This window comes from Cucumis sativus, chromosome 2 (assembly GCF_000004075.3).
Source record: "Cucumis sativus cultivar 9930 chromosome 2, Cucumber_9930_V3, whole genome shotgun sequence".
Classification (NCBI taxonomy): Eukaryota; Viridiplantae; Streptophyta; class Magnoliopsida; order Cucurbitales; family Cucurbitaceae; genus Cucumis; species Cucumis sativus.
Window position 1 is genome coordinate 16,487,233 of NC_026656.2, and position 72,089 is coordinate 16,559,321.

A 72,089-nucleotide genomic window follows, 5' to 3' on the forward strand; every position below is an offset into this window, starting at 1 on the left:
GTGGCTGAGTTGATTGGATTAAATCAAGAAGAGTTGAATTCTAGAGCTGCTTTGCAAGCGGAATTACTTAGTATTTATCAAAATGAAGAGCGTAATTTTATTCAGAAGAGTAAACTCAATTGGCTTTCTTTGGGTGATGAGAATACGGGCTTCTTCCACCGCTTTCTAAATGCGAATAAAAGAAGGAACCTCATAACTGAATTAAAAGATGATGATGGGGTTGTCTCGACTTCATTCCGCGACATTGAAAGGCTTGTGCTGGAATTTTTTGAGTCACTTTATACCAGAATTCCGGGGGACAGATTCATCCCTATTAACAGTAATTGGTCTTGTGTTTCCTCAATTCAGAATGAGGCTCTTGTTACCCAGTTTTCAGTGGAGGAGATCTTTAAGGCATTAAAGGCACTTGGCAACAATAAAGCTCCGGGCCCGGATGGCTTCACAGTGAAGTTCCTAATCACCCAATGGTCTATTTTCAAGGATATCTTCAAATCACTAATGTCTGATTTCCACAGAAATGGAAGATTAAATGCTTGCATCCAAGAAAACTTCATTTGTTTAGTGCAGAAAAAAGAGAATGTGACTCTAGTCAAGGATTTCCGTCCAATCAGCCTTACTACGTTAGCATACAAGGTCGTCGCAAAGGTTTTATCTGAACGTCTAAAACAAGTTATGGATGCAATTATAAGCCCCACTCAAAGCGCCTTTATTGAAGGTAGGCAAATTCTTGACCCAATATTAATTGCTAACGAGGCCGTGGAAGATTATAGGGCAAAACGGAAAAAAGGATGGATTTTAAAACTTGACTTGGAAAAAGCCTTTGATAGGGTGAATTGGAACTTTTTAGAAAAAAATTTATCTTTGAAAAAGTTTAGTTCCAAATGGATATCATGGATAATGGGCTGCCTAAAAAATCCAAAGTATTCAGTCTTCATCAATGGTAAGCCTAGAGGCCGGATAACAGCATCTAGAGGTATCCGCCAAGGGGACCCCCTCTCCCCCTTTTTATTCCTCCTAGTAAGTGAGGTTTTAGGAGAAATCATAAACAAGCTTCATATTAACAGCCAGTTTGAAGGTTTCCTTGTTGGCAAAGACTTGATCCACCTCCCTTTGCTTCAATTTGTCGATGATACTCTTCTCTTTTGTATGTATGATGTGAAGATGCTCCTTAAACTTTAAAACGTCATTAGATTATTCGAATGTTCGGGGCAGAAAGTAAACTGGGAAAAATCAGCCCTTAGCGGCGTTAATGTGGGAGAGGAAGAAATAAGGGGACGTGAGGTTGTGGTGCTGATCGATGGGGGAGCCACGCACAATTTTATTGCAGAAGAGGTAGTCAAAGAGCTAAAAATTTCAGTAGAAACCATGGATGCATATGGGGTTGTTATGGGAACCGGAGGCGTAGTCCAAGCAACCAGTGTGTGTAAGGATGTAAACCTGACAATCGCCAATTTATCAATCACTCACGATTTTCTCCCTCTACCACTCGGGAGTGCCGACGTTATATTAGGAGTTACTTGGTTGGAAATGTTAGGGAAAGTAGTTTTTTATTACAAGTTGTCGGAGATGGAATTCTCACTGGGTGAATGGGTGGTAATTCTTCAAGGGGATAGAAGTTTAGTAAGATCCCAAGTGTCACTGAAATCGATAATGAAAACCTTTGAGAAGGAAGATCAAGGCGTGTCAATCGAATTAAGTGCAGTTGTACAGTGGGGAGTGGGCGAAGCAAGGGAACACATAGCAGACTACTTGAGTAAACTACAACCAGAAATTCATAAAGTTCTTCAGTCCTTTAGCGTTGTGTTTGAACCAAGCAATCAATTACCCCACCAGGGGCTCGTGCAGTGAACGTGCGCCTGTATCGTTATCCCCAATTTTAGAAAGATGAGATAGAGAAACTAGTTAAGGAAATGCTGCTAGCCGGAATAATTCAGCCAAGCAAAAGTGCCTTTTCAGTGCTCCTTGTTAAGAAAAAGGATGGTAGCTGGCGATTTTGCGTTGATTACCGAGCACTGAATCTTGCCACTATACCAGATAAGTATCTGATTCCTGTTGTTGATGAACTGTTAGACAAATTATTTGGGGCAACCATATTCTCCAAAATTGATTTAAAGTTAGGTTATCAGCAAATTCGGGTGCGGGCAGCCGATGTTCACAAAACAGCGTTTCGAACCCACGAGGGGCCCTATGAATTCCTTGTGATGCTCTTTGGGTTGAAACGCTCCAGCAACATTCCAATCAATCATGAGTGATGTTCTTCGCCCATATTTACGCAAGTTTGTTTTGGTTTTCTTTGATGACATCTTAATTTACAGCAAGTCCTTGGACGAGCATTTGCACCAATTGGCAATGGTTTTGGAAACTCTAGTAGCTCATCAACTGGTAGCCAACTTTAAAAAATGCCAATTTGCGGTTGACAAAATTGAATACTTGGGCCATGTTATTTCTTCAGAGGGGGTGGCAGCGGATCCAACAAAAATAGAAGCGATGGTTAAATGGCCAGCCAAGAACGTGAAGGAGCTAGGTGGTTTTTTGGGGCTAACGGGGTATTATCGGAAATTCGTTGCAAACTACGGTTCTATTGTGCTGCCCCCTTGACACAACTGTTAAAAAAAGGTAACTTTAAGTGGAATGAGACGACCGAGAACGCATTTCAGCAGTTAAAAGTCAGCAATGATGTCTGTCCCGATGCTAGGTATTCCTGATTTTTCACAAAGTTTTGTGCTGGAAACTGATGCTTCGGGTGTGGGTATTGGGGCTGTCCTAATGCAAAATCAACGACCAGTGGCCTTTTTCAGTCAAGCTTTACCTATTACCCATAGGTTTAAGGCTGTTTATGAACGGGAGCTTATGGCAATAGTGCTGGCTGTTCAAAAATGGCGACCATATCTATTGGGTAAGCCTTTTGTGGTGCGTACAGATCAGAAAAGTTTGAAGTTTCTTCTTGAACAACGGGCTATCGGGGGAGAATATCAGAGATGGATCGCTAAACTATTGGGGTATGATTTTGTGATTGAGTACAAGAAAGGATTGGAAAACAAAGCGGCCGATGCCTTATAGAGATTACCACCGGTATTTGAATTGGGCCTCGTAAGTATTGTGGGCGGGCTAAACCCTTCGGTTTTCATCGATCAAGTGGCTGGAAATGAATCTCTTAACAATATTCGATTATCCTTGATAAATGGACAGCCAGCTCCAGATGGATATTTGCTACAAGGAGGAGGATTCACCTAATATTACTTTATTATTAGCTGAGTTCCATAACAGCCCGATAGGGGGACATCATGGTGCATTGAAAACATATCAAAGGCTAGCAAGGGAGGTCTATTGGCGAGGTATGAAAGCCCATATCCGCACCTATGTTGCTGAATGTTCCGTGTGTCAGCAAGCCAAATACTTGTCTTTAACTCCGGCTGGTTTCCTTCAAGCATTACCCATTCCGGACCGTGTGTGGGAAGATATTAGTATGGATTTTATTGAGGGCCTCCACAGTTAGTTACAGGGGGAGGTTAAAAGGGAGAGATGGAAGGAAAGATGGGGGTTGGTTAATCAGTTTCTGGAAGTGGAGGGGCTGTATTTTCTGGAGAGCAGAATTACAGAAGTTGTTCAGTTACTTTAATCTTAGAAAGTGTTTTCCATTATCCTAAACTACTTTTGATGTTTGAATGTTTTATTTTATACTTGGTTATTGTCTGTAATAGTACTTGTTTGTTCGGTGTTTTCAAGACTGGTTTGAGTATTGTATTCTGTAATAGTTTGGTTGCTTAATGAACAAATAAGAACCATTACTTGGTGTTCTATCAGCTTCTCAATCAAGCATACACATCTCAATAAGGTATTATACATGCAATCAAACAATCACAACATACATACCATTTACTCAAAACGACCTAAAACATGCTCAAAACGACCTAAAACGTGCTCAAAACGTGTCTAACTTTCACTGCAACTTTCAAAACGACCTAAAACAGCTTACGTGCAGGTTCGTAACTCATAACCTACGAAAAAAGTTCAAATATTGTGAAAAAAGCACTACAAGACCCAAAATGGCAACCAAGTGTGTAAGTGCAACAAACTTAGTTCAAACCAACCTAAAACGTGCTCAAAACGTGTCTAGGTATTACTTGAGTTTTCAAAACGACCTAGCAAATCCTAAGGGTAAGTTCGTAACTCATAATCTACCGAAAAGGTTGAAAAAAGCATTTCAAGACCAAAAATGACAACCATGTGTGTAAGTGCAACAAACTCAATCTAACCTAAAATGTATTCAAAACGTGTGTAAGTATCACTTGAATTTTCAAAACGACCCAGCAATGCTTAAGTGTAAGTTTGTAACTCACAACCTACCAAAATTTCAAAAAGTGTGAAAAAAGTACTTCAAGACCCAACATGTCAATCAAATGTGTTTAAAACTTACTGTCAAACCAACCTAAAACGAGTTCAAAACGTGTCTAAGTATCACTTGAACTTTCAAAACGACCTAAAAAAGCTTACGTGTAGGTTCGTAACTCATAACCTACGAAAAAAGTTCAAATAGAGTGAAAAAAGCACTACAAGACCCAAAATGGCAACCAAGTGTGTAAGTGCAACAAACTTAGTTCAAACCAACCTAAAACATGCTCAAAACGTGTCTAGGTATTACTTGAGTTTTCAAAACGATCTAGCAAATCCTAAGTGTAAGTTAGTAACTCATAATCTACCAAAAAGGTTGAAAAAAGCATTTCAAGACCAAAAATGACAACCAAGTGCAACAAACTCACTCTAACCTAAAATGTATTCAAAACGTGTGTAAGTATCACTTGAATTTTCAAAACGACCAAGCAATGCTTCAGTGTAAGTTTGTAACTCACAACCTACCAAAATTTCAAAAAGTATGAAAAAAGTTGTCAATCGAGGGTGGAGACGTATCTAGGGTGTTTTTCTATGAACACACCTAAACAATGGGTTAAATGGCTAGCTTGGGCTGAATTAAGCTATAATACAACAGTCCGTACAGCCACATTGATGACCCCCTTCGAGGCCCTCTATGGGCGACCACCCCCCTCTATATTACCATATGTGAAGGGCTCGAGCCGGGTGAATGATGAAGTAGACCATTTGATGAAAGAAAGAGATGAAATTTTGGGCGTTTTGAAGGCCAATTTACTGAAAGCACAGCAGCGAATGGTCAAATATGCTAATGCTAAAAGACGGGAGGTGCAGTTTGAGGTTCATGATTGGGTTTATGTGAAGTTACGCCCTTACCGACAGTCCTCTCTCAGCCGTTTTAAGCACTCCAAATTGGCCCCAAGATTCATTGGTTCATTTATGATCGTGGCACGAATTCGTTTCGTTGCATACCGTTTGGCCCTTCCCAAGGAATCGCTTATACACCCGGTCTTTCATGTTTCTGTTCTTCGCAAGGTCGTGGGTTCAAACAGGCCATTATTCCCAATTTCAAAAGATTTGGCTGCTGATTTGTCTATGCAAGTGTCTCCGGTAGAAGTATTGGGAGTTCGCAAAACAATAGAAAAGGAGGACAACTTAGAAGTTTTGATCCGTTCGAGTGAGGGGACACTTGAAAGTGCAACGTGGGAACAAGCTGCTCTTATTCAAGAAACAGTTTCCTGAATTCCACCTTGAGGACAAGGTGGCTATTTGGGGGGCGGGTAATGATAGACCTCCCATAGTAAAGGTGTATTCCCGTAGAGACAAGAATAGGAAGAAGAAAGAATGATTGAGAGTTAGTTGGTATTTTTCTATTTGTGTGGGCCCTTAGGAATGTGTTTGTTAGAGTGGGGCCAAGTATTTTGTTATTTCTCTAAGCAATTACTTAAGTTTCTTGAGTGGAAGGGTATGGGTATCTTGATTTTGGTATAGACTCTCATTAGAGAAGTGTGTAGAGATTGGGGAGCTCTCAAATCCTCCCCCACAGTTGATAAATAAAATTTTGGCTAAAGCCTTGACAAAAGCTAATGTAGAACATCCCCCTTCTTTATGTTTCTTGAGTTTTATCCTAGAGGAGGTGTTTGAATTACCATTTTTATAGTTTAGGATTAGTTATTTGAATTAACAATTTTGTATCTTGAGTTAGTTATAAGTAAACTAACTCAACCCCAAGTTAGTTTAACAACTCTTGTAATCTCCAGCCTATAAAAAGGCTTCTCATTTTCATTAATAAATGATAAAAAAAAGGCATTATACATAAAGATTTCCTAGCTTTGCAATTACAGCATCAAAAGCAATGTACAGTTCAGATGAGACTTTATTCCAGTATAGAGTAGCTCTGTAATTGCAGATCAAGAAAGTGAATGTAGCATGGAAATCCCAAATTCAACATTTGGAAGTTAGCAATTGACAATCTCATTAGTAGGCAGTGCACCCATAATAAAATGTAAGATTTTTAGAACCCTAAAAATTCAAGTAACTTGCAACTAGTCATTGTCATGACCATCAATACTACGATTAGTGGATCAGCACAAAATACAAAACAGTAAGACAGTAAATCTTTAAAAACCTTACTTCTGTTTTAACTTGCTCAAGAAGAATGTTGCAAAAAGTATATCAACAAGAGTTCCTTCAAACATGACCTACAGGAAGAAGGGTAAAACAACAACATCCTGTCAAAAATCATTTAATGTGATTGAGATCTTTTAGCATGACTGCTTGAGAACTTTTAGCACAACCGGGCAGCAACTTCAATAACAGAAAAACATGCATAATGTAGGAAGACAGCAGATTTCAAATTATGACATTGTATTTATGAATGTCAGGCGATACATTAATGTTCCAAAATTCAACCAAAGTATGGGGTGAAAGATATATAAGAATCTTCCACGATAAGGCCAAGACCAGGATATCCTTATCCAAAAAAAGAAAAAACTAATCAACCAAAGTAAATTCCATGTATGATTGGGAATTATGGCCATACCTTTGCCAAAAGAACTTCGAGGAAATGGAAAAACTGGAGATGTTGCTCATGTATCATTCCCGAACCAGGATTGGGGTAGAGCAAATGGTCAGCAATTTGCTGGATTACCAAGCAGAAAATAACTTATATTAGAAAAAATGAACAATACATACCCACATATTACTGAAATTTTATGAAATAGATTTCAAGCAACCAATTTTTATATTGAAATGTGATCTCACAACTATTTTTATTTTGAAAAGCGATTTCAAACAACTATGGCTGTCTCATCACGCTTCATGTTATCCAATAATACTACAGGATTAACAAAGCCATGCCATGCTAATAATAAGGAATGTCGTGATAACCTTAAATAAACCATACTGCACGTCAAAGGCTGCCCGTGTAATGTTCTCCATGACATCTTTAAAAATACCACCACCATCAATTCCTGCCTCCTCAACTCCAAATTCATTAACAAAAGACACACGTATCTGCATGCAGAAAAGTGAAGCAATTGACCCAACACAAACAAGAAAAAACTAATAAACAATTACAAGTAACTCTGCAACTATAGGATGCAGAAGAGGGAAGGGGTCGTTTTCACGAGGGCAAAGAAAAAGATAGAAAAAAGTAAGATAACAATTTCATTTTTCATAAATCATGGAAGTCTGAAATTACCGATCCTTGAAGATCAACTTCAGACAATGCACTCATCTGACTGAAAGCATCTTCCAATATATGATTTCGTCGAATTCTAAACCGGTTTCTGGCAAAAACAGCAAGAGATCCATTCCTTTGCCTAGCTGCTGCTAGTTGTGTCTGTGAAATGAGTTATAGAGAAAGTAACCATAAATAAAAAATATCTTACATATTTCTATAACTAACAGTCGTCCAAGAAATTCAATATTGTGGATAAGGAAACCAAAAAAATAACTTGCTTACAGTGAAAATCTTAACCCTGCTAGTAAACGGTACTAAAAAGGGAACTCGCTTGTGTATATCATTTGCTCTGGTATTTTCTATCACTGCCTACAAAGAAACAAGGCCAAGTAAATAATTAGAATTACGATCAGATAGCAGGTCGTTAGAACCAAAACATTCATTGAGAACAATTACCTGTGAAATGAAATAATCATTCATCGCGTCAGCATGGAAGTCACTGGGTGGTGTAAACTGCCGTCTATTGTTCCAGTCTTGCAACTACAACGAGACAATTTAATCTTAGTAGATCGACAAAATGATGCATGGATAAACAATCTTGGAACTTTGGACTCCCCTGGAAGGATCGATATCCTTGACTTTGGTTTGAAGCTTGCATGGATAAACCTTTTCATTCATTTTTCATTGATTATTCATCATTGTTCCTGAAAATCAAAGGAAATTCTCTCAATTTTATATATTACTAAAATTAGGATACATATAAGTCTTAACTAGTCTCATAGCACCCTCCATTCATCTTCCCCTACACTGGCTATGGTATCAAAATGCTCAATTAAGTAATACGTCTACTAACGAACTTGAAAACAAAACACATCACACTAAAAAACACAAACATCCCTTTAACCCAACAGAAGCAGCTCTTTTTACCCTTGCACTCACTATCACATTACTATCATGTTTGTCAACTGTCAAACTAACTCTTTTAAGTTATTTAGTGTGACACTACAAAGTTATGAACACCATAATCTTAATTAAAACCTTTTAATAAACAAATGCCAAGTTACTACTCAACAATGGCAAGGAATTCAAAAAACATGACAGCTATCCTAATTGGTTGAAAATGAGAAAAAGAAAGTTAGCCAGACAACCTGTTTGGACTACAAAGCCAGCAGATACGATTCCTCAAATTTGACCATTCACTCTCCATACTCCACAAGTCTTCAAGCACATGATGCTGCCTTCTTTCAGATGAGCAACATCATTCCGATCTTAACAGTCAGAAGAGCAAATCAAATCAATCCTAGCATATTCACAAATCACAACTAAAAAGTACAAACATTACAAAATAAAACATGCAGCGATATCAACAAGCATTCTGATAAATAATTAGCCAACTAATTGACATTACAAAATAAATAAAGAAAAAAATCATTGGAAAGATCACTGCTTAAATGAAATTTGAAATATCTCCCAATAGTTTTGATCGGTTACCCGAGTTGTGAGAGTGATCGGTTGATATTGCGTGCTTCCTTCAAGCGCTCCCCAGCTGCACCTGTTAGCTTCTGCCTCCGGAACCAGCTACTTAAACCATCTGCCAGTCTCTGCACAATAAAATGATTATGAGCCTAAATTTTACAAGTACCAGTCCGTTGAATATAGAAACGTGATACTCATGCTTTTCCATCCTAAACAACAGAACTATCTGCACTTCGATTTACAAATTCATTGCCTTTTTCCGACAGTGCTCACAACTGTTAGTTGTTACAGGTATACTTCTTTTATTTATTTATTTATTTTTACTAAATTCAGTAATACCATATTCCAGATATTAGCAACATTATTTTAGCATTACCTTGGATCGGGATTGCAGGTAAAAGCAGTATGTGATAGCGAACTCTCAGGAACGGTCGGGTTAGAAGAGGGAGGCCTAGGTGGAAGCGGGCTCTTCAGGATTTGGAATCGAAAACCGATCTGACGGTGGAGAATTTTCTTTGGAAGACTTGGGTTTCCGAGGGGTCTGCGCCCTTGATTTCGGCACCGTTAAGGCTAGAAGAAGAAGAAAGTGGTGGATCGACGAGATGGGTATGTCGCAAGATAGAGTTTCTTGGCTGCTTCACGTTAGAGAGGAAGAGCGAAATTTTGGAGGTATAGGAAGAGCGAAACGGAATTTGAGAGATAGGAAATCGCAGGGTTTGAGGAAGACGAAGAAGAGAAGGGGAGATGAGAGGCAGAGTAAACCGATGGAGAAGAAAAAGGGGAAAGAAATTTGAAATAAAAGAGACCGTTGAGGTTGAAGAAGAGGGAAAAGAAAATTGACCGTGGAGGAGAGTTATTTAATTTTTGGATTAAATATTTTGTATGAAAATTAAAAAAGAAAAAGTTAAAAGGCAAATATTTTCTACTTTTTTTTATTATTTATTCTATGAAAATTCAATAATAAAAAAGCATCTATATTTGCTTTTGGTATGGTTCACATTTTTATTTATTTGACAAAAATCTAACTAAATTATCATTCATTTTGACCTAATATTGCAAATATAAATTTATATTTTGCATCTTAACTACTCTTTGGCATTTATAATATCATTGTTCCACACCTCAATTTTTTTATTGTTGTCAAAAATAAACCTAATCCAAAATGAATTAGCAAATTAGGGAATAAATGTAATCATTGTTTTTGGGAGTTTGAGTTCGACCGTGATTATTGTTGAATAATTTTCACTTAGACATGCACATTTTGCTATTTTAGCAATTTAAATTTAAAATTTTCTTTTATCAAAAGTAAACCTCTTGTTTTAATGTTTTTCTGGTCATCCCTTTTAAATACAACTAATGACAAATGAATATAACAATTAAGAAATTCGTAGATATATAACAACATTTTAAACTAATTGCTGCAGTTATTTTAAATCACATATGTCATTCGCTTATAAGCCATAAGAGTCTATTAACGATATAAATCTATCACAAATATATTTTGCTACATTTACAATTTTTAAAAGATATTGTTATATACTTAATTATTATTCATAAAATTGCTAATCCATTATACTTACCCTAAGTTAAATGAATAATGTCAAAAGTAAGTTTACTACGAAGGTAATTTGTGTGACCCTTTTATCCTAACGTAGGAAGTTTGTTCCACTCCATACCATTATTGAACTAAGAAGATTAAGTGTGTATTAGTATGTTTAAACAAGTATAATTATAGCAAAATCTATGAGTGATATATTTATATTAGCAATACAATATGTGTTACATATGCAAATATTTTGTATCTAATCGTTGTATTTGCAATTAACTCCATTCAAATATACAAATATAAACATAACTCTTTAACCTGAGTTTAGCTAGGATCACAAACTACAAAAAGAAAGTATGGAACATATTTAATTTGTTTTTTTTTCTTTGAAGAAAATTTGGTGTGTAGCACATTATATATTTTTCTTTCCTTTAAAAAACAGTATTGATCTTATAATATACGGCCTTGCACAATGTATTCACCATAAAGATCATATAATTGTAGAGATGTATAGAAGGTCTGATAAACAACATAAACGAAAAGTTCTAATCCTTGAAATTGTAAACATTACCCATATCCTACAATAAAAGTCACATCAACTTGATATTTGTTGAAATTTAACAAAAATGAAAAGAAAGCAACGATAAACCAATGACGATGGAAGAAGATACAGTTTTCAAACACAACCAGCTATCCAAATTATTCATAATATGGTATTAGAAAATATATTGCAATTTGTAACCTCATAAGTTTATAAACAGAGTAAAAATTAAAGGAAATTTTTTTATCAAGCTTATATTAGGACTTTATACTACTTATATGTAATTCTTAAGTTTTCTTCTTTTAGCTATAAAAGACACAAATTAAGAAAAAAAATGACTTGATTGTCCATGTAAAGTTATGCCCCAACTTTTTTCTTCTAACTTAAGAAAAGGAACACCAACAAATATCTATCCCCATAAACTAAAAAGCATAGGAAAATGATAGTAAAAGTAAAATCAACTTTTTCTGTTATCTTTTTCCTTCATTCATTTACTTCTAATTGAAAATAAATCAAAAGTCTAAAACCGATCAAATTATTGAAAACGAAAAAACAAGAAACATAACAGTGTGGAGAGGTAGTTATTATCAAGTATTTGATTTTGTTTAATAGATTCCAGTTGTGACAACCACAACAATTGTATGCATGAAGTTCATCATTCAAACAGATTCTGACAACAAATTTCAACACATCTGCAAGGCGAAAGAAGATAGGAATTAGGATAACAAGGTAATTAGAACACTGAAATAAATTTTAAAAATAATTTTATTGCCGATTGCTACTATAAGCATAATTATCTGCTTGTATAGTTGTCTTGCATGATCTGACAAATACATTATGGTATTTGATATTCCATTCAGGTTGTATCTTGCATGTTACCAACAAAATCATGTGCTTAGTGATAAATTACTCTTAGACTGAGAAATACTCGAAAAAAAATCAAGAGTAACAACTCTTAGTTTCCCAGAAAAATTGAAACAAAATCATGACAAACCAACAACAAGAACTTCATAAACTTGTCTGATGAAAGCAACTCAAGAACGGTCTCAATGCAGATCATACATGAGTTCTTTGCTAAATATTTCCAAAGGCTAAAAAGAGTTAAGGAAAAAAAGAAAAACAATAATTACCTGTAATTTTCGTTGGTTCATGATCTTCTCTTGTCATTCCCTCACTTTAATCTCATAACTGAAAAGGAAAAGAGGAGGGAGGGGTGATTAAACTCATGCATGTACATAATGTCGAAACCAGCAAAATTACCACCCTATTAACTATGAAAGTCTGGTTGTGGTCGAAGTAGGGTGAAAGTCAGTGTAGATTAGAATAGATGTCACCGTGAAGCTCACTGTCGGTTGGGGGAGAACATAAAAATTGATTTTTTTCTTTTATAACAGGCTGACTGACCTACAGGCTGGGGTGAACTGGCTGGCAAGGAGGAAGTGACATGCTACCACTAGGTTGTGTTAGGTGTGAACAATGGACAATGGTGGCTAGAAGTGAGGGAAGGGCTTTGTCAAAGGGTCGTGCAGGGCTGAACTCCAACTGTCCAATATTAGTTTGTTCGGTTACTTTCTTTGTTTCACCCATATCAATGTCTGCAAAAATTCCCACAATATATAGAAATGGAAATAAAGATCCTTAAGTTCTTTGAGAAAAATCATAAATATAGCCACAAAATTTCTCCAATTATTTGTTACTTAAAAAAGTATAGAAATTGTCAACCAAGCTCAACTAACGCCTGTATGTATGTACTTAGAACCAAGAGGTCTCGGGTTTAAATCCCTCTACCCAAAATTTGTCCTAAATCTCAACTTTTTTACAATCAATCCTAAAACTCTTTTTCTACCCCATTTTTGGCCTATTTTTGGCAATTCCCCAATACTATTATAGTTGTAGAATAAAAAATTTTAGATCAATCACGCATTATCGTTGAATTCAAGACTAATTAAAAATTGACATGTGTCCCAAATTAAAATTGAAAAAAAATATAAATTTGTTAATTTGGATGATACACATGTTTGGATCAAATTAATTATTTTAGTTTAATTAATATTATTTACTCGGTTAAGACTAAAATTCAATCGAGCCAAAAAAATAAATTTAATTTAGCTCTGTCCATAAATCAACCAGACTCAAGTTCATAAAAGCCACTAAAGAACTCTATAGATACTGGAGTTCCCTTCATTTGAAGATACAAACTTTGTTTCAAGACTCCAACTTCAAGAACGTCACGTGCTCTCCTTCCTCAAATCAAGCATAAGCATCTAAGTGAGAGAGAATCAGGAGATCAAATGACTCATTGCATCAAATCAACATAAATACATTATTAATACAAGTTGGAGTTCACAAATTAAATTTCTCTATAAAGATCTCGTGTAAACCACAGTGAACCAAAAAGTGATTATAAACGAAATATTTCATTAATAAATTCAATCAAATAAAAAACACAGGAAAATTACAACTCTACTGAACTTGAGATGAATCCTCAAAATTCTAAGTCTTTTCCTTGGACGAATTCTCTAATCGTCCGTCAACACACACTTTTGTGGGATGAGAAATTTTAGAGCTACTATGCCTCCCTCATAGGAACTTTTGTACTTAAGATTAGCTACTGACTTGGAATGTTGCGGAAGACCTATGGAGTTGTTGTAAAATGGCAGAAATTGTGAGAAGATGGTGATGAATTTGACTATAGTTAGTTGTTCCCCGAAATGGAAGACTTGCTATATAATGTATTAATTGACTGTCTCGTTGTTGCTGTCCATTGTTATTTTGATAAAAGGTTTGCAGATGTAAATAATTTGTAAATTTATAGATCTAAGAATGTTATCATACACTTCATATTAGATAATAAAAATCACTTGACAATTTCTCAAACACCACACCGTCTACCGCCTCAAAGTTGAGTTATTGATCATGGTCAAGACAAAGAAAATAAGGATTGAGACCACACTTGCGAAGAAGAAAAATGTTGAGAGGAGAAAAAGATCATGCATGCAAATGGAAAAAAAAAAAAAGAGAAAGTAGGAACTTTGTTTAGGTTCATCAAGAAGATAAATGGATATAAAGAAATAACCAAAATCATAACTTGAATTCTTTCTCATATTTGCAATAGTAGAAATCTGGAAGACACATTTGCAAAATATCTCAACTTATTTTGCTACCTATTACAATATTCCTAAACTTATTGTAAATGTACACAATTTTGTATCTGTGATCAGTTTCAAGAATCTCTCCCTAGAGAGAATAAGTTGCATCTTCTAAAAGTACTTGCTATGGCTCAACATCAACATACTTTAGGAAACTTTTCAATAGTTATTTACATAAAAGAAAACTAGAAGGTAAAATAGTAATGAATTTCTCCAACTGAATTTTGTTCGAGTTACAATAGTTGTATGTTTATGCGCATCTATATATATAATGCAATAATGTAAGACAACATGAGCATAATGTAATATGGAGAGCTGAGGATCAAATAAAAATATAAGAAAATCAGATTATTATCTTTATGATAAAATAATTAGTACAACAAAAAACAAATTAGACTTTACTAATTGCAGATCAAAAATTGCATCCGCGACGCTGGCAAATCAGAGTTGCATGGGAGTTGAATCCTTAACAATCTCATATAATGATATAATGTTTTCAATGCTCAATAGGCCAATGATGCACCATTCCAAGAGATCTGATTTCCTATTCTGGAGGACTTCTTGAAGAAAATGAATGTTATGCTTCAAGGAAGGTGCAAATTTATTAGAGAAGAATTAAACACTGTTCTATCTCAAGAAATATCATTTCCATAAAAGTAAAAGAACCTCCTTCCAGTGAGTATGATATAAGTGGAAGAATCTAGGTTAAAGATTTAAATAAGGAAATCACAATGAGAATGTTGATTATTTTTTCCTTAGCTCGGCTTTTGGAAAAGGAACACACACACTCCTGATTTCATTTGCATTATTTTGGGTCAGCTTCAGAATACACAAACTTCAGATGGACAGCACAAACACTTGGAAACAATTTAGCAGAACCAATTTCTTAAAGAAACATTCTAAACTAATTAAATAAAGAGAGTCAATTCACTCCTTGAAGAACTATGAATTGATTCTCCTACAATAGTAGCTAGCTTTTGATAGGACCACGTCCCTTCACCACGGATTAGAATATTGATGTCAATATTTTAATTTTTTTTATTCTTCTTCTTTAAAAAAAATAAACATTTAATTCTTGAACATTGGGATCTAAATGTCCAGGGATAATAATGCTCATACCCACGAAATAATATCCACCATCCCTGTTAAATATTCTTTTCCTAAATTCTACCGAAGCAGTAGGAAAGTTGTTATGTAACTTTTTCTAAATAAGTGAAGAAAGAGTGGACAAGAATATGATAAAACCAATAAAATTAATCAGAAGCTCCTAGTATCCATTTGATTTAATACGTTCCAATCCTTGAATTTAAAGCCTTGTACATGTGTGAATATTATGCATTAACGATTTAACGATTTTAAAATGAAATAAGAATGAAGGATTTAAATTCATTCACTTGTGAAAGTTGAGAGATTTAGTTAATACAACATTTAGTATAAATTGGTTTTCTTTCCCTTAAAAAGAATACTAAAGAAAATACGAAAGTTTTCACGAGGTTACACGTCCTCTCAACACATTTTCCATTGCATATAACCAAAAATAGATAATATTGCTTTCAAGTTGGCTATTGCCACGATATTTAAGAAGAACGTTCAAGAGAAGAGGCTCAACTATACGGAAAAAACCACTTTGAAGGAATGAATGGAATAGAATGAAATTACCTCCACAGACTTCAATTTGAAATCTAGATTCCCAACGCGCTGGGTGACCTCGTACTCTTCCCGAAGGTACTCATATATTTGAGCATATTTTGCATCCCTCCACGCAATTTCTGATGAGTGGCAAAGGAAAAAGACATAAAAGAGCACTAAGATAACAAAATTCTACCAATTAAAGCAATATTATGATCGAATTTTCTATGCACGAATATTAATAATAATAAGAAGGTAAGAATGTATATATTTTTGTTTACTTATATCAAGCTTGAAAGGCAAACTTTTCTATGTTATGATCTTGGTTCTGTTAGGATGTCAAATACATTTCTGAACAATAGTACTATCCTGGCGCCAAGTACTGCGAAAACCACATAAGACGTAATCCAAGCTTTAAAGAGGCTCTAGATAAAATAAAAAGCAAAATGTATTTGATAGGCCACTGATTATACATCAGTATGCTCGCAGGGGCAAAAAGGGCAAAGAAGTAGTTATTATTGAGTTGGGAGAATCATCCAACAGTAAGAATGATTATCTTGGGTAGTTTTGGGCATTTATCTTGACTAGTTTCAGTCTTCAGGTGGTTAGTAGTTGGTTATGAAGGAAGTTATGTTACCGTTGCTATGTTATGTGTTTAAATAAGAAGTTAAGTTAGCAGATGGGTAGACAGTCTTTTAGTTTGAAGTGTTTGGGTTTCTCTCGTGTGGGAGGAATGGTCTATGTAATAGTAAATTATCTATAATAGAAGAACTTTACTTTAGTAACTATCATACTGGTATAAGAGCCCTCAACCTGGGGATGATAGGAAAGGTGGCACAGAAGAAAATTGAAGAACGGTTAGGCGTAACTGATTTTGAAATTGCCAGGATTTAAGTAGATGTTCAGAAGTTACCACAAATTGAAGAAACGCTGCTTGCACTTGCTTAAGATTGTTCAACGCTTTATCCTTATAGCACAGTTGGAACAACAACGAAGGAATGCAGATGACACTCAAACATTATTGGCTTCTCTAGTTTCTGGTGTTGGATTGTCAGATCGCCCTTCCAATTCGGAATCGAATGAGGAAATTAAGAATACGACAGTGGCAAACACAGTGGAACCTATTTATGGCTATAGGAGCAATGCATTCAGACAATAATGAGGGTGAACAGGATCATAGCAAATTAAACAAGTTTGAGATGTCAGTATTCAATGAATCCGATCGTTACTTACAAATCCATAAACTTACTGATTCCAAAAAATTAACAGTGACAGTCATTAGCTTCAAAGCAGCGGAGCATTAGCTTCGAAGCAGCGGCTCTCAATTGGTACCAAGCCACAGACAAACGAGAACCAATTTTGAATTGGAATGATATGAAACGAAGATTGTTGATCCGATTTGGCTCATCATGCCAAGGTTCAGTTTGTGGGCAATTTCTCATAATCAAGCAAGAAACAGTGGTGGAGGAATATTGCAGTCCGTTTTGATAGGTTAGTGGCTCCTTTACTCCAACTACCTACCAAAAAAATTAAAAAAAGAACGTGTCCTCTGCATGTCGTGTCCTATGCATGTTGTATCCTATATGTTAAAAAACTGGTGTGTCGTATCTCGTGTCGGTGTTCGTGCTTCTTAGGTTTTGAATTTAAAAACTCTTCTAAATAATTTTAAAAAAAGATTTCCTATTGTTCGGTTTTTCTCTGACTTACCAATTAAATTATTTGGTTGCACTACTTATGTTCATAATCCCAACTCTACTCGTACTTCACTTGATCCTAAAGCTGTTAAATGCATTTTTGTAGGCTGTCTCCTATAGGAAGGCTTACAAATGTTTTGACACTTCGACTAAAAGGTATTTTGAGAGTATGGATATGTCTGTTTTTGGAAAATCAACCTTTTTTTAGCCAAAATTCTCTTTAGAGGGAGTCCCCAACCTTAAGATAATTTTTGGGACACTTAACCTATCCCAAACACCATTGATTCCAAAGTTATGAGCTAACTCTTGACGTCAAGTGTGGAGAGTTCTTCAGGGGGAGAACCACTATAGACTGACTTGACAAGTAAAAACCTGAACTACAGCTTTATAATAAAAGAAACTTGACTCGAAGGAATTGAGAATGATCTATCACAAAACCAAACTAATACCCGATAAATGATTATGAAGATCCAGGTAACATACATTCTCCTTTTACTTCGTCTAATCTCCCCGTTCTTCTCATAATTCCTTGTCTAATGTCTCTGATCTTGATATTACAATTGCCAACAGGAAAGGTACCAGTAAATTTGTCAAATATCTCATTGCAAACTATCTTTCTTATCGTAAACTTTCACAATCATAAAGCCTTTACATCCAAAATAATCAACCTGTTTGTTCCGAGGAATATACAAGAGGTCCCAAATGAATTGAATTGGAAATTAGCAGTGATGGAAGAGATGAATTCTACATGGGATATACTTGAACTACGAAAAGAAAAGAAAACAGTTGGATGCAAGTGGATGTTTACGCTAAAATGTAAAGCTGATGGTAGTGTCGAGAGGTACAAGGTTGGATTGGTTGCTGAGGGGTTTACTCAAACCTATGGAGTTGATTATCAAGAAACATTTGCTACAGTTGTCAAAATCAATTCTATTAGAAATTTGTTGTCTGTTGTAGCTAACTTTGATTGGCCTCTTTATCAATTGGATGTTAAGAATGTCTTTCTCAATGGGGAACTGAAAGAAGAGGTAATTATGGACTTGCCACCTAGTTTTAAGGTAGATCTCGGGATTAACAAAGTTTGCAAGTTAAAGAGATCATTATACGGTCTCAAACAGTCTCCTAGAGCTTGATTTGAACGCTTGTATATTCCTTGGAACAAACAGTCTCCTAGAGCTTGATTTGAACGCTTGTATATTCCTTGGAACAAACAGTCTCCTAGAGCTTGATTTGATTCGAGAAAGTAGTCACGGGCTATGGATTCAGTCAAAGCCAAGTCGATCATATGATATTCTACAAACATACAGGAAATGACAAGGTTATGATTTTGATAGTTTAATTTGATGATATCGTTCTTACAAGCAATGATGAGACAGAACAAACTTTCGTGAAGAAAAAGTTGGCAGATGATTTCCAGATCAAGGACCTAGGAACTTTAAAGTACTTCCTAGGCATGAAGTTTGCCAGGTCCAAAAGTGGCATTCTTTTCAAACAAAGGAAGAATATTATTGATCTGTTAAAAGAGACAGGTTTACTTGGTTGCAAGGTAGCAGAAACTCCCATTGAGCAGAATTTGAAATTGAAAGTTGCAACCAAGAATGAGATAAAGGAAAGAGAAAAGTACTAGAGACTTGTAGGAAGACTCATATATCTTTCCCACACGTCCTAACATTGCTTTTGCAATTAGTATCAAAAGTCAGTTCATGCATGCTCTTGGACCAACTCACTTTTATGCCGTTTATAGAATAGAATCCTAAGTATTTGAAAGGTACTTGAGGAAAAGACACATTGTTTCAAAGACATGATCATCTAATGTTAACGTTTACACTAATACTAATTGGGCAGGTTGCATGACTGAGATCTGGTTACTGCCCCTTCCTTGGAGGAAATCTTGCTACTTGGCAAAGTAAAAAACAGAGTGCTGTTGCAAGAAGTAGTGCAGAAGCAGAATTTAGAGCTTTAACCCAACGCATTTGTGAGTGTAAATGAATAAGATTGTTGGAAGAATTGGGATTCACTCAAACAATGCTCATGCAGTATCACGGCAGCAATTTCCATTGCCCACAATTCAGTCCTTTATAACAAGACGTAACATACTGAAGTCAATAAACACTTTATAAAGCAAAAGACCAATGTGGGAGTAATATGCATACCCTACCTTCCGACAACAGAACAAATTGCAGATGTGTTAACTAAAGGCCTTCCAAAGTGGCAATTCAACAAACTGATTGACAAGCTAGCAATGACTGATATCTTCAAACCAGCTTGAGGGGAAATGTTGATTATTTCCTTTATTGTATTATATTTTATTGTGTTGGTTGTATAATATTTGCCAAATTTATTTTTTCCTTTTTTGTAATGAGTTGTTTTATTTAAGTAAAATCTTTCTATTTGTGAAATAAACAAGAAATATATTATTTTAGCATAAATCAATGAAGTCTTAATTCCAAGCGATGTTTACTGGATTTTGTTTGCCTCTTTATTTGTTTTGAGGATCTTTTTTCTTCTACTTTGTTTGCTTATTGGTTTGTATTTTGAGTATATCTCTTTTCATTTCCCTACGTGATGGGAAACTTGTTTTCATTTCCTTATGTGATGGGAAACTTCCGCAAGGAAGTCTCTTACTGTGAGGAACCAGACTATTCCTATATCTGCACAATTCCGAGTAAACGATGTATAAGAATGCTTAACGACAGATGGTCTTCCTTTTTAAGAATGTCCTGCGTTGTGGGTGGTCTCTTATTCCGCCGCTTTCTAGAGCTATGCCGCTGCCATTACCCCTTGGATTGGCCATGAGACAAACATTTTAGTTTCTTCATTGCAAGTCTCTTTGCATTTCCTTAATGAACAGTTTTTTATATTGTATCCTTTTCAAAACAATAATAAATAAAATAAAAAGACAGCTATCTGTTTAGACCAATATACTATAAGTCCAATACCAACTATCGGGGTTTTACCTCTCAAAAAGACCAACTTTGAGAATTACATCTGCTAAATTTGAATTGGCCTTTCCAACAAGTTGAAGGAGCTTTTTCTTATCCATAGTGAATGTTCCTGTTTTCTCCATTTTACGATTTATATCTGCAAACTCTTCAACCAAACTATCAACTTGAAAAAGAAAAGAGAGAAAAGAAAAGGCATGTTTTGAGAACACAAATACAAGCACTAATTGGTGCTGAAGATTAAAATGCCAAACTCGGAGAATTAGTAACTTAGATATTTAATGAGCAAGCAGATCTCATAACCTCCGTCATTCCAGCTAAGTGACAAAAAATGTCAATTATGACACGATGATGGAAAAGTTGCAGGAAATTATGATGTCACCAATCATGCTTTAGGAATAGGTCTAGAAATAATATGAGTGGCCTACTAGGTTGTCCCAGGAGTAAATAAAAGAATGTGATAGACTGCCAATGATTGTTCACATAACCAGGCATTGTAATCCCATTTTTTTATTTTGCTTCCATACCAAATCGTAAAACCAAATTGTATTTATATGTTGTCTTGATCTTTTGGGATCATTCTTTGGATTGGAGTCCTTTATTGTAGGAAGGGTTGAACTCTCTTTTCTATTGTCGGGGATTGGGCTTCTTTTTTTCTCTTTTCTATCCTCTTGAGTGCCCTTCTATGTTCTTCATTTCTCTCCAAGAAATTGTGGTTTTGAATAAAGATTAAAGAAACAAAAAATTGATAAAAATCAGTTTGACAAAATGTAATTTTTAAAAAGAACATAAATAACAATTCTACAGACATTTCAAGAGCTCCCCATCTCTCCTAATCCTAACCAAAGATAATTCTTAGAGAGAACCTATTGGCACCTACTAACCAATATATACCCATCTACTAGGAACGGGTCTGGTTTCATTAAAAGATTATAGCAATGATTCTACAGTTTTGTATCCTATTTGACACCTTTAAGGATTATTTTGTGTGTTGTATTTTGTTTTTCATAGACACCTGTCTAATGAAGAGCTGTTACCTATAATTGGAAAAATTCACCCATCAGAGCATTACTATGCAAAACAACAGGCAGAATATATCATACAGCAGGTACTCATCCATAACGAACCTTAAAACCCATATGCAAGTCGATGAATTTTTTAGCTTTACTTTTACGATTGAGATATTGCTTGGATATTGTGGCACATATTAATGTCATCAACAAACATCTCATGATTCTTATGTATGGTTGTAGAAACAATTTACTCTTTCTTTTCCTCTATCAGTGAGAGCTTGCTGGGTTGTCCATGGATTGTTTTATACTCTGTACAGTTATTTTAATTTTTACTTGACCGACCACCCATCACATATAAGTAATATTGTGTAAAATTCATTTTACGAGTAGTAAAATCGGTCATATTAAAACGCAGTCATTACACCAATTGTTTTCTGTTTGCACTTTGTGGACTGAATGGTTATTCTCTTGGAAGTTCCTTTATCAGATTTCATTATGAATCTATTGCATCTGACTTTTAACTCAATAAACTGTAGCATAATTGTTAATGTTATTATGGTCCTCATTGATTTTAATAAGATAGACCAAGTGTTCTCTATCAGCCTCAGAACATAAGATATAGTATGACGTCATTTATCTTATCATTTTACATGGAAGAACTTTCTTGCAAATGTTTTCTAAATGAGAAAACATTACCATAAGGCATAAGATCTAGAATTAGACTAGGCCTGAAAATATTTTCATCTTCCAGAGGGAGCAACTACATCTGTTGATTAACATCTTCATTCTGTCTTTATTTTACAGGCTGATGCAGATAAAGATGGACGTCTCACCTTGGCAGAAATGATCGATCATCCTTACGTATTTTACAGTGCCATTTTCAACGAAGATGATGAGGACGATTATGATTTCCACGATGAGTTTCGTTAAGTTTTTTCATGTATGGACACCTCCCTCTATCTAACAAACTTCCGCGGACAAGATCAGTCTTGATGTTTGTTGCTGTTGCAGGAATAGTCGAATAGTCAGATAGGATTAGCAGTAGAGAAAACGGAGTTCTTTCGCAGCATGGAATCGGGATACAGAGTTTGAAGTCTTAGGCAACAACTTGGAGGAGATCTCTCTGGCATGGTGGTCAGAACTGGGTTAAACTTCTTCAGCCATGGCTCGCCCATATGGTGGTATCCCTCTTTTTGTAGCATATGAAACCCCCATCTTGTCTAAGATAACAATGGTTTCACACCTTAGATTATAGACATTTATTTGCAAATAGTTTTGTTAAGTTCAATGTCCTTGGTATAGAATTACCATTTAATTGTTATTTGTTACTAATTTATTCTTCCTGGATAGAAAATTATCAATTATTCAATCATATTTATCTTTTGAGTATAGGGTTTTGAAAAGTGAGCTACAAACAGGTGTGTAATTTTAGATTTTGTTGCCTTTTCAAATATGATGTTGGATATGATATTTGGTTTAAGAATTTTTGACCAAGTACATAATTGAATTTAGGACTAATTAAAAGTTGACATGTGTTGACATAAGGATGATGCCACGCATTTTCATCGTTGGTTCAAGTTAAAGTTAACTATTTTAGGTTCAATTAAATATTATTTATTTGTACAATTTTAGCCTAAGAGCTAAATATGAAAAATTTATGTAATAGGTTAACTTAGTTGGAGAGCTAAATATGACAAAAATATATGTGATTGGATCCATGAGTCTGATCCATGGATCAACAAGTCCAAGCCCATAAGAGGACTATAAATAGAAGAGTCCTCCTCATCTGTGGAGATAGAAATTTTTACTCCATAGGGTTTAAAGAGAATTCTCCAAGAACAAGAAGACTCTCGAGTTTAAAGAGAATTCTCTAAGAACAAGAAGACTCTCCTCGACCACCCTCCAAGATTGAAGAAAAACATTATGTGATGTAGCTTCCTCAAATCAAACATTAGACATTCAATCGAGAGAAAATTAAAGGATCAAATATTAGAAATATTGTTTGGTCAAATTGACACGTTCGATGGATATCTCTACCTTATCTCTCTCTCATCATCTAAATCTACAAGCAAACCAATGACAATAAAGAAAGCTTAATCCAAATCTTCTATAAGCGACACTTGCACATCTTCTATTGCAAGCGACGGTTACACAGGACTAGGACCTGTACCCACAGTGTTCAAGGGAAATCATCCAGGAGCAGAATCAAGGTTCTGTCATTGCGTAGAGCATTCTTAAGCAATTGATGGAGTTTCCTAAAGTTGGGATTGTCATCAAGGAATCCCTTGCTATAAGAAGATCGATAATCACGATAAGGTATATAGGGAATAAGTTCACACCTAAATGAAATGAAATAGACCCTACATTGTCAAAGAAGTTTACACAAATGAAGTATACAAGATTGTTGATCGAGATAGATTAAAAGTTGCCCCAATCAATGATAGGATTCTCAAGACATTTTATGTGTAACGTCATTATGTAAAAAGCTCTTTATCGCAAGAGCTTAAACTGCATAATCTCCAAACCCACACGAGCTTAAAAGGTGAGTGATAAAAAAAAAAAAAACCCAATCAAACTATTTGATCTCAATGTTATAAAAATGGTACGTAGGCAGCTTAATGTTAACTTTAAGTTCAGTTATATGTGCAAGAAAAAAGTTTAGTAAGCGACATTATGACTTAATCTCATAGTAAATGGTATGTAAGCAACATGAAATAAGAAATTTTCATTATCATTAAAGCAAAGTTTTGTATTTACTGAAATTAAAAAAAGAAAACGAATAAAAAAAAGGGAAGGGGAGCAAAGTCAAATCTTCCACATGAAGCTCTTAAATTCCTCGTGTGTAGCCTCCATACTCTTATGAACTGTAGCTAGAGCCTCGATGACTTCTTCTTTGATAGCCGGAGTGTTGACTTCATTCTGGATCTTTGCAACTTCTAGTTCTTTCTTGTCTATGTCTTCGTTCTTCTCACAAGATAAGATAGATAGCTGTTTAGACTCAGTATTTATACTTTGAAGTCTGCTTTCTAGTTCCATCTTTTCCAAAGCCAATTGTGCAACCCTCTCTTGAATAACTTTGGCATCTTTTCGTAATTGGTTTATCAAAGTTAAGGCTTCTTGTCTAATTGATGAGCTTTGTCTGTAGACGACAACTACGCAAAATACGAAGATTGTACAACATTGAAATTGTCTACCCTCTTAAAATAGTTGTTTAAATATTCTTCAACAAGGAGTTAGGTTGTCTGCCTATCTTCGCAATTCTCGAAAGTATCGTCGTTATATTTTGTCTAAATCTTGAGATATATTTAAAAAGAGTGCACATGATCTTGTCTTGAATGTCCTCTCACATGCATAAAGCCGTTTTCTGAAGTATGTTTGAAACTATCTTTTCACCAACCCATGAGAAGGCACAGGGTGTCCTACCATCTGCTTCTTGGAAGTGTTTAAAGACAACTTAGAAATCTGGAGAAGAGCATGTGTGGATATGACATTCTCTGAAGTTTCTTTGGGGCAGACATTTCCTTTAGATGGAGGATTCAAATTTTTAACATTTTTTTCATTCACTTTCATCTTACCACGTCGATTCTCCTCGAGGAGAGCACATGATTGTTCAGCTTGTTCAGCAACTAGTAGTTTTTAGGTACCAACTTCTTTAATGGCCAAATCCACAACATGAGGCCGTGTCAAAGATTCATCGTTGCATTGCTCAAGCTCTTGAAGATGATCATCTAAAGGTGACTATAGAAATAAGTAATGAATAAATCATCCACTAACATAATAATAATAATAATAATAATAATAATAATAATAATAATAATAATAATAATAATAATAATAATAATAATAATAATAATAATAATAAATAATAATACAAGAAAGAAAAAATATGTGAACTAGTAGTGTCGAAACTTTAGGAATTTTCAGAGCACTCAAACCCTTTCCATAGAAATCATCACCTAATGCCTTGCTTTCTTCGAAGGTCTCTTGCAATGACGATCACTTCTGCTACCATCACTTTCATCTCTAAGCTCCTTGGCCTCCTTTTGGAGGGTAGGAGCCATTGCTTTAACCAAATGAATATGTTTACCACCTAGGTTACTCCCTCAATTCTTGAGTAGTTTGGGTGCTCACCAAATGGTGTCTATTATCCTTAAAATATGTCTTGTGCTTTGTTGTCCACCAATTTCTAAATCGTGTTGTCACATGCTTGCAAGACTCTAACGTATGGGCAAGCAAGAACAACCCAAATAAAGATTTGCACCTCGTGCATATCTCCACCGATATAATGTGTTATTTGGTGTAATCACAAGTGACATTTCCTCATATCATTAGGTATATCTTGGTAAAAGCCAAACTACTCTTGAAACTGATATGGACTCTATGATTGCACAGTTCAAACATTTCCACAGCGAGATAATAAGTAGCATCAGCGCATACTTACAAGATAGGAAGACTGAAGGAATGATGAGTCATTAATATCAACCATGCGTTCATGCTTATCGTTTTGAAGGTTTGCAGGCCATTGAATTCTTGAACCATTGTGGATAAGTTCTAGCGCCTCATATTCTCCAAAATAAATAGACATATCTTCGTCAGAAAAGTTAGCCAATTTGGGACCCGAAACTTCTGTTGGTAGAGGGTAATGCGTGCCAAAATAATTGAAAATTTATGTTGATTCAAAGAAATTAATGGTGGAAAAAATTATGGATTACTGGTGGATTCAAGAACTGTAACTAGTCAGGTCGAGGAAATCCAAGTAAATCCATGCTGAGAATATGACCTTAAGTGAATCTTTTTAGGTATCAACAATAATTGAAAAATTGTCACTCTCATGGAGAGATTTGAAAAATTATCTCAAACATAAACGCAAAGAGATAAAACTTGAGAAACTTGTGGATCGGCTTGGGACTAAAGACAATAATAGAAAGCAGAAAAGTGTGTATTTTGGATAGTACAATAGATCCAAGGCGAACACCGTGAAAAATAAACAACAATGTAACAAAGAAAAGAAAGTTTTTTTGGTGAAGGTTTGAATACAAAACCTTTTATTTGTTTGATTGTAATAGAAGAATTTTCTGATGCCTTGTCAATTTTCAAAAGTCCTAAAAATAGTGTTCAAATTTTAAAACAACACCAAGTTTTAGCAATTCCTTGTAAAAATACTCGTAAATTTTAAAAATGTGTGAATACCTCAATCACCCTCTCTTCTCTTCCCCTTTTCTACTTCAATGTACAACTAAACTCTTCTCTATTTTTCTTGACTCGACGTCAATACCCTTTCGTCTTTCATCTCCCTCTTCTTATTTATATTGATATATTATATTAGTGCTTCATGTTACCCTAAACCAAGCAAGGTTTAGAGAAAGGGAAATAGAATTTTTTTGGGAAAAGGGAAAAAAAGAAAAGGTAAAAGAATTGAAATGATAAAAGGTAGAGAAAAAGGATTTGTACAAGTTGTTAGAAAAAAGAAAGAGAAAAAAAAAGGGAAGTTGGGAAGTTGGGAGGTTGAGGTTGAGTTGAGGGGACCAATTATGGGAAGTATGTGATGGGCAATACACAAAAAAAAGGCAGCCTTATTTGATGCCTTTCTCATCATCATCTCACAAAGCTCATCCAATTCAATATATGAAGATTAAATTACCATTGCTTCTTGTTACTGTTACCATTCTCATCACTATTTGACAATAAATGCAATTAAATTTACAACACTAACAAAATTCATAAAAGAAAGGTAAAATAATAACAATGTAAATAAATAAATAATTGAATTAAAATGCGGCTAAATTTAGAGAAGAGAGAGTTACTTAATATTGACATATAAAACACAAAGTTCAATTATATGTTAACTTTGAAAACAATGTTCAATATTGTGTCAATGCTATGTTAGACATTGTTGAAAAGTTAAAAAACCTATTTCATATAAAGGTGAAAGATGATATTTATAATCATATATAATATGGGATGTAATGGTTTTGGTTAAACTTATAATTTAACAAAAGAGAGATAAAGGATAAGAAATCACTATCCTCACCTATAAACATCTCTATTACACAAAAGAAAAAGAAAAGAAAAGGGAAGTAATTGTTGTGATTGATGAAGTCATGAATGCACAAGTCCATACAAATTGACTTTAGTACAAGTTTGAAAGTATAGCTCAAGTTTGAAAGTATAGCTCAAGTTTGAAAGTATAGCTTTGGCATCATTGCTATTAGAATGGGGAGCCAAAAGGACAAATAATATGTTGGTACAACAAATATATAATATCTCCTCCACTCCTAACTTTTTGTCCATTTCATTTTTGAACTATCCAACTTTAATCTTACCTTTATCTATAATCATCTAACACACTTCTTCTTTAAGCTCTCATAAACCCATTTTTATTAGTGTTGCAATCATTGCTTTTAATAGAAATAGAAGTATCAACATTTCAATTTAGAGTAGTTGTTAATGCTTAATGCTTTTTTTTTCTTTTTTTATAAAATAATTCATGGAAGACGAATATGAGGAGTGATTCATATGGATGTAACATCATTTGAATGCCTATCTAATAAAAATGACTAGAGTTTTAGAAGTGACTCAAAAATGAACTTCTGCTTGCACTAGCATCTTGTGAATTTACTAATTCATCCTTATAAATTTGCAGTACACTTATAATTGAAAAACGCTAATTGATGCACGATCTATTGTACTTAATGCTCGATACTTGATGTTCTATGCTTTATATTATATTCTCTATGTTATATTTTAGATACTAGATACTAGATACTCACTCGATGCTTTAATGCTCACTCTTCAATACTTATGTTTCTACGTTTTATTTATGTTATATATAGTTTACCACTTGATGCTCTATACTTGAAAAAAAAAAAAAAAAAGCATTTAAAGTTAAAAGTGATAATTTTTAGATATTTTAATTGGTTTTAAAAAAGTATGAGATATTTTATTTGAGGTGATATATGCAAAAATTTCAAATAAGGGTGTAAAACTTTATAGCTATATTTGCATTTAGAATAAATATTTTATAAGGTTATTTATCATAAGACAACAATAAAATTGTGAGAGGTTGGATTTCAAAACTTTTACAAATTTAGGAACATTTTCATTTAATACTTCTATTCATTTGACAATATTTATAGTGTTATATCATTTAAAATAATTTATATTATTCAAAATCAATTATTTTGCTTTCGATGCCTTTAAAAATAGCAATTGATAAAATATTTACAAAATTAAATTTGCTAATTTTGTTGATGGAATTGAGTTGGTTATTTTACCAACTTACTCCAACTCTCTCCAATTCTTCGTCCATTCAATGTTTTAAATGGTTTCCCCCATTGGCCTCCATTAACAATTACCACTACCACACTTTGGTGACATACTCCGACAACTTTGAGCTTATATGACCAACTTTGATGATCACCTTCACACAAGCAATTTCAGTGACATACTTCGACTTCTACCTTCGTGTCGCCAATTTCATCAACCAACTTGGGGCTCCGCTAACCACCTCCGACCAAAATCCTAGTCACTAACTCTAATGACTACCTTTGCACAAGCAACTCCATTGACATATTTTGAGCAGCCACCTTTAGGTGACCAACTCTAGGCTCCAATAACCACCTCTAACCACAAACTTCGATGAATATCACTTTGGATGATCAACTTCAATGACAACCATCTCTGGCATAGAGACCAACTTCGATGAAGGCCACCTATAATGAGACCGTTAGTGATAACTCTATTTTTTGTGAACACGTAAATAGACGTTTGCACATTTCCTCCAACTAGTGGACAAACAACGAAACAAGATAGGAATTGTTCTCTTTTTAGCTAACATTTATGATGGAGTTAAAATTAAGTGAGAGTTCAAAATTGAAGGTTAGGGAGTAGAGAAAAATGTTCATTTTATTGAAATATAAGGTGTCAAAGTATGATATATGTTTACTTGGTAGAAGTTTTGTTAGATTTGAAGGAATAGAAGAAAAAAAGCATTTTTTAGTAATTTTTTTTTATAGAAAAAGTAGTGTACATTTGGAGGAAAAAAAAAAAAAACTCAATACAAACTCAATTATGTTTTAGAAAAAACGCACCACATATACGTCAACATAACTTTACACAAACTTTTAACTTAGCTCAACTCACTACTCCAAAGATCCAAACACAGACATTCTAACTTTCCAAATAATAATTACCAACCTAACTTAACTATGCACAGTCAACATCTCGTTAAAGCTTTGTTTGAAGCCTCAATTCTGAGTGATTTTATTTTATAACAGATTTCAAATAAATTTCGTTGTTTGTTATCACATAAAAGAGAAGGATTTTAAAATTTGAAATGATTTCAAATCATGTTTTTATTTGAAAATTTTTCTTGCCAAAATAATCGGTTTTTGTAGGATTTTATAGGGTTTAGAGTAAATTATATAATTGACCTCGTCATTTTCTAATTTTCAAGTAACAATCATAGATAAAAATCTAATTTAGTGAATTCTTAACTTTTTTTTTTTTTCAATTACCATCCACATATGAAATTTTAAATAGGTTTTCTTTTTAAAAAATCTAATAAACTAGCAAAATATTACACTGTATTGGACAATTTTGAAAACGAAAAAAGCTTGCAAGCCCACAATAGAAAATACAAAAAATATCCCAGTCAAACACGTGATTAATTGGTCAGTCACATACTCGCGTGTAATTTTTCTTCTACGATCATGATATGCAATCACGTAGAAAATGATATACAATCGTATAGTTTTTTCTAACGAACATAAAAATGCTTCAAATCTAAACGAATGTGTTGACCACACTTTATGATCGTGTTGACTATGTAAACAATCATTTAGATCATATCCACATGATTTTATAGTTTTTTTTAAACGATGGAAAAATGATTTAAAACCTAAACGATTGTGTTGACCATGCTAAATACGATTTTGTTGACTAGGTAAGAGATTGTTTAGATCATATAAAAATGATATTCATACGACTTTGATGTTTTGGAAGAGGATCTAGAAGAAAGAGAAGATGAAAAAAATAGAAGAAAAGAATATGAATAAAGTAGAAGAAAATTTGGAAAAAGAGTCGAAGAAATCTAAAAGAAAATATGGATATTGCAAAGAATAAGAAAGAAAAATGACAAATTGTCCGTAATATCAAAGACAAACTTGAAATTTATGAAAATATTTCACCGACTTTATGAACTTTTTGTTTTTGTTACACGGACCGTAAATATTTTGGTATTTTGTTACATTTATAAAAATTAACATTTTAAATATAGTTATATAAACAATTTCTCATTTAAAAAAAATAATTATTTTTTAATATTTGTGTTTGAAAACTTTCCTACATTTTGAACCTTTGAAAATGCTCCAATGTTTTATTTCATTAATTTTTCTCCTAAAAGAGTTGTTTTCAAATATGACAAAATGAACAACTTTTTTACAAATATATCAAAATATAACAGTCGATGAACAATAGACTACTTTCTGTGACACGATCGCTAACTCTGTCATAGTCTGTCACTGATAAAGAAAAAATATAATATTTTGGTGTAATTGTAAATAATTATTTTAGTAATTTTATAATTTAAAACAAAATGCTAGTACTTTATTCCCATACAAACATAACATAAATTTAATTATCTTTTTTTGTTTTTATTTAAGTTGTTATATTTGGAAACATAATTTTATAATTTTTATGTTATGCTACTCATCTGTGAAGTTCTATATCATGGCTCAAAAGCGAATTGAGGAAAAGTTGGAAATGGTAGATCAAGAAATATCCGGCATTCGAGCAGAATTACATGATCTGCCAACAATCAAGGAAAACATGTCATCTTTGGCGAAGAGTATTGAGAGGTTAGGAGTACAGGCTGAGAAGCAACAACAGCAACCAGAACACTGTTCAAATATATTGAAGGAATGATCAAAGAAGACAACGATGGAAGAAGTACTAGAAGGATCATCAAGTAAAGTTGACACATGGTTGATGTCAGTAGGCATGATGGGAGGAAAATCTGAAGGAAAAACCATACCAAGTTGGGGGTGAAGATTCTGCGGGACCGAAGCAAATTTAAAAAAATTGAAATGCCAGTTTTTGTGGAAATGATCCTGATTCTTGGTTGTTGTTTAGGGCTGAGAGATACTTCAGATACACAAACTGAGTGAGTCAGAGAAAATGACTGTGTCCATTATTAGTTTTGATGGAGCAGCTTTGGATTGGTATAAATCTCATGAAGATCGTGAACCGTTTGTTAATTGGGACGATTTAAAGAAGAGACTTATTGTTTGATTTCGATCGAGTCGTGAGGGATCAATTCTGGGAAGATTTTTAAAGATCAAGCAAGAAATTACAGTGGAAGAATATCGGAATTTATTTGACAAATCAGTAGCACCATTGCCTTTTCTACAAAAGGCTGTCTTAGAAGAAACATTTATGAATGGTTTGAAACCATGGATTAAGGCAGGCATGGAATGTTGGGAACCTATGGGGCTTGCTCAAATGATGAAGTTGGCCCAAAAGATTGAGAACCGAGAAGTGATAAGGGGAGAATCAAGTTTCAAACGTGCAGCGGATGGAAAATTCCAGGTTTCTGCTTCTTTTAAACCTCAAATTCCTGTGATTTCTAATGATAATAAGTCAGAAGGGATTGTTCCAATGCGGATGATTACACTTCGAGGAGTGGCTGGTGAACCTAATCGACGAGAAGGACCACTAAAACGACTTCCTGATGCTGAATTTCAGGCTAGACGTGAGAAAGGTCTCTGTTTTCGTTGTGAGGAATGATTTTTTGTGGGCCATAAGTGTAAAGTGAAAGATCATAAGGAACTTAGAGTTTTAGTTGTTGGGGCAAATGGGGAAGAACTAGAAGTAGTTGAAGAAGAGGATTCAGGAAACTTCTGATTATGGGGTTATTTTGGGGTCTGAATCAGCTGTAAAAGGGAAGGGAATTTGTAAACAAGTGGAACTGCTATTGGGTGAATGGAAGGTTGTGGATAATTTTCTGCCATTGGAATTGGGGGGGAGTGGATGTCATTCTTGGTATGCAATGGCTACATACATTAGGAGTAACCGAAGTAGATTGCGTGAAAAATTACTTTGACATTCATACAAAATGGGAAGAAGGTTGTATTAAGGGGAGATCCGAGTCATACGAAGGCTAGGGTGAGTTTGAAGCACATGATGAAGACATGGACAGAACTTGATCAGGGATTTCTGATTGAGTGTGGATCTTTGGAAGGTGGAATGGCATTTGCAGCGATGTATGGGGTTGATGAAGTGCCTACCACTCATGAGTCTATTCCAGCCGTGTTAGCTAAGAATGAAGATGTTTTTGATTGGCCTGGAGAGTTGCCACCACAATGTACCATTGAACATCATATACATCTTAAGAAGGGGACTAATCCAGTCAATGTTCGGCCTTATAGATATGCATACCAGCAAAAGGAGGAGATGGAAAGATTGGTTGATGAAATGATGGCATTTGGCATAAAAACCTAGTACTAGTCCATATTCGAGCCCGGTCTTGTTGGTGAAAAAAAAATGGTAGTTGACGGTTTTGTGTAGATTACCGTGCGTTGAATAGTGTGACCGTTCCAGACAAGTTTCCTATTCCAGTAGTAGAGGAATTGTTTGATGAACTTAATGGGGCTAATATATTTTCGAAGATTGATCTCAAGGCGGGATATCATCAAATTAGAATGTGTAAAAAGGATGTGAAGAAAACAGCTTTTAGAACTCACGAGGGGCATTATGAGTTTCTTGTCATGCCTTTTGGGCTCACCAATGCACCATCAACGTTTCAAGCTTTGATGAATAGTATCTTTAAACCTTACCTACGCAGGTTTTCTTAGTCTTTTTTGATGATATATTAATTTACAGCAGAAGTTTGGATGAAAATCTTCAACATTTAGAATGGGTGTTAGAGGTGCTGCGAGAGAATAAATTATATGCTAATATGCAGCACAAGTGTGGGTTTGCCAAAATGAAAGTGGAGTATCTTGGCCATATAATTTCGGGCAAGGGTGTAGAGGTTGATCCCGAGAAAATTAGATCTATCAAAGAATGGCCCGTGCCCACTAATGTCCGTGAAGTTCGTGGATTTCTTGGGTTGACAGGATATTATCGAAGATTTGTAATGAATTATGGAAGTGTGGCTGCTCCTTTGACTCAACTATTGAAGAAAGGAGCATATGAATGGACTGTTGCAGCTGCTGAAGCTTTTGAGAATTTAAAGATGGCTACGATGACTCTCCCAATCTTAGCACTGCCAGATTTTTCCTTACCATTTGAAATAGAGACCGATGCTTCTGGATACGGGGTAGGTGCTGTCTTAATTCAAAATCATCGGCCAATTGCTTATTTTAGCCAGACATTAGCTATGAGGGATCGTGCTAAACCAGTTTATGAACGGGAATTAATGGCTGTAGTTTTGGCTGTGCAACGCTGTAGACCTTATCTTTTGGCAGGAGGTTTGTAGTGAAAACTGATCAACGATCATTGAAACTTTTATTGGAACAAAGGGTTATCCAACCTCAACATCAGAGATGGATTGCTAAGCTTCTTGGCTATAATTTTGATGTCGTGTATAAACCGGGACTAGAAAACAAAGCAGCAGATGCCTTGTCTCGTGTCCCTCCTACTGCCCAACTTAATCAACTTACTGTTGAGATCAGTTAAATTGGCAGTCCCCAACACTGAAGTTGACCCTAAATTAGTCCCAGAAATTAATGGGATGGATCTGAATGTCTTGTTCAATGATGAAGATATTCTCCCTATTAAAATTCCCCTGGATTTGCCTAAAGATTTAGTGTCTATAGTCGGCGATTGTGGAATCATTCTGGCTTAAATTAGATGTGCAACTGCCTTTTCCTCCTCCCAGTCATTATTAAGGTTGTCTCCTGGAACACTAAGGGTTTGAACGACTCCTCTAAACGTGCAGCACTTAAAAAATTCATCAACAATTGTAGTCATGATTCAAGAATCTAAGAAGGATACCTTGAACTCGGCTTTTATAAAATCATTGTGGAGTTCTAAGGATATTGGCTGGGATTATGTGGCTTCTGTTGGATCTTCTGGGGGAATTCTTACCATGTGGGACAGCAGTAAAATATCTGTAACAGAGGTCATTAAAAGACGCTTCTCTTTGTCAATCAAATGCCTCACTTTGTGCAAAAAGGTTTGTTGGATCACAAATGTCTATGGCCCTTGTGGTTGCAAAGAAAGGAAATTGGTTTGGCCCGAATTGTCTTCCTTAGCTGATTGTTCGGCCGTGGCCTGGTGCATAGGTGGGAATTTTAATATCACTCGTTGGGCCCAGGAAAGATTTTCTTTTGGCAGAAGTACTAGAGGAATGTCATTATTCAATAAGTTTATTGACATGGTTTCTCTCATGGAAATTCCATTGCAAAATGGAAGGTTCACTTGGTCTAGAGACGGTAGTTCTCCTTGAAGATCATTATTAGACACATTCTTCATAAATCAGATGTGGGATGTTTGTTTTGAAAATTCTCGGGTTTCTCGAAAAGCACGCATCTTCTCGGATCACTTTCCTTTATTCTTGGAGGCTGGTTCTTTTCTTTGGGGTCCCTCTCCTTTTCGGTTTTGTAACAGCTGGTTGGTGTCCAGTGATTCTAATCAGATTATTGTTGAAACAGTGAGCAACTCTAACTTCCAGGGATGGGCTGGTTTCATTCTTCATGAGCAGTTGAGATCAGTTAAATTGGCAGTAAAAGCTTGGAATATTGCTGCGCAAGCTAAGGTAAAAAAAAAAACAGAGAAATCCTTGATGTCAAAATTAGAAAAATATGATTTTGTGGCTGAGTTGATTGGATTAAATCAAGAAGAGTTGAATTCTAGAGCTGCTTTGCAAGCGGAATTACTTAGTATTTATCAAAATGAAGAGCGTAATTTTATTCAGAAGAGTAAACTCAATTGGCTTTCTTTGGGTGATGAGAATACGGGCTTCTTCCACCGCTTTCTAAATGCGAATAAAAGAAGGAACCTCATAACTGAATTAAAAGATGATGATGGGGTTGTCTCGACTTCATTCCGCGACATTGAAAGGCTTGTGCTGGAATTTTTTGAGTCACTTTATACCAGAATTCCGGGGGACAGATTCATCCCTATTAACAGTAATTGGTCTTGTGTTTCCTCAATTCAGAATGAGGCTCTTGTTACCCAGTTTTCAGTGGAGGAGATCTTTAAGGCATTAAAGGCACTTGGCAACAATAAAGCTCCGGGCCCGGATGGCTTCACAGTGAAGTTCCTAATCACCCAATGGTCTATTTTCAAGGATATCTTCAAATCACTAATGTCTGATTTCCACAGAAATGGAAGATTAAATGCTTGCATCCAAGAAAACTTCATTTGTTTAGTGCAGAAAAAAGAGAATGTGACTCTAGTCAAGGATTTCCGTCCAATCAGCCTTACTACGTTAGCATACAAGGTCGTCGCAAAGGTTTTATCTGAACGTCTAAAACAAGTTATGGATGCAATTATAAGCCCCACTCAAAGCGCCTTTATTGAAGGTAGGCAAATTCTTGACCCAATATTAATTGCTAACGAGGCCGTGGAAGATTATAGGGCAAAACGGAAAAAAGGATGGATTTTAAAACTTGACTTGGAAAAAGCCTTTGATAGGGTGAATTGGAACTTTTTAGAAAAAAATTTATCTTTGAAAAAGTTTAGTTCCAAATGGATATCATGGATAATGGGCTGCCTAAAAAATCCAAAGTATTCATCTTCATCAATGGTAAGCCTAGAGGCCGGATAACAGCATCTAGAGGTATCCGCCAAGGGACCCCCTCTCCCCCTTTTTATTCCTCCTAGTAAGTGAGGTTTTAGGAGAAATCATAAACAAGCTTCATATTAACAGCCAGTTTGAAGGTTTCCTTGTTGGCAAAGACTTGATCCACCTCCCTTTGCTTCAATTTGTCGATGATACTCTTCTCTTTTGTATGTATGATGTGAAGATGCTCCTTAAACTTTAAAACGTCATTAGATTATTCGAATGGTGTTCGGGGCAGAAAGTAAACTGGGAAAAATCAGCCCTTAGCGGCGTTAATGTGGGAGAGGAAGAAATAAGGGGACGTGAGGTTGTGGTGCTGATCGATGGGGGAGCCACGCACAATTTTATTGCAGAAGAGGTAGTCAAAGAGCTAAAAATTTCAGTAGAAACCATGGATGCATATGGGGTTGTTATGGGAACCGGAGGCGTAGTCCAAGCAACCAGTGTTGTAAGGATGTAAACCTGACAATCGCCAATTTATCAATCACTCACGATTTTCTCCCTCTACCACTGGGAGTGCCGACGTTATATTAGGAGTTACTTGGTTGGAAATGTTAGGGAAAGTAGTTTTTTATTACAAGTTGTCGGAGATGGAATTCTCACTGGGTGAATGGGTGGTAATTCTTCAAGGGGATAGAAGTTTAGTAAGATCCCAAGTGTCACTGAAATCGATAATGAAAACCTTTGAGAAGGAAGATCAAGGCGTGTCAATCGAATTAAGTGCAGTTGTACAGTGGGGAGTGGGCGAAGCAAGGGAACACATAGCAGACTACTTGAGTAAACTACAACCAGAAATTCATAAAGTTCTTCAGTCCTTTAGCGTTGTGTTTGAACCAAGCAATCAATTACCCCCACCAGGGGCTCGTGCAGTGAACGTGCGCCCGTATCGTTATCCCCAATTTTAGAAAGATGAGATAGAGAAACTAGTTAAGGAAATGCTGCTAGCCGGAATAATTCAGCCAAGCAAAAGTGCCTTTTCAGTGCTCCTTGTTCAGAAAAAGGATGGTAGCTGGCGATTTTGCGTTGATTACCGAGCACTGAATCTTGCCACTATACCAGATAAGTATCTGATTCCTGTTGTTGATGAACTGTTAGACAAATTATTTGGGGCAACCATATTCTCCAAAATTGATTTAAAGTTAGGTTATCAGCAAATTCGGGTGCGGGCAGCCGATGTTCACAAAACAGCGTTTCGAACCCACGAGGGGCCCTATGAATTCCTTGTGATGCTGTTTGGGTTGAAACGCTCCGCAACATTCCAATCAATCATGAGTGATGTTCTTCGCCCATATTTACGCAAGTTTGTTTTGGTTTTCTTTGATGACATCTTAATTTACAGCAAGTCCTTGGACGAGCATTTGCACCAATTGGCAATGGTTTTGGAAACTCTAGTAGCTCATCAACTGGTAGCCAACTTTAAAAAATGCCAATTTGCGGTTGACAAAATTGAATACTTGGGCCATGTTATTTCTTCAGAGGGGTGGCAGCGGATCCAACAAAAATAGAAGCGATGGTTAAATGGCCAGCACCCAAGAACGTGAAGGAGCTAGGTGGATTTTTTGGGGCTAACGGGGTATTATCGGAAATTCGTTGCAAACTACGGTTCTATTGTGCTGCCCCCTTGACACAACTGTTAAAAAAAGGTAACTTTAAGTGGAATGAGACGACCGAGAACGCATTTCAGCAGTTAAAAGTCAGCAATGATGTCTGTCCCGATGCTAGGTATTCCTGATTTTTCACAAAGTTTTGTGCTGGAAACTGATGCTTCGGGTGTGGGTATTGGGGCTGTCCTAATGCAAAATCAACGACCAGTGGCCTTTTTCAGTCAAGCTTTACCTATTACCCATAGGTTTAAGGCTGTTTATGAACGGGAGCTTATGGCAATAGTGCTGGCTGTTCAAAAATGGCGACCATATCTATTGGGTAAGCCTTTTGTGGTGCGTACAGATCAGAAAAGTTTGAAGTTTCTTCTTGAACAACGGGCTATCGGGGAGAATATCAGAGATGGATCGCTAAACTATTGGGGTATGATTTTGTGATTGAGTACAAGAAAGGATTGGAAAACAAAGCGGCCGATGCCTTATAGAGATTACCACCGGTATTTGAATTGGGCCTCGTAAGTATTGTGGGCGGGCTAAACCCTTCGGTTTTCATCGATCAAGTGGCTGGAAATGAATCTCTTAACAATATTCGATTATCCTTGATAAATGGACAGCCAGCTCCAGATGGATATTTGCTACAAGGAGGAGGATTCACCTAATATTACTTTATTATTAGCTGAGTTCCATAACAGCCCGATAGGGGGACATCATGGTGCATTGAAAACATATCAAAGGCTAGCAAGGGAGGTCTATTGGCGAGGTATGAAAGCCCATATCCGCACCTATGTTGCTGAATGTTCCGTGTGTCAGCAAGCCAAATACTTGTCTTTAACTCCGGCTGGTTTCCTTCAAGCATTACCCATTCCGGACCGTGTGTGGGAAGATATTAGTATGGATTTTATTGAGGGCCTCCACAGTTAGTTACAGGGGGAGGTTAAAAGGGAGAGATGGAAGGAAAGATGGGGGTTGGTTAATCAGTTTCTGGAAGTGGAGGGGCTGTATTTTCTGGAGAGCAGAATTACAGAAGTTGTTCAGTTACTTTAATCTTAGAAAGTGTTTTCCATTATCCTAAACTACTTTTGATGTTTGAATGTTTTATTTTATACTTGGTTATTGTCTGTAATAGTACTTGTTTGTTCGGTGTTTTCAAGACTGGTTTGAGTATTGTATTCTGTAATAGTTTGGTTGCTTAATGAACAAATAAGAACCATTACTTGGTGTTCTATCAGCTTCTCAATCAAGCATACACATCTCAATAAGGTATTATACATGCAATCAAACAATCACAACATACATACCATTTACTCAAAACGACCTAAAACATGCTCAAAACGACCTAAAACGTGCTCAAAACGTGTCTAACTTTCACTGCAACTTTCAAAACGACCTAAAACAGCTTACGTGCAGGTTCGTAACTCATAACCTACGAAAAAAGTTCAAATATTGTGAAAAAAGCACTACAAGACCCAAAATGGCAACCAAGTGTGTAAGTGCAACAAACTTAGTTCAAACCAACCTAAAACGTGCTCAAAACGTGTCTAGGTATTACTTGAGTTTTCAAAACGACCTAGCAAATCCTAAGGGTAAGTTCGTAACTCATAATCTACCGAAAAGGTTGAAAAAAGCATTTCAAGACCAAAAATGACAACCATGTGTGTAAGTGCAACAAACTCAATCTAACCTAAAATGTATTCAAAACGTGTGTAAGTATCACTTGAATTTTCAAAACGACCCAGCAATGCTTAAGTGTAAGTTTGTAACTCACAACCTACCAAAATTTCAAAAAGTGTGAAAAAAGTACTTCAAGACCCAACATGTCAATCAAATGTGTTTAAAACTTAGTGTCAAACCAACCTAAAACGAGTTCAAAACGTGTCTAAGTATCACTTGAACTTTCAAAACGACCTAAAAAAGCTTACGTGTAGGTTCGTAACTCATAACCTACGAAAAAAGTTCAAATAGAGTGAAAAAAGCACTACAAGACCCAAAATGGCAACCAAGTGTGTAAGTGCAACAAACTTAGTTCAAACCAACCTAAAACATGCTCAAAACGTGTCTAGGTATTACTTGAGTTTTCAAAACGATCTAGCAAATCCTAAGTGTAAGTTAGTAACTCATAATCTACCAAAAAGGTTGAAAAAAGCATTTCAAGACCAAAAATGACAACCAAGTGCAACAAACTCAATCTAACCTAAAATGTATTCAAAACGTGTGTAAGTATCACTTGAATTTTCAAAACGACCAAGCAATGCTTAAGTGTAAGTTTGTAACTCACAACCTACCAAAATTTCAAAAAGTATGAAAAAAGTACTTCAAGACCCAACATGTCAATCAAATGTGTGTAAAACTTAGTTTCAAACCAACCTAAAACGAGTTCAAAACGTGTCTAAGTTTCACTTGAACTTTCAAAACGACCTAACAAATATTCAATACAAGTTCATAAGTCATAACCTAGAAAAAAGTTCAAAATTTTTGAAAAAGACACTCCAAAACCCAAAATGTCAAGTGTGTAAGTGCAACGAACTTAGTTCTATACAAACCTAACAAGTATTCAAAACACGTATAAGTTTTCGAACACCCTAACAACGCTTAAGTGTAAGTTTATAACTCATAACTTACCAAAAATTTCAAAAAGTGTGAAAAAAAATCTTTCAAGACTCAAAATGGCAACCATGGCTGTATGCAAAACTAACTTAGTTTGTAACAACCTAAAAGGTGTTCAAAAAATGTTTTAAGTATCACTCGAACTTTAAAAATGACCTAATAATGCTTTAGTGTTACTTCATAACTCATAACCTACCAAAAAGTTCAAAAAATGTAGAAAAAGCACTCCAAAATCCAAAATGGCAACCAAGTGTGTAAGTGCAACAAGCTTAGTCCCAACTTTAAAATTAGTGCGAGTTGGGAAATGTATTAACTCAAGCATGATGTACAAACTTGAAACGACTTAAATATTTATTCACCATCACATAAAAACAGTAATTAAATATAGATAACATGTGTAAATAAAGGGAGAATCACGTTTCTAGCAGTAGCTTTAGAGTAAGACCAAACACCATCCTCCTACTTGTAAATCTGCTCGATTGTCTACTTTGTTCTACACTCGTCATTTCACCGTCTCAGGCCATCCATTGAATTGGCCACCCAGCCTTGGCATACAAGAGTATGTCTCAGCCTGTTAACAAATACCACTAAAACTAAGAAAGACAAAGAAAAAAGTTTTCAAAAAATTACCTAACTTTTAGGTCTTCATGTGACTTTTAAGTTCTTCTGTCTTCTCCTTCAACTCTTTGACAGATTGCTGAAATTATGTGTTTCTGCAATGTTTACCAGAACATGAAAGATTCATTACGAACATAAATACCATGAATACAAAGCATGAAGAAATAGTAAAACAGTCAATACAAGAAGAAAAAAGTTCACTTGAAAACGACCTAAAACAGTATCACTTGAACAAAATGTGTCTAAGTATCACTTGAACTTTCAAAACGACCTAAAACAGCTTACGTGTAGGTTCGTAACTCATAACCTACGAAAAAAGTTCAAATAGAGTGAAAAAAGCACTACAAGACCCAAAATGGTAACCAAGTGTGTAAGTGCAACAAACTTAGTTCAAACCAACCTAAAACGTGCTCAAAACGTGTCTAGGTATTACTTGAGTTTTCAAAACGACCTAGCAAATCCTAAATGTAGGTTTGTAACTCATAATCTACCAAAAAGGTTGAAAAAAGCATTTCAAGACCAAAAATGACAACCAAGTGCAACAAACTCAATCTAACCTAAAATGTATTCAAAACGTGTGTACGTATCACTTGAATTTTCAAAACGACCCAGCAATGCTTAAGTGTAAGTTTGTAACTCACAACCTACCAAAATTTCAAAAAGTGTGAAAAAAGTACTTCAAGACCCAACATGTCAATCAAATGTGTTTAAAACTTAGTGTCAAACCAACCTAAAACGAGTTCAAAACGTGTCTAAGTATCACTTGAACTTTCAAAACGACCTAAAAAAGCTTACGTGTAGGTTCGTAACTCATAACCTACGAAAAAAGTTCAAATAGAGTGAAAAAAGCACTACAAGACCCAAAATGGCAACCAAGTGTGTAAGTGCAACAAACTTAGTTCAAACCAACCTAAAACGTGCTCAAAACGTGTCTAGGTATTACTTAAGTTTTCAAAACGACTAGCAAATCCTAAGTGTAAGTTCGTAACTCATAATCTACCAAAAAGGTTGAAAAAAGCATTTCAAGACCAAAAATGACAACCAAGTGCAACAAACTCAATCTAACCTAAAATGTATTCAAAACGTGTGTAAGTATCACTTGAATTTTCAAAACGACCCAGCAATGCTTAAGTGTAAGTTTGTAACTCACAACCTACCAAAATTTCAAAAAGTACGAAAAAAGTACTTCAAGACCCAACATGTCAATCAAATGTGTGTAAAACTTAGTTTCAAACCAACCTAAAACGAGTTCAAAACGTGTCTAAGTTTCACTTGAACTTTCAAAAGGACCTAACAAATATTCAATACAAGTTCATAAGTCATAACCTAGAAAAAGTTCAAAATTTTTGAAAAAGACACTCCAAAACCCAAAATGTCAAGTGTGTAAGTGCAACGAACTTAGTTCTATACAAACCTAACAAGTATTCAAAACACGTATAAGTTTTCGAACAACCTAACAACGCTTAAGTGTAAGTTTATAACTCATAACTTACCAAAAATTTCAAAAAGTGTGAAAAAAAATCTTTCAAGACTCAAAATGGCAACCATGGCTGTATGCAAAACTAACTTAGTTTGTAACAACCTAAAAGGTGTTCAAAAAATGTTTTAAGTATCACTCGAACTTTAAAAATGACCTAATAATGCTTTAGTGTTACTTCATAACTCATAACTACCAAAAAGTTCAAAAAATGTAGAAAAAGCACTCCAAAATCCAAAATGGCAACCAAGTGTGTAAGTGCAACAAGCTTAGTCCAACTTTAAAATTAGTGCGAGTTGGGAAATGTATTAACTCAAGCATGATGTACAAACTTGAAACGACTTAAATATTTATTCACCATCACATAAAAACAGTAATTAAATATAGATAACATGTGTAAATAAAGGGAGAATCACCTTTCTAGCAGTAGCTTTAGAGTAAGACCAAACACCATCCTCCTACTTGTAAATCTGCTCGATTGTCTACTTTGTTCTACACTCGTCATTTCACCGTCTCAGGCCATCCATTGAATTGGCCACCCAGCCTTGGCATACAAGAGTATGTCTCAGCCTGTTAACAAATACCACTAAAACTAAGCAAGACAAAGAAAAAAGTTTTCAAAAAATTACCTAACTTTTAGGTCTTCATGTGACTTTTAAGTTCTTCTGTCTTCTCCTTCAACTCTTTGACAGATTGCTGAAATTATGTGTTTCTGCAATGTTTACCAGAACATGAAAGATTCATTACGAACATAAATACCATGAATACAAAGCATGAAGAAATAGTAAAACAGTCAATACAAGAAGAAAAAAGTTCACTTGAAAACGACCTAAAACAGTATCACTTGAACAAAATGTGTCTAAGTATCACTTGAACTTTCAAAACGACCTAAAACAGCTTACGTGTAGGTTCGCACCTCATAACCTACGAAAAAAGTTCAAATAGAGTGAAAAAAGCACTACAAGACCCAAAATGGTAACCAAGTGTGTAAGTGCAACAAACTTAGTTCAAACCAACCTAAAACGTGCTCAAAACGTGTCTAGGTATTACTTGAGTTTTCAAAACGACCTAGCAAATCCTAAATGTAGGTTTGTAACTCATAATCTACCAAAAAGGTTGAAAAAAGCATTTCAAGACCAAAAATGACAACCAAGTGCAACAAACTCAATCTAACCTAAAATGTATTCAAAACGTGTGTACGTATCACTTGAATTTTCAAAACGACCCAGCAATGCTTAAGTGTAAGTTTGTAACTCACAACCTACCAAAATTTCAAAAAGTGTGAAAAAAGTACTTCAAGACCCAACATGTCAATCAAATGTGTTTAAAACTTAGTGTCAAACCAACCTAAAACGAGTTCAAAACGTGTCTAAGTATCACTTGAACTTTCAAAACGACCTAAAAAAGCTTACGTGTAGGTTCGTAACTCATAACCTACGAAAAAAGTTCAAATAGAGTGAAAAAAGCACTACAAGACCCAAAATGGCAACCAAGTGTGTAAGTGCAACAAACTTAGTTCAAACCAACCTAAAACGTGCTCAAAACGTGTCTAGGTATTACTTAAGTTTTCAAAACGACCTAGCAAATCCTAAGTGTAAGTTCGTAACTCATAATCTACCAAAAAGGTTGAAAAAAGCATTTCAAGACCAAAAATGACAACCAAGTGCAACAAACTCAATCTAACCTAAAATGTATTCAAAACGTGTGTAAGTATCACTTGAATTTTCAAAACGACCCAGCAATGCTTAAGTGTAAGTTTGTAACTCACAACCTACCAAAATTTCAAAAAGTACGAAAAAAGTACTTCAAGACCCAACATGTCAATCAAACGTGTGTAAAACTTAGTTTCAAACCAACCTAAAACGAGTTCAAAATGTGTCTAAGTATCACTTGAACTTTCAAAAGGACCTAACAAATATTCAATACAAGTTCATAAGTCATAACCTAGCAAAAAGTTCAAAATTTTTTAAAAAGACACTCCAAAACCCAAAATGTCAATTGTGTAAGTGCAACGAACTTAGTTCTATACAAACCTAACAAGTATTCAAAACATGTATAAGTTTTCAAACAACCTAACAACGCTTAAGTGTAAGTTTATAACTCATAACTTACCAAAAATTTCAAAAAGTGTGAAAAAAAATCTTTTAAGACTCAAAATGGAAACCATGGCTGTATGTAAAACTAACTTAGTTTGTAACAACCTAAAAGGTGTTCAAAAAATGTTTAAGTATCACTCGAACTTTAAAAACGACCTAATAATGCTTTAGTGTTACTTCATAACTCATAATCTACCAAAAAGTTCAAAAAATGTAGAAAAAGCACTCCAAAATCCAAAATGGCAACCAAGTGTGTAAGTGCAACAAACTTAGTCTCAACTTTAAAATTAGTGCGAGTTGGGAAATGTATTAACTCAAGCATGATGTACAAACTTGAAACGACTTAAATATTTATTCACCATCACATAAAAACAGTAATTAAATATAGATAACATGTGTAAATAAAGGGAGAATCACCTTTCTAGCAGTAGCTTTAGAGTAAGACCAAACACCATCCCCCTACTTGTAAATCTGCTCGATTGTCTACTTTGTTCTACACTCGTCATTTCACCGTCTCAGGCCATCCATTGAATTGGCCACCCAGCCTTGGCATACAAGAGTATGTCTCAGCCTGTTAACAAATACCACTAAAACTAAGCAAGACTAAGAAAAAAGTTTTCAAAAAATTACCTAACTTTTAGGTCTTCATGTGACCTTTAAGTTCTTCTGTCTTCTCCTTCAACTCTTTGACAGATTGCTGAAATTATGTGTTTCTGCAATGTTTACCAGAACATGAAAGATTCATTACGAAACTAATTACCATGAATACAAGCCATGAAGAAATACAAAGAAGCCTCTTCATTAAGCTGAAAATGAGTAGACAAGACAAAAGATAATACAAAGAAGCCCTAGGATCAGCTAGTGCACTTGGACATCTCATCTAGGTTGACACCCACTTAGCATTCTCACCATATCGAGACTTAAACCAAAAGACTAAACCAACGACAAGGTTTAGAATAGATCATACAAACTGCCCAATAACTATACAACATAGATTTAAGACCACTAGAAATCCAAAAGAAATAAAATAAGAGTACAGTAGTGGACTAAGAATTAAAAATGAAAGTCGGCCAATTATGACTTATATCTTGTATGGAGAAATCTTTGAAGTCTTTTGAAAGAGAGCATCAAGTAGAAGCATTGATTCTAGCCATTTCGACTCGAGTTGTCCAAGAGGAAGCTTTATTTTGAAATGTTAGTTGATTTTGTTCAAACCAAATTTCTGGTAAAATGGCCTTTACTGCATTTAACCAAATCAATCTTGGTTTCTTCTTGAGAATGGGACATGAAATAAGCTGGACCACGTTCTCCTAAATCTATAGTCGAAAACCCAATTCAAATGAAGATAGCCAAGTAAGCCAAACCAACACTTCTTTGCATGTAAGCAGGAGAAGAAAATATGATGTAAATCTTCTAAAGCATGCAAACACAAGGGACAAACATGAGGAGATAAACTGAGAAAGGGAGGTTTCATTTGCAAAACTTCTGCACAGTTCATAGTCCATTTTGCATTCTCCAAAGTGTGATATTCACTCTTCTAGGGCTTTTTGTCTTCCAAATTGTCGAGTACTTTGTTTTCAAGACTGTGTTAGAACCTGTTTTCTGTAAATGTTTGGCTGATTAATAAATTAGTAGAACACACTATTTGGTGTTCTATCATTTTGGTATCGTAGAAATCGAATCTGTGAAGTTCTATATCATGGCTCAAAAGCGAATTGAGGAAAAGTTGGAAATGGTAGATCAAGAAATATCCGGCATTCGAGCAGAATTACATGATCTGCCAACAATCAAGGAAAACATGTCATCTTTGGCGAAGAGTATTGAGAGGTTAGGAGTACAGGCTGAGAAGCAACAACAGCAACCAGAAACACTGTTGAAATATATTGAAGGAATGATCAAAGAGAAGACAACGATGGAAGAAGTACTAGAAGGATCATCAAGTAAAGTTGACAGCATGGTTGATGTCAGTGATTGGACGATGATGGGAGGAAAATCTGAGGAAAAACATACCAAGTTGGAGGGTGAAGATTCTGCGGGCGACCGAAGCAAATTTAAAAAAATTGAAATGCCAGTTTTTGTGGGAAATGATCCTGATTCTTGGTTGTTGTTTAGGGCTGAGAGATACTTTCAGATACACAAACTGAGTGAGTCAGAGAAAATGACTGTGTCCATTATTAGTTTTGATGGAGCAGCTTTGGATTGGTATAAATCTCATGAAGATCGTGAACCGTTTGTTAATTGGGACGATTTAAAGAAGAGACTTATTGTTTGATTTCGATCGAGTCGTGAGGGATCAATTCTGGGAAGATTTTTAAAGATCAAGCAAGAAATTACAGTGGAAGAATATCGGAATTTATTTGACAAATCAGTAGCACCATTGCCTTTTCTACAAAAGGCTGTCTTAGAAGAAACATTTATGAATGGTTTGAAACCATGGATTAAGGCAGGCATGGAATGTTGGGAACCTATGGGGCTTGCTCAAATGATGAAGTTGGCCCAAAAGATTGAGAACCGAGAAGTGATAAGGGGAGAATCAAGTTTCAAACGTGCAGCGGATGGAAAATTCCAGGTTTCTGCTTCTTTTAAACCTCAAATTCCTGTGATTTCTAATGATAATAAGTCAGAAGGGATTGTTCCAATGCGGATGATTACACTTCGAGGAGTGGCTGGTGAACCTAATCGACGAGAAGGACCACTAAAACGACTTCCTGATGCTGAATTTCAGGCTAGACGTGAGAAAGGTCTCTGTTTTCGTTGTGAGGAATGATTTTTTGTGGGCCATAAGTGTAAAGTGAAAGATCATAAGGAACTTAGAGTTTTAGTTGTTGGGGCAAATGGGGAAGAACTAGAAGTAGTTGAAGAAGAGGATTCAGGAAACTTCTGATTATGGGGTTATTTTGGGGTCTGAATCAGCTGTAAAAGGGAAGGGAATTTGTAAACAAGTGGAACTGCTATTGGGTGAATGGAAGGTTGTGGATAATTTTCTGCCATTGGAATTGGGGGGGAGTGGATGTCATTCTTGGTATGCAATGGCTACATACATTAGGAGTAACCGAAGTAGATTGGTGAAAAATTACTTTGACATTCATACAAAATGGGAAGAAGGTTGTATTAAGGGGAGATCCGAGTCATACGAAGGCTAGGGTGAGTTTGAAGCACATGATGAAGACATGGACAGAACTTGATCAGGGATTTCTGATTGAGTGTGGATCTTTGGAAGGTGGAATGGCATTTGCAGCGATGTATGGGGTTGATGAAGTGCCTACCACTCATGAGTCTATTCCAGCCGTGTTAGCTAAGAATGAAGATGTTTTTGATTGGCCTGGAGAGTTGCCACCACAATGTACCATTGAACATCATATACATCTTAAGAAGGGGACTAATCCAGTCAATGTTCGGCCTTATAGATATGCATACCAGCAAAAGGAGGAGATGGAAAGATTGGTTGATGAAATGATGGCATTTGGCATAAAAACCTAGTACTAGTCCATATTCGAGCCCGGTCTTGTTGGTGAAAAAAAAATGGTAGTTGACGGTTTTGTGTAGATTACCGTGCGTTGAATAGTGTGACCGTTCCAGACAAGTTTCCTATTCCAGTAGTAGAGGAATTGTTTGATGAACTTAATGGGGCTAATATATTTTCGAAGATTGATCTCAAGGCGGGATATCATCAAATTAGAATGTGTAAAAAGGATGTGAAGAAAACAGCTTTTAGAACTCACGAGGGGCATTATGAGTTTCTTGTCATGCCTTTTGGGCTCACCAATGCACCATCAACGTTTCAAGCTTTGATGAATAGTATCTTTAAACCTTACCTACGCAGGTTTTCTTAGTCTTTTTTATGATATATTAATTTACAGCAGAAGTTTGGATGAAAATCTTCAACATTTAGAATGGGTGTTAGAGGTGCTGCAGAGAATAAATTATATGCTAATATGCAGCACAAGTGTGGGTTTGCCAAAATGAAAGTGGAGTATCTTGGCCATATAATTTCGGGCAAGGGTGTAGAGGTTGATCCCGAGAAAATTAGATCTATCAAAGAATGGCCCGTGCCCACTAATGTCCGTGAAGTTCGTGGATTTCTTGGTTGACAGGATATTATCGAAGATTTGTAATGAATTATGGAAGTGTGGCTGCTCCTTTGACTCAACTATTGAAGAAAGGAGCATATGAATGGACTGTTGCAGCTGCTGAAGCTTTTGAGAATTTAAAGATGGCTACGATGACTCTCCCAATCTTAGCACTGCCAGATTTTTCCTTACCATTTGAAATAGAGACCGATGCTTCTGGATACGGGGTAGGTGCTGTCTTAATTCAAAATCATCGGCCAATTGCTTATTTTAGCCAGACATTAGCTATGAGGGATCGTGCTAAACCAGTTTATGAACGGGAATTAATGGCTGTAGTTTTGGCTGTGCAACGCTGTAGACCTTATCTTTTGGCAGGAGGTTTGTAGTGAAAACTGATCAACGATCATTGAAACTTTTATTGGAACAAAGGGTTATCCAACCTCAACATCAGAGGTGGATTGCTAAGCTTCTTGGCTACAATTTTGATGTCGTGTATAAACCGGGACTAGAAAACAAAGCAGCAGATGCCTTGTCTCGTGTCCCTCCTACTGCCCAACTTAATCAACTTACTGTTGAGATCAGTTAAATTGGCAGTCCCCAACACTGAAGTTGACCCTAAATTAGTCCCAGAAATTAATGGGATGGATCTGAATGTCTTGTTCAATGATGAAGATATTCTCCCTATTAAAATTCCCCTGGATTTGCCTAAAGATTTAGTGTCTATAGTCGGCGATTGTGGAATCATTCTGGCTTAAATTAGATGTGCAACTGCCTTTTCCTCCTCCCAGTCATTATTAAGGTTGTCTCCTGGAACACTAAGGGTTTGAACGACTCCTCTAAACGTGCAGCACTTAAAAAATTCATCAACAATTGTAGTCATGATTCAAGAATCTAAGAAGGATACCTTGAACTCGGCTTTTATAAAATCATTGTGGAGTTCTAAGGATATTGGCTGGGATTATGTGGCTTCTGTTGGATCTTCTGGGGGAATTCTTACCATGTGGGACAGCAGTAAAATATCTGTAACAGAGGTCATTAAAAGACGCTTCTCTTTGTCAATCAAATGCCTCACTTTGTGCAAAAAGGTTTGTTGGATCACAAATGTCTATGGCCCTTGTGGTTGCAAAGAAAGGAAATTGGTTTGGCCCGAATTGTCTTCCTTAGCTGATTGTTCGGCCGTGGCCTGGTGCATAGGTGGGAATTTTAATATCACTCGTTGGGCCCAGGAAAGATTTTCTTTTGGCAGAAGTACTAGAGGAATGTCATTATTCAATAAGTTTATTGACATGGTTTCTCTCATGGAAATTCCATTGCAAAATGGAAGGTTCACTTGGTCTAGAGACGGTAGTTCTCCTTGAAGATCATTATTAGACACATTCTTCATAAATCAGATGTGGGATGTTTGTTTTGAAAATTCTCGGGTTTCTCGAAAAGCACGCATCTTCTCGGATCACTTTCCTTTATTCTTGGAGGCTGGTTCTTTTCTTTGGGGTCCCTCTCCTTTTCGGTTTTGTAACAGCTGGTTGGTGTCCAGTGATTCTAATCAGATTATTGTTGAAACAGTGAGCAACTCTAACTTCCAGGGATGGGCTGGTTTCATTCTTCATGAGCAGTTGAGATCAGTTAAATTGGCAGTAAAAGCTTGGAATATTGCTGCGCAAGCTAAGGTAAAAAAAAAAACAGAGAAATCCTTGATGTCAAAATTAGAAAAATATGATTTTGTGGCTGAGTTGATTGGATTAAATCAAGAAGAGTTGAATTCTAGAGCTGCTTTGCAAGCGGAATTACTTAGTATTTATCAAAATGAAGAGCGTAATTTTATTCAGAAGAGTAAACTCAATTGGCTTTCTTTGGGTGATGAGAATACGGGCTTCTTCCACCGCTTTCTAAATGCGAATAAAAGAAGGAACCTCATAACTGAATTAAAAGATGATGATGGGGTTGTCTCGACTTCATTCCGCGACATTGAAAGGCTTGTGCTGGAATTTTTTGAGTCACTTTATACCAGAATTCCGGGGGACAGATTCATCCCTATTAACAGTAATTGGTCTTGTGTTTCCTCAATTCAGAATGAGGCTCTTGTTACCCAGTTTTCAGTGGAGGAGATCTTTAAGGCATTAAAGGCACTTGGCAACAATAAAGCTCCGGGCCCGGATGGCTTCACAGTGAAGTTCCTAATCACCCAATGGTCTATTTTCAAGGATATCTTCAAATCACTAATGTCTGATTTCCACAGAAATGGAAGATTAAATGCTTGCATCCAAGAAAACTTCATTTGTTTAGTGCAGAAAAAAGAGAATGTGACTCTAGTCAAGGATTTCCGTCCAATCAGCCTTACTACGTTAGCATACAAGGTCGTCGCAAAGGTTTTATCTGAACGTCTAAAACAAGTTATGGATGCAATTATAAGCCCCACTCAAAGCGCCTTTATTGAAGGTAGGCAAATTCTTGACCCAATATTAATTGCTAACGAGGCCGTGGAAGATTATAGGGCAAAACGGAAAAAAGGATGGATTTTAAAACTTGACTTGGAAAAAGCCTTTGATAGGGTGAATTGGAACTTTTTAGAAAAAAATTTATCTTTGAAAAAGTTTAGTTCCAAATGGATATCATGGATAATGGGCTGCCTAAAAAATCCAAAGTATTCAGTCTTCATCAATGGTAAGCCTAGAGGCCGGATAACAGCATCTAGAGGTATCCGCCAAGGGGACCCCCTCCCCCTTTTTATTCCTCCTAGTAAGTGAGGTTTTAGGAGAAATCATAAACAAGCTTCATATTAACAGCCAGTTTGAAGGTTTCCTTGTTGGCAAAGACTTGATCCACCTCCCTTTGCTTCAATTTGTCGATGATACTCTTCTCTTTTGTAAGTATGATGTGAAGATGCTCCTTAAACTTTAAAACGTCATTAGATTATTCGAATGGTGTTCGGGCAGAAAGTAAACTGGGAAAAATCAGCCCTTAGCGGCGTTAATGTGGGAGAGGAAGATTTGTTTCAAAGCAAATCTGATAGGGTGCAAGGTAGAAAAGCTTCCGATTATATATTTAGGTCTCCCTTTGGGAGGCTACCCTCGACAAAAGTCTTTTTGGCAACCAGTCATTGATCGAATTCACAAGAAACTTGAAAGGTGGAAAAAGATATAACATCTCTAGAGGCGGAAGACAAACCTTATGCAACTCAGTTCTGTTAGCCTTCCTACATACTACCTACTTTATTTTCTATACCTGAAAATGTGGCTGCCTCTTTGTTAAAGTGAGTTTTTTGGAGTGAAGGAAAAGGTCTGCAATACTGCTTGAAAGACAGGGGAAGCAGAAGATTGGTGTTCTATATTCTGGTTTGCTTATTAGTATTTTGTTTGTTTAGAATTTTGGATTAGGAGGTTTTCTTTGTTTGATGTTTGTGAATTATATGTAACGTGACTCATTTTCTGAGGTTCACGTTTGCTTATGTTGTAAGTTGTGTTTGAATTATCAATATAATAGAAACATACATCAGTGTTCTATCAGGATGTCATCCTTGGAATGCAATGGCTGCACACGTTGGGGTAACTGAAGTGGATTGGCGGAAACTCACTTTAACTTTCATACAAAATGAAAAGAATGTTGTTATAAGGGGTGACCCGAGTTTGACAAAGACTAGAGTGAGTCTGTAACACATGATGGAGACATGGACACCATCTGATTAAGGTTTCTTGACAAAATGTCGAGCTATGGAGGGAGGAATGACATTTACCGAACTATATGGAATTGATGATGTTCCTACATTTCAAAGTTACTACCAGCAGACAATTTTGGCTATCCTAAAAATCCAGCAACAAAGAAGTGGAAGTGCTTGTTAGTTGGAAAGGAATACCACCTCATGAGGCTACATGGGAAATGTGATGATTTTACACAAAAGCTTCCTCATTTCCCACCTTGAAACAAGGTGTCTTTGGAGAGGGAGAGTAATGATAGACCACCAATTGCAATACAATATAGCAGAAGAAAGACAAGTGGAATTGCACGTGCACAGGTGATGGAATTGGAGGAAGTGGAAACCACCTTAGTGGGGACAACAGTTAGTTACAGGGGGAGGTTAAAAGGGAGAGATGGAAGGAAAGATGGGGGTTGGTTAATCAGTTTCTGGAAGTGGAGGGGCTGTATTTTCTGGAGAGCAGAATTACAGAAGTTGTTCAGTTACTTTAATCTTAGAAAGTGTTTTCCATTATCCTAAACTACTTTTGATGTTTGAATGTTTTATTTTATACTTGGTTATTGTCTGTAATAGTACTTGTTTGTTCGGTGTTTTCAAGACTGGTTTGAGTATTGTATTCTGTAATAGTTTGGTTGCTTAATGAACAAATAAGAACCATTACTTGGTGTTCTATCAGCTTCTCAATCAAGCATACACATCTCAATAAGGTATTATACATGCAATCAAACAATCACAACATACATACCATTTACTCAAAACGACCTAAAACATGCTCAAAACGACCTAAAACGTGCTCAAAACGTGTCTAACTTTCACTGCAACTTTCAAAACGACCTAAAACAGCTTACGTGCAGGTTCGTAACTCATAACCTACGAAAAAAGTTCAAATATTGTGAAAAAAGCACTACAAGACCCAAAATGGCAACCAAGTGTGTAAGTGCAACAAACTTAGTTCAAACCAACCTAAAACGTGCTCAAAACGTGTCTAGGTATTACTTGAGTTTTCAAAACGACCTAGCAAATCCTAAGGGTAAGTTCGTAACTCATAATCTACCGAAAAGGTTGAAAAAAGCATTTCAAGACCAAAAATGACAACCATGTGTGTAAGTGCAACAAACTCAATCTAACCTAAAATGTATTCAAAACGTGTGTAAGTATCACTTGAATTTTCAAAACGACCCAGCAATGCTTAAGTGTAAGTTTGTAACTCACAACCTACCAAAATTTCAAAAAGTGTGAAAAAAGTACTTCAAGACCCAACATGTCAATCAAATGTGTTTAAAACTTAGTGTCAAACCAACCTAAAACGAGTTCAAAACGTGTCTAAGTATCACTTGAACTTTCAAAACGACCTAAAAAAGCTTACGTGTAGGTTCGTAACTCATAACCTACGAAAAAAGTTCAAAATAGAGTGAAAAAAGCACTACAAGACCCAAAATGGCAACCAAGTGTGTAAGTGCAACAAACTTAGTTCAAACCAACCTAAAACATGCTCAAAACGTGTCTAGGTATTACTTGAGTTTTCAAAACGATCTAGCAAATCCTAAGTGTAAGTTCGTAACTCATAATCTACCAAAAAGGTTGAAAAAAGCATTTCAAGACCAAAAATGACAACCAAGTGCAACAAACTCAATCTAACCTAAAATGTATTCAAAACGTGTGTAAGTATCACTTGAATTTTCAAAACGACCAAGCAATGCTTCAGTGTAAGTTTGTAACTCACAACCTACCAAAATTTCAAAAAGTATGAAAAAAGTTGTCAATCGAGGGGTGGAGACGTATCTAGGGTGTTTTTCTATGAACACACCTAAACAATTGGTTAAATGGCTAGCTTGGGCTGAATTAAGCTATAATACAACAGTCCGTACAGCCACATTCATGACCCCCTTCGAGGCCCTCTATGGGCGACCACCCCCCCTCTATATTACCATATGTGAAGGGCTCGAGCCGGGTGAATGATGAAGTAGACCATTTGATGAAAGAAAGAGATGAAATTTTTGGGCGTTTTGAAGGCCAATTTACTGAAAGACAGCAGCGAATGGTCAAATATGCTAATGCTAAAAGACGGGAGGTGCAGTTTGAGGTTGAGGTTCATGATTGGGTTTATGTGAAGTTACGCCCTTACCGACAGTCCTCTCTCAGCCGTTTTAAGCACTCCAAATTGGCCCCAAGATTCATTGGTTCATTTATGATCGTGGCACGAATTCGTTTCGTTGCATACCGTTTGGCCCTTCCCAAGGAATCGCTTATACACCCGGTCTTTCATGTTTCTGTTCTTCGCAAGGTCGTGGGTTCAAACAGGCCATTATTCCCAATTTCAAAAGATTTGGCTGCTGATTTGTCTATGCAAGTGTCTCCGGTAGAAGTATTGGGAGTTCGCAAAACAATAGAAAAGGAGGACAACTTAGAAGTTTTGATCCGTTGGAGTGAGGGGACACTTGAAAGTGCAACGTGGGAACAAGCTGCTCTTATTCAAGAATCAGTTTCCTGAATTCCACCTTGAGGACAAGGTGGCTATTTGGGGGGCGGGTAATGATAGACCTCCCATAGTAAAGGTGTATTCCCGTAGAGACAAGAATAGGAAGAAGAAAGAATGATTGAGAGTTAGTTGATATTTTTCTATTTGTGTGGGCCCTTAGGAATGTGTTTGTTAGAGTGGGGCCAAGTATTTTGTTATTTCTCTGAGCAATTACTTAAGGGTCTTTAGTGGGAGGGTAAGGAATTCAAAAAACATGACAGCTATCCTAATTGGTTGAAAATGAGAAAAAGAAAGTTAGCCAGACAACCTGTTTGGACTACAAAGCCAGCAGATATGATTCCTCAAATTTGACCATTCACTCTCCATACTCTACAAGTCTTCAAGCACATGATGCTGCCTACTTTCAGATGAGCAACATCATTCCGATCTTAACAGTCAGAAGAGCAAATCAAATCAATCCTAGCATATTCACAAATCACAACTAAAAAGTACAAACATTACAAAATAAAACATGCAGCGATATCAACAAGCATTCTGATAAATAATTAGCCAATTAATTGACATTACAAAATAAATAAAGAAAAACAAGCATTCTGATATTTTTCTATTTGTGCGGGCAGCCGATGTTCACAAAACAGCGTTTCGAACCCACGAGGGGCCCTATGAATTCCTTGTGATGCTGTTTGGGTTGAAACGCTTCGGCAACATTCCAATCAATCATGAGTGATGTTCTTCGCCCATATTTACGCAAGTTTGTTTTGGTTTTCTTTGATGACATCTTAATTTACAGCAAGTCCTTGGACGAGCATTTGCACCAATTGGCAATGGTTTTGGAAACTCTAGTAGCTCATCAACTGGTAGCCAACTTTAAAAAATGCCAATTTGCGGTTGACAAATTTGAATACTTGGGCCATGTTATTTCTTCAGAGGGGGTGGCAGCGGATCCAACAAAAATAGAAGCGATGGTTAAATGGCCAGCACCCAAGAACGTGAAGGAGCTAGGTGGGTTTTTTGGGGCTAACGGGGTATTATCGGAAATTCGTTGCAAACTACGGTTCTATTGTGCTGCCCCCCTTGACACAACTGTTAAAAAAAGGTAACTTTAAGTGGAATGAGACGACCGAGAACGCATTTCAGCAGTTAAAAGTCAGCAATGATGTCTGTCCCGATGCTAGGTATTCCTGATTTTTCACAAAGTTTTGTGCTGGAAACTGATGCTTCGGGTGTGGGTATTGGGGCTGTCCTAATGCAAAATCAACGACCAGTGGCCTTTTTCAGTCAAGCTTTACCTATTACCCATAGGTTTAAGGCTGTTTATGAACGGGAGCTTATGGCAATAGTGCTGGCTGTTCAAAAATGGCGACCATATCTATTGGGTAAGCCTTTTGTGGTGCGTACAGATCAGAAAAGTTTGAAGTTTCTTCTTGAACAACGGGCTATCGGGGAGAATATCAGAGATGGATCGCTAAACTATTGGGGTATGATTTTGTGATTGAGTACAAGAAAGGATTGGAAAACAAAGCGGCCGATGCCTTATAGAGATTACCACCGGTATTTGAATTGGGCCTCGTAAGTATTGTGGGCGGCTAAACCCTTCGGTTTTCATCGATCAAGTGGCTGGAAATGAATCTCTTAACAATATTCGATTATCCTTGATAAATGGACAGCCAGCTCCAGATGGATATTTGCTACAAGGAGGAGGATTCACCTAATATTACTTTATTATTAGCTGAGTTCCATAACAGCCCGATAGGGGGACATCATGGTGCATTGAAAACATATCAAAGGCTAGCAAGGGAGGTATATTGGCGAGGTATGAAAGCCCATATCCGCACCTATGTTGCTGAATGTTCCGTGTGTCAGCAAGCCAAATACTTGTCTTTAACTCCGGCTGGTTTCCTTCAAGCATTACCCATTCCGGACCGTGTGTGGGAAGATATTAGTATGGATTTTATTGAGGGCCTCCCCAAATCCGAGGGTTATGATGTTATATTGGTAGTTGCGGATCTTCTTTCCAAGTATGCACATTTCATCCCCTTGAAACATCCATTTGGTGCAAAAGTGTTGCTGCTGTTTTTATGCGAGAGATTATTCGTTTGCATGGATGCCCCTGAAGTATAGTGTCGGATCGTGATCGTATTTTCACAAGTCTATTATGGGAAGAGTTGTGGAGGTTGTTGGAAACTCAGTTGAGATGAAGCACCACTTACCACCCCCAAACAGATGGTCAAACGGAAGTTGTCAATCGAGGGGTGGAGACGTATCTAGGGTGTTTTTCTATGAACACACCTAAACAATGGGTTAAATGGCTAGCTTGGGCTGAATTAAGCTATAATACAACAGTCCGTACAGCCACATTGATGACCCCCTTCGAGGCCCTCTATGGGCAACCACCCCCCTCTATATTACCATATGTGAAGGGCTCGAGCCGGGTGAATGATGAAGTAGACCATTTGATGAAAGAAAGAGATGAAATTTTGGGCGTTTTGAAGGCCAATTTACTGAAAGCACAGCAGCGAATGGTCAAATATGCTAATGCTAAAAGACGGGAGGTGCAGTTTGAGGTTCATGATTGGGTTTATGTGAAGTTACGCCCTTACCGACAGTCCTCTCTCAGCCGTTTTAAGCACACCAAATTAGCCCCAAGATTCATTGGTTCATTTATGATTGTGGCACGAATTCGTTTCGTTGCATACCGTTTGGCCCTTCCCAAGGAATCGCTTATACACCCGGTCTTTCATGTTTCTGTTCTTCGCAAGGTCGTGGGTTCAAACAGGCCATTATTCCCAATTTCAAAAGATTTGGCTGCTGATTTGTCTATGCAAGTGTCTCCGGTAGAAGTATTGGGAGTTCGCAAAACAATAGAAAAGGAGGACAACTTAGAAGTTTTGATCCGTTCGAGTGAGGGGACACTTGAAAGTGCAACGTGGGAACAAGCTGCTCTTATTCAAGAAACAGTTTCCTGAATTCCACCTTGAGGACAAGGTGGCTATTTGGGGGGCGGGTAATGATAGACCTCCCATAGTAAAGGTGTATTCCCGTAGAGACAAGAATAGGAAGAAGAAAGAATGATTGAGAGTTAGTTGGTATTTTTCTATTTGTGTGGGCCCTTAGGAATGTGTTTGTTAGAGTGGGGCCAAGTATTTTGTTATTTCTCTAAGCAATTACTTAAGTTTCTTGAGTGGAAGGGTATGGGTATCTTGATTTTGGTATAGACTCTCATTAGAGAAGTGTGTAGAGATTGGGGAGCTCTCAAATCCTCCCCCACAGTTGATAAATAAAATTTTGGCTAAAGCCTTGACAAAAGCTAATGTAGAACATCCCCCTTCTTTATGTTTCTTGAGTTTTATCCTAGAGGAGGTGTTTGAATTACCATTTTTATAGTTTAGGATTAGTTATTTGAATTAACAATTTTGTATCTTGAGTTAGTTATAAGTAAACTAACTCAACCCCAAGTTAGTTTAACAACTCTTGTAATCTCCAGCCTATAAAAAGGCTTCTCATTTTCATTAATAAATGATAAAAAAAAAGGCATTATACATAAAGATTTCCTAGCTTTGCAATTACAGCATCAAAAGCAATGTACAGTTCAGATGAGACTTTATTCCAGTATAGAGTAGCTCTGTAATTGCAGATCAAGAAAGTGAATGTAGCATGGAAATCCCAAATTCAACATTTGGAAGTTAGCAATTGACAATCTCATTAGTAGGCAGTGCACCCATAATAAAATGTAAGATTTTTAGAACCCTAAAAATTCAAGTAACTTGCAACTAGTCATTGTCATGACCATCAATACTACGATTAGTGGATCAGCACAAAATACAAAACAGTAAGACAGTAAATCTTTAAAAACCTTACTTCTGTTTTAACTTGCTCAAGAAGAATGTTGCAAAAAGTATATCAACAAGAGTTCCTTCAAACATGACCTACAGGAAGAAGGGTAAAACAACAACATCCTGTCAAAAATCATTTAATGTGATTGAGATCTTTTAGCATGACTGCTTGAGAACTTTTAGCACAACCGGGCAGCAACTTCAATAACAGAAAAACATGCATAATGTAGGAAGACAGCAGATTTCAAATTATGACATTGTATTTATGAATGTCAGGCGATACATTAATGTTCCAAAATTCAACCAAAGTATGGGGTGAAAGATATATAAAATCTTCCACGATAAGGCCAAGACCAGGATATCCTTATCCAAAAAAAGAAAAAACTAATCAACCAAAGTAAATTCCATGTATGATTGGGAATTATGGCCATACCTTTGCCAAAAGAACTTCGAGGAAATGGAAAAACTGGAGATGTTGCTCATGTATCATTCCCGAACCAGGATTGGGGTAGAGCAAATGGTCAGCAATTTGCTGGATTACCAAGCAGAAAATAACTTATATTAGAAAAAATGAACAATACATACCCACATATTACTGAAATTTTATGAAAAGATTTCAAGCAACCAATTTTTATATTGAAATGTGATCTCACAACTATTTTTATTTTGAAAAGCGATTTCAAACAACTATGGCTGTCTCATCACGCTTCATGTTATCCAATAATACTACAGGATTAACAAAGCCATGCCATGCTAATAATAAGGAATGTCGTGATAACCTTAAATAAACCATACTGCACGTCAAAGGCTGCCTGTAATGTTCTCCATGACATCTTTAAAAATACCACCACCATCAATTCCTGCCTCCTCAACTCCAAATTCATTAACAAAAGACACACGTATCTGCATGCAGAAAAGTGAAGCAATTGACCCAACACAAACAAGAAAAAACTAATAAACAATTACAAGTAACTCTGCAACTATAGGATGCAGAAAGGGAAGGGGTCGTTTTCACGAGGGCAAAGAAAAAGATAGAAAAAAGTAAGATAACAATTTCATTTTTCATAAATCATGGAAGTCTGAAATTACCGATCCTTGAAGATCAACTTCAGACAATGCACTCATCTGACTGAAAGCATCTTCCAATATATGATTTCGTCGAATTCTAAACCGGTTTCTGGCAAAAACAGCAAGAGATCCATTCCTTTGCCTAGCTGCTGCTAGTTGTGTCTGTGAAATGAGTTATAGAGAAAGTAACCATAAATAAAAAATATCTTACATATTTCTATAACTAACAGTCGTCCAAGAAATTCAATATTGTGGATAAGGAAACCAAAAAAATAACTTGCTTACAGTGAAAATCTTAACCCTGCTAGTAAACGGTACTAAAAAGGGAACTCGCTTGTGTATATCATTTGCTCTGGTATTTTCTATCACTGCCTACAAAGAAACAAGGCCAAGTAAATAATTAGAATTACGATCAGATAGCAGGTCGTTAGAACCAAAACATTCATTGAGAACAATTACCTGTGAAATGAAATAATCATTCATCGCGTCAGCATGGAAGTCACTGGGTGGTGTAAACTGCCGTCTATTGTTCCAGTCTTGCAACTACAACGAGACAATTTAATCTTAGTAGATCGACAAAATGATGCATGGATAAACAATCTTGGAACTTTGGACTCCCCTGGAAGGATCGATATCCTTGACTTTGGTTTGAAGCTTGCATGGATAAACCTTTTCATTCATTTTTCATTGATTATTCATCATTGTTCCTGAAAATCAAAGGAAATTCTCTCAATTTTATATATTACTAAAATTAGGATACATATAAGTCTTAACTAGTCTCATAGCACCCTCCATTCATCTTCCCCTACACTGGCTATGGTATCAAAATGCTCAATTAAGTAATACGTCTACTAACGAACTTGAAAACAAAACACATCACACTAAAAAACACAAACATCCCTTTAACCCAACAGAAGCAGCTCTTTTTACCCTTGCACTCACTATCACATTACTATCATGTTTGTCAACTGTCAAACTAACTCTTTTAAGTTATTTAGTGTGACACTACAAAGTTATGAACACCATAATCTTAATTAAAACCTTTTAATAAACAAATGCGAAGTTACTACTCAAGAATGGCAAGGAATTCAAAAAACATGACAGCTATCCTAATTGGTTGAAAATGAGAAAAAGAAAGTTAGCCAGACAACCTGTTTGGACTACAAAGCCAGCAGATACGATTCCTCAAATTTGACCATTCACTCTCCATACTCCACAAGTCTTCAAGCACATGATGCTGCCTTCTTTCAGATGAGCAACATCATTCCGATCTTAACAGTCAGAAGAGCAAATCAAATCAATCCTAGCATATTCACAAATCACAACTAAAAAGTACAAACATTACAAAATAAAACATGCAGCGATATCAACAAGCATTCTGATAAATAATTAGCCAACTAATTGACATTACAAAATAAATAAAGAAAAAAATCATTGGAAAGATCACTGCTTAAATGAAATTTGAAATATCTCCCAATAGTTTTGATCGGTTACCCGAGTTGTGAGAGTGATCGGTTGATATTGCGTGCTTCCTTCAAGCGCTCCCCAGCTGCACCTGTTAGCTTCTGCCTCCGGAACCAGCTACTTAAACCATCTGCCAGTCTCTGCACAATAAAATGATTATGAGCCTAAATTTTACAAGTACCAGTCCGTTGAATATAGAAACGTGATACTCATGCTTTTCCATCCTAAACAACAGAACTATCTGCACTTCGATTTACAAATTCATTGCCTTTTTCCGACAGTGCTCACAACTGTTAGTTGTTACAGGTATACTTCTTTTATTTATTTATTTATTTTTACTAAATTCAGTAATACCATATTCCAGATATTAGCAACATTATTTTAGCATTACCTTGGATCGGGATTGCAGGTAAAAGCAGTATGTGATAGCGAACTCTCAGGAACGGTCGGGTTAGAAGAGGGAGGCCTAGGTGGAAGCGGGCTCTTCAGGATTTGGAATCGAAAACCGATCTGAGGTGGAGAATTTTCTTTGGAAGACTTGGGTTTCCGAGGGGGTCTGCGCCCTTGATTTCGGCACCGTTAAGGCTAGAAGAAGAAGAAAGTGGTGGATCGACGAGATGGGTATGTCGCAAGATAGAGTTTCTTGGCTGCTTCACGTTAGAGAGGAAGAGCGAAATTTTGGAGGTATAGGAAGAGCGAAACGGAATTTGAGAGATAGGAAATCGCAGGGTTTGAGGAAGACGAAGAAGAGAAGGGGAGATGAGAGGCAGAGTAAACCGATGGAGAAGAAAAAGGGGAAAGAAATTTGAAATAAAAGAGACCGTTGAGGTTGAAGAAGAGGGAAAAGAAAATTGACCGTGGAGGAGAGTTATTTAATTTTTGGATTAAATATTTTGTATGAAAATTAAAAAAAAAAAGTTAAAAGGCAAATATTTTCTACTTTTTTTATTATTTATTCTATGAAAATTCAATAATAAAAAAGCATCTATATTTGCTTTTGGTATGGTTCACATTTTTATTTATTTGACAAAAATCTAACTAAATTATCATTCATTTTGACCTAATATTGCAAATATAAATTTATATTTTGCATCTTAACTACTCTTTGGCATTTATAATATCATTGTTCCACACCTCAATTTTTTTATTGTTGTCAAAAATAAACCTAATCCAAAATGAATTAGCAAATTAGGGAATAAATGTAATCATTGTTTTTGGGAGTTTGAGTTCGACCGTGATTATTGTTGAATAATTTTCACTTAGACATGCACATTTTGCTATTTTAGCAATTTAAATTTAAAATTTTCTTTTATCAAAAGTAAACCTCTTGTTTTAATGTTTTTCTGGTCATCCCTTTTAAATACAACTAATGACAAATGAATATAACAATTAAGAAATTCGTAGATATATAACAACATTTTAAACTAATTGCTGCAGTTATTTTAAATCACATATGTCATTCGCTTATAAGCCATAAGAGTCTATTAACGATATAAATCTATCACAAATATATTTTGCTACATTTACAATTTTTAAAAGATATTGTTATATACTTAATTATTATTCATAAAATTGCTAATCCATTATACTTACCCTAAGTTAAATGAATAATGTCAAAAGTAAGTTTACTACGAAGGTAATTTGTGTGACCCTTTTATCCTAACGTAGGAAGTTTGTTCCACTCCATACCATTATTGAACTAAGAAGATTAAGTGTGTATTAGTATGTTTAAACAAGTATAATTATAGCAAAATCTATGAGTGATATATTTATATTAGCAATACAATATGTGTTACATATGCAAATATTTTGTATCTAATCGTTGTATTTGCAATTAACTCCATTCAAATATACAAATATAAACATAACTCTTTAACCTGAGTTTAGCTAGGATCACAAACTACAAAAAGAAAGTATGGAACATATTTAATTTGTTTTTTTTTCTTTGAAGAAAATTTGGTGTGTAGCACATTATATATTTTTCTTTCCTTTAAAAAACAGTATTGATCTTATAATATACGGCCTTGCACAATGTATTCACCATAAAGATCATATAATTGTAGAGATGTATAGAAGGTCTGATAAACAACATAAACGAAAAGTTCTAATCCTTGAAATTGTAAACATTACCCATATCCTACAATAAAAGTCACATCAACTTGATATTTGTTGAAATTTAACAAAAATGAAAAGAAAGCAACGATAAACCAATGACGATGGAAGAAGATACAGTTTTCAAACACAACCAGCTATCCAAATTATTCATAATATGGTATTAGAAAATATATTGCAATTTGTAACCTCATAAGTTTATAAACAGAGTAAAAATTAAAGGAAATTTTTTTATCAAGCTTATATTAGGACTTTATACTACTTATATGTAATTCTTAAGTTTTCTTCTTTTAGCTATAAAAGACACAAATTAAGAAAAAAAATGACTTGATTGTCCATGTAAAGTTATGCCCCAACTTTTTTCTTCTAACTTAAGAAAAGGAACACCAACAAATATCTATCCCCATAAACTAAAAAGCATAGGAAAATGATAGTAAAAGTAAAATCAACTTTTTCTGTTATCTTTTTCCTTCATTCATTTACTTCTAATTGAAAATAAATCAAAAGTCTAAAACCGATCAAATTATTGAAAACGAAAAAACAAGAAACATAACAGTGTGGAGAGGTAGTTATTATCAAGTATTTGATTTTGTTTAATAGATTCCAGTTGTGACAACCACAACAATTGTATGCATGAAGTTCATCATTCAAACAGATTCTGACAACAAATTTCAACACATCTGCAAGGCGAAAGAAGATAGGAATTAGGATAACAAGGTAATTAGAACACTGAAATAAATTTTAAAAATAATTTTATTGCCGATTGCTACTATAAGCATAATTATCTGCTTGTATAGTTGTCTTGCATGATCTGACAAATACATTATGGTATTTGATATTCCATTCAGGTTGTATCTTGCATGTTACCAACAAAATCATGTGCTTAGTGATAAATTACTCTTAGACTGAGAAATACTCGAAAAAAAATCAAGAGTAACAACTCTTAGTTTCCCAGAAAAATTGAAACAAAATCATGACAAACCAACAACAAGAACTTCATAAACTTGTCTGATGAAAGCAACTCAAGAACAGTCTCAATGCAGATCATACATGAGTTCTTTGCTAAATATTTCCAAAGGCTAAAAAGAGTTAAGGAAAAAAAAAAAACAATAATTACCTGTAATTTTCGTTGGTTCATGATCTTCTCTTGTCATTCCCTCACTTTAATCTCATAACTGAAAAGGAAAAGAGGAGGGAGGGGTGATTAAACTCATGCATGTACATAATGTCGAAACCAGCAAAATTACCACCCTATTAACTATGAAAGTCTGGTTGTGGTCGAAGTAGGGTGAAAGTCAGTGTAGATTAGAATAGATGTCACCGTGAAGCTCACTGTCGGTTGGGGGAGAACATAAAAATTGATTTTTTTCTTTTATAACAGGCTGACTGACCTACAGGCTGGGGTGAACTGGCTGGCAAGGAGGAAGTGACATGCTACCACTAGGTTGTGTTAGGTGTGAACAATGGACAATGGTGGCTAGAAGTGAGGGAAGGGCTTTGTCAAAGGGTCGTGCAGGGCTGAACTCCAACTGTCCAATATTAGTTTGTTCGGTTACTTTCTTTGTTTCACCCATATCAATGTCTGCAAAAATTCCCACAATATATAGAAATGGAAATAAAGATCCTTAAGTTCTTTGAGAAAAATCATAAATATAGCCACAAAATTTCTCCAATTATTTGTTACTTAAAAAAGTATAGAAATTGTCAACCAAGCTCAACTAACGCCTGTATGTATGTACTTAGAACCAAGAGGTCTCGGGTTTAAATCCCTCTACCCAAAATTTGTCCTAAATCTCAACTTTTTTACAATCAATCCTAAAACTCTTTTTCTACCCCATTTTTGGCCTATTTTTGGCAATTCCCCAATACTATTATAGTTGTAGAATAAAAAATTTTAGATCAATCACGCATTATCGTTGAATTCAAGACTAATTAAAAATTGACATGTGTCCCAAATTAAAATTGAAAAAAAATATAAATTTGTTAATTTGGATGATACACATGTTTGGATCAAATTAATTATTTTAGTTTAATTAATATTATTTACTCGGTTAAGACTAAAATTCAATCGAGCCAAAAAAATAAATTTAATTTAGCTCTAGTCCATAAATCAACCAGACTCAAGTTCATAAAAGCCACTAAAGAACTCTATAGATACTGGAGTTCCCTTCATTTGAAGATACAAACTTTCTTTCAAGACTCCAACTTCAAGAACGTCACGTGCTCTCTTCTCCTCAAATCAAGCATAAGCATCTAAGTGAGAGAGAATCAGGAGATCAAATGACTCATTGCATCAAATCAACATAAATACATTATTAATACAAGTTGGAGTTCACAAATTAAATTTCTCTATAAAGATCTCGTGTAAACCACAGTGAACCAAAAAGTGATTATAAACGAAATATTTCATTAATAAATTCAATCAAATAAAATGAAATACAGGAAAATTACAACTCTACTGAACTTGAGATGAATCCTCAAAATTCTAAGTCTTTTCCTTGGACGAATTCTCTAATCGTCCGTCAACACACACTTTTGTGGGATGAGAAATTTTAGAGCTACTATGCCTCCCTCATAGGAACTTTTGTACTTAAGATTAGCTACTGACTTGGAATGTTGCGGAAGACCTATGGAGTTGTTGTAAAATGGCAGAAATTGTGAGAAGATGGTGATGAATTTGACTATAGTTAGTTGTTCCCCGAAATGGAAGACTTGCTATATAATGTATTAATTGACTGTCTCGTTGTTGCTGTCCATTGTTATTTTGATAAAAGGTTTGCAGATGTAAATAATTTGTAAATTTATAGATCTAAGAATGTTATCATACACTTCATATTAGATAATAAAAATCACTTGACAATTTCTCAAACACCACACCGTCTACCGCCTCAAAGTTGAGTTATTGATCATGGTCAAGACAAAGAAAATAAGGATTGAGACCACACTTGCGAAGAAGAAAAATGTTGAGAGGAGAAAAAGATCATGCATGCAAATGGAAAAAAAAAAAAAAGAGAAAGTAGGAACTTTGTTTAGGTTCATCAAGAAGATAAATGGATATAAAGAAATAACCAAAATCATAACTTGAATTCTTTCTCATATTTGCAATAGTAGAAATCTGGAAGACACATTTGCAAAATATCTCAACTTATTTTGCTACCTATTACAATATTCCTAAACTTATTGTAAATGTACACAATTTTGTATCTGTGATCAGTTTCAAGAATCTCTCCCTAGAGAGAATAAGTTGCATCTTCTAAAAGTACTTGCTATGGCTCAACATCAACATACTTTAGGAAACTTTTCAATAGTTATTTACATAAAAGAAAACTAGAAGGTAAAATAGTAATGAATTTCTCCAACTGAATTTTGTTCGAGTTACAATAGTTGTATGTTTATGCGCATCTATATATATAATGCAATAATGTAAGACAACATGAGCATAATGTAATATGGAGAGCTGGAGGATCAAATAAAAATATAAGAAAATCAGATTATTATCTTTATGATAAAATAATTAGTACAACAAAAAACAAAATTAGACTTTACTAATTGCAGATCAAAAATTGCATCCGCGACGCTGGCAAATCAGAGTTGCATGGGAGTTGAATCCTTAACAATCTCATATAATGATATAATGTTTTCAATGCTCAATAGGCCAATGATGCACCATTCCAAGAGATCTGATTTCCTATTCTGGAGGACTTCTTGAAGAAAATGAATGTTATGCTGCAAGGAAGGTGCAAATTTATTAGAGAAGAATTAAACACTGTTCTATCTCAAGAAATATCATTTCCATAAAAGTAAAAGAACCTCCTTCCAGTGAGTATGATATAAGTGGAAGAATCTAGGTTAAAGATTTAAATAAGGAAATCACAATGAGAATGTTGATTATTTTTTCCTTAGCTCGGCTTTTGGAAAAGGAACACACACCACTCCCTGATTTCATTTGCATTATTTTGGGTCAGCTTCAGAATACACAAACTTCAGATGGACAGCACAAACACTTGGAAACAATTTAGCAGAACCAATTTCTTAAAGAAACATTCTAAACTAATTAAATAAAGAGAGTCCTCAAAACTTCACTCCTTGAAGAACTATGAATTGATTCTCCTACAATAGTAGCTAGCTTTTGATAGGACCACGTCCCTTCACCACGGATTAGAATATTGATGTCAATATTTTAATTTTTTTTATTCTTCTTCTTTAAAAAAAATAAACATTTAATTCTTGAACATTGGGATCTAAATGTCCAGGGATAATAATGCTCATACCCACGAAATAATATCCACCATCCAAACTGTTAAATAAAAAAATTCTTTTCCTAAAATTCTACCGAAGCAGTAGGAAAAGTTGTTATGTAACTTTTTCTAAATAAGTGAAGAAAGAGTGGACAAGAATATGATAAAACCAATAAAATTAATCAGAAGCTGCTAGTATCCATTTGATTTAATACGTTCCAATCCTTGAATTTAAAGCCTTGTACATGTGTGAATATTATGCATTAACGATTTAACGATTTTAAAATGAAATAAGAATGAAGGATTTAAATTCATTCACTTGTGAAAGTTGAGAGATTTAGTTAATACAACATTTAGTATAAATTGGTTTTCTTTCCCTTAAAAAGAATACTAAAGAAAATACGAAAGTTTTCACGAGGTTACACGTCCTCTCAACACATTTTCCATTGCATATAACCAAAAATAGATAATATTGCTTTCAAGTTGGCTATTGCCACGATATTTAAGAAGAACGTTCAAGAGAAGAGGCTCAACTATACGGAAAAAACCACTTTGAAGGAATGAATGGAATAGAATGAAATTACCTCCACAAACTTCAATTTGAAATCTAGATTCCCAAAGCGCTGGGTGACCTCGTACTCTTCCCGAAGGTACTCATATATTTGAGCATATTTTGCATCCCTCCACGCAATTTCTGATCTGAGTGGCAAAGGAAAAAGACATAAAAGAGCACTAAGATAACAAAATTCTACCAATTAAAGCAATATTATGATCGAATTTTCTATGCACGAATATTAATAATAATAAGAAGGTAAGAATGTATATATTTTTGTTTACTTATATCAAGCTTGAAAGGCAAACTTTTCTATGTTATGATCTTGGTTCTGTTAGGATGTCAAATACATTTCTGAACAATAGTATTATCCTGGCGCCAAGTACTGCGAAAACCACATAAGACGTAATCCAAGCTTTAAAGAGGCTCTAGATAAAATAAAAAGCAAAATGTATTTGATAGGCCACTGATTATACATCAGTATGCTCGCAGGGGCAAAAAGGGCAAAGAAGTAGTTATTATTGAGTTGGGAGAATCATCCAACAGTAAGAATGATTATCTTGGGTAGTTTTGGGCATTTATCTTGACTAGTTTCAGTCTTCAGGTGGTTAGTAGTTGGTTATGAAGGAAGTTATGTTACCGTTGCTATGTTATGTGTTTAAATAAGAAGTTAAGTTAGCAGATGGGTAGACAGTCTTTTAGTTTGAAGTGTTTGGGTTTCTCTCGTGTGGGAGGAATGGTCTATGTAATAGTAAATTATCTATAATAGAAGAACTTTACTTTAGTAACTATCATACTGGTATAAGAGCCCTCAACCTGGGGATGATAGGAAAGGTGGCACAGAAGAAAATTGAAGAACGGTTAGGCGTAACTGATTTTGAAATTGCCAGGATTTAAGTAGATGTTCAGAAGTTACCACAAATTGAAGAAACGCTGCTTGCACTTGCTTAAGATTGTTCAACGCTTTATCCTTATAGCACAGTTGGAACAACAACGAAGGAATGCAGATGACACTCAAACATTATTGGCTTCTCTAGTTTCTGGTGTTGGATTGTCAGATCGCCCTTCCAATTCGGAATCGAATGAGGAAATTAAGAATACGACAGTGGCAAACACAGTGGAACCTATTTATGGCTATAGGAGCAATGCATTCAGACAATAATGAGGGTGAACAGGATCATAGCAAATTAAACAAGTTTGAGATGTCAGTATTCAATGAATCCGATCGTTACTTACAAATCCATAAACTTACTGATTCCAAAAAATTAACAGTGACAGTCATTAGCTTCAAAGCAGCGGAGCATTAGCTTCGAAGCAGCGGCTCTCAATTGGTACCAAGCCACAGACAAACGAGAACCAATTTTGAATTGGAATGATATGAAACGAAGATTGTTGATCCGATTTGGCTCATCATGCCAAGGTTCAGTTTGTGGGCAATTTCTCATAATCAAGCAAGAAACAGTGGTGGAGGAATATTGCAGTCCGTTTTGATAGGTTAGTGGCTCCTTTACTCCAACTACCTACCAAAAAAATTAAAAAAAGAACGTGTCCTCTGCATGTCGTGTCCTATGCATGTTGTATCCTATATGTTAAAAAACTGGTGTGTCGTATCTCGTGTCGGTGTTCGTGCTTCTTAGGTTTTGAATTTAAAAACTCTTCTAAATAATTTTAAAAAAAGATTTCCTATTGTTCGGTTTTTCTCTGACTTACCAATTAAATTATTTGGTTGCACTACTTATGTTCATAATCCCAACTCTACTCGTACTTCACTTGATCCTAAAGCTGTTAAATGCATTTTTGTAGGCTGTCTCCTATAGGAAGGCTTACAAATGTTTTGACACTTCGACTAAAAGGTATTTTGAGAGTATGGATATGTCTGTTTTTGGAAAATCAACCTTTTTTTAGCCAAAATTCTCTTTAGAGGGAGTCCCCAACCTTAAGATAATTTTTGGGACACTTAACCTATCCCAAACACCATTGATTCCAAAGTTATGAGCTAACTCTTGACGTCAAGTGTGGAGAGTTCTTCAGGGGGAGAACCACTATAGACTGACTTGACAAGTAAAAACCTGAACTACAGCTTTATAATAAAAGAAACTTGACTCGAAGGAATTGAGAATGATCTATCACAAAACCAAACTAATACCCCGATAAATGATTATGAAGATCCAGGTAACATACATTCTCCTTTTACTTCGTCTAATTCTCCCCGTTCTTCTCATAATTCCTTGTCTAATGTCTCTGATCTTGATATTACAATTGCCAACAGGAAAGGTACCAGTAAATTTGTCAAATATCTCATTGCAAACTATCTTTCTTATCGTAAACTTTCACAATCATAAAGCCTTTACATCCAAAATAATCAACCTGTTTGTTCCGAGGAATATACAAGAGGTCCCAAATGAATTGAATTGGAAATTAGCAGTGATGGAAGAGATGAATTCTACATGGGATATACTTGAACTACGAAAAGAAAAGAAAACAGTTGGATGCAAGTGGATGTTTACGCTAAAATGTAAAGCTGATGGTAGTGTCGAGAGGTACAAGGTTGGATTGGTTGCTGAGGGGTTTACTCAAACCTATGGAGTTGATTATCAAGAAACATTTGCTACAGTTGTCAAAATCAATTCTATTAGAAATTTGTTGTCTGTTGTAGCTAACTTTGATTGGCCTCTTTATCAATTGGATGTTAAGAATGTCTTTCTCAATGGGGAACTGAAAGAAGAGGTAATTATGGACTTGCCACCTAGTTTTAAGGTAGATCTCGGGATTAACAAAGTTTGCAAGTTAAAGAGATCATTATACGGTCTCAAACAGTCTCCTAGAGCTTGATTTGAACGCTTGTATATTCCTTGGAACAAACAGTCTCCTAGAGCTTGATTTGATTCGAGAAAGTAGTCACGGGCTATGGATTCAGTCAAAGCCAAGTCGATCATATGATATTCTACAAACATACAGGAAATGACAAGGTTATGATTTTGATAGTTTAATTTGATGATATCGTTCTTACAAGCAATGATGAGACAGAACAAACTTTCGTGAAGAAAAAGTTGGCAGATGATTTCCAGATCAAGGACCTAGGAACTTTAAAGTACTTCCTAGGCATGAAGTTTGCCAGGTCCAAAAGTGGCATTCTTTTCAAACAAAGGAAGAATATTATTGATCTGTTAAAAGAGACAGGTTTACTTGGTTGCAAGGTAGCAGAAACTCCCATTGAGCAGAATTTGAAATTGAAAGTTGCAACCAAGAATGAGATAAAGGAAAGAGAAAAGTACTAGAGACTTGTAGGAAGACTCATATATCTTTCCCACACGTCCTAACATTGCTTTTGCAATTAGTATCAAAAGTCAGTTCATGCATGCTCTTGGACCAACTCACTTTTATGCCGTTTATAGAATAGAATCCTAAGTATTTGAAAGGTACTTGAGGAAAAGACACATTGTTTCAAAGACATGATCATCTAATGTTAACGTTTACACTAATACTAATTGGGCAGGTTGCATGACTGAGATCTGGTTACTGCCCCTTCCTTGGAGGAAATCTTGCTACTTGGCAAAGTAAAAAACAGAGTGCTGTTGCAAGAAGTAGTGCAGAAGCAGAATTTAGAGCTTTAACCCAACGCATTTGTGAGTGTAAATGAATAAGATTGTTGGAAGAATTGGGATTCACTCAAACAATGCTCATGCAGTATCACGGCAGCAATTTCCATTGCCCACAATTCAGTCCTTTATAACAAGACGTAACATACTGAAGTCAATAAACACTTTATAAAGCAAAAGACCAATGTGGGAGTAATATGCATACCCTACCTTCCGACAACAGAACAAATTGCAGATGTGTTAACTAAAGGCCTTC

The 72,089-nt window shown here is 35.6% G+C and overlaps 2 protein-coding genes and 7 long non-coding RNA genes across 9 annotated transcripts in view; 1 reads left to right on the plus strand and 8 right to left on the minus strand.

The window, feature by feature from the left end:
- Positions 1 to 6,226: 6,226 nt before the first annotated feature.
- Positions 6,227 to 8,247, minus strand: LOC105435530 (E3 ubiquitin-protein ligase UPL6-like). The gene is made up of 6 exons (XM_031881027.1): positions 8,009 to 8,247; positions 7,835 to 7,921; positions 7,571 to 7,711; positions 7,258 to 7,383; positions 6,911 to 7,009; positions 6,227 to 6,569 (listed from the first exon to the last, which is right to left on the minus strand). Exons 1-6 carry the CDS (start codon positions 8,030 to 8,032, stop codon positions 6,498 to 6,500), a joined length of 549 nt encoding a protein of 182 aa, XP_031736887.1. The 5' UTR covers positions 8,033 to 8,247; the 3' UTR covers positions 6,227 to 6,497.
- A 514-nt stretch (positions 8,248 to 8,761) lies between these two features.
- On the minus strand, positions 8,762 to 9,562 carry LOC116402100. Its single transcript, XR_004214510.1, has 3 exons — positions 9,405 to 9,562; positions 9,044 to 9,153; positions 8,762 to 8,820 (listed from the first exon to the last, which is right to left on the minus strand). It is a non-coding gene; the product is annotated as an uncharacterized LOC116402100 (long non-coding RNA).
- A 1,976-nt stretch (positions 9,563 to 11,538) lies between these two features.
- LOC116402102 lies at positions 11,539 to 12,680 on the minus strand. The gene is made up of 2 exons (XR_004214512.1): positions 12,246 to 12,680; positions 11,539 to 11,807 (listed from the first exon to the last, which is right to left on the minus strand). It is a non-coding gene; the product is annotated as an uncharacterized LOC116402102 (long non-coding RNA).
- A 2,945-nt stretch (positions 12,681 to 15,625) lies between these two features.
- Positions 15,626 to 20,691, minus strand: LOC116402101. The gene is made up of 2 exons (XR_004214511.1): positions 20,545 to 20,691; positions 15,626 to 16,033 (listed from the first exon to the last, which is right to left on the minus strand). It is a non-coding gene; the product is annotated as an uncharacterized LOC116402101 (long non-coding RNA).
- Positions 20,692 to 21,482: 791 nt separating this feature from the next.
- LOC116402099 lies at positions 21,483 to 22,884 on the plus strand. The gene is made up of 3 exons (XR_004214509.1): positions 21,483 to 21,637; positions 22,347 to 22,482; positions 22,554 to 22,884. It is a non-coding gene; the product is annotated as an uncharacterized LOC116402099 (long non-coding RNA).
- Positions 22,885 to 58,549: 35,665 nt separating this feature from the next.
- LOC116402103 lies at positions 58,550 to 59,614 on the minus strand. The gene is made up of 3 exons (XR_004214513.1): positions 59,579 to 59,614; positions 59,233 to 59,331; positions 58,550 to 58,892 (listed from the first exon to the last, which is right to left on the minus strand). It is a non-coding gene; the product is annotated as an uncharacterized LOC116402103 (long non-coding RNA).
- A 1,465-nt stretch (positions 59,615 to 61,079) lies between these two features.
- On the minus strand, positions 61,080 to 61,845 carry LOC116402203. Its single transcript, XR_004214653.1, has 3 exons — positions 61,723 to 61,845; positions 61,362 to 61,471; positions 61,080 to 61,138 (listed from the first exon to the last, which is right to left on the minus strand). It is a non-coding gene; the product is annotated as an uncharacterized LOC116402203 (long non-coding RNA).
- Positions 61,846 to 63,854: 2,009 nt separating this feature from the next.
- LOC116402193 lies at positions 63,855 to 64,995 on the minus strand. The gene is made up of 2 exons (XR_004214645.1): positions 64,561 to 64,995; positions 63,855 to 64,123 (listed from the first exon to the last, which is right to left on the minus strand). It is a non-coding gene; the product is annotated as an uncharacterized LOC116402193 (long non-coding RNA).
- Positions 64,996 to 66,731: 1,736 nt separating this feature from the next.
- Positions 66,732 to 72,089, minus strand: part of LOC116401966 — a 6,290-nt gene continuing 932 nt past the window's right edge. Inside the window, exons 2-3 of the mRNA XM_031880506.1 lie at positions 68,266 to 68,380; positions 66,732 to 67,169 (exon numbers count right to left, since the gene is read on the minus strand). Coding sequence (XP_031736366.1) covers positions 67,029 to 67,169; positions 68,266 to 68,380 — 256 coding nt within the window. The 3' untranslated portion in view covers positions 66,732 to 67,028. The remainder of the gene's footprint in view (positions 67,170 to 68,265; positions 68,381 to 72,089) is intronic.

What these genes read in the sequence shown, in the direction of transcription:
- LOC105435530 (XM_031881027.1), bottom strand. Translation starts at nt 8,032, where the DNA reads ATGAATGATTATTTCATTTCACAG. An exon ending in ATGATTATTTCATTTCACAG is followed by an intron (nt 7,922 to 8,008) that starts GTAATTGTTCTC and finishes GTTTCTTTGTAG; the next exon opens with GCAGTGATAGAAAATACCAG. An exon ending in AAGTTGATCTTCAAGGATCG is followed by an intron (nt 7,384 to 7,570) that starts GTAATTTCAGAC and finishes TTCTGCATGCAG; the next exon opens with ATACGTGTGTCTTTTGTTAA.